Here is a 72,089-nt window from a genome sequence, read left to right as displayed (position 1 = left end):
CTTAGAATGCCCTGCCCAGCCACATGGAAAATCTATATTTACAGCCAGAGGAAAAGATGTAATGTACAAAAAATGGAGTGAGATTCAGAGACTTTGAACATTGTCTGTTCTCTTGGCTACTTGTGATTGACTGAGACTTGGATAATTTCTATAAATGATTGTCTCACTCTATGTAGGCATCAAGTTAACTTACAGTTTACCATGTATGGAAGAACTTTTAGGCCAAACTTAGAGATGAGTATCAGCTTTGTGCCCACCTGACAGCTCACTCCAGCAGTGAACAGCTGGGAACCTGACTCTTAGTATTCCTAGCAAATGGTTAGCTGGCAGGAGAGGTTCATGGAATATAGACAACTCGATTTATGCTGAGTATTTGCTTTGAACTTGAGCTGGTGGCAGGAAAGGGTGCCTGAATGACTAGACCCCAGTTAAACCCCTGAACTCTGTCTTTGAGTTTTCCCAGGAGACAACACTAAAAGGAAGACTATATGGGTCCTGCTGGGATCTAATTGGAAAGGGTCCTTGGTTTGTGGATCCAGGTTTTTGTGAGAATTTCTCTCAACAATGTTTTCCTTGCTGATATCTTATAATCTGCCACCATAACAAATGACAGTCATGAGCTGAAGTCTGTGCTCAGTCCCATGAGCTCTTCTAGTGCACTGACAAGCCAGGAATGGTCTGGGAATCCTACCAATATAGACCGTCACCTGGGGCTGGGGGTGGATAATGGGTTGAAAAGGAACACAAGGACATCCTTGGTGGAGATGGGGCTGTTCTCTAGCCAAGTATGACCATATATAAACAGAATTACCAAGTAGTATACCTGACATGAGCCATTTCATTCATTTCCTGGGTGGTTGCTACTTCTTAAAAAACTGCTGTGCAAAACCTCAAACACCCTCAGCTATTGCTCATTGCCACAGGCATCGTTTGGTGTCCTACCTTAGATGTAGCTTGTGACTATTTTTATCTCAAAGAGAGAACTCAAAGAAGCAAAAAACTAAGGTTCCTCTATCAAAGAGAATTGCACATGGACTGGTCAATGGTTTTCCTTTCCTGAAAATTGGTCCTGAAGTGTTGCATAAGGACAGTTTTCTGAGGCCAGTTCCTAGACCCAAAGGAGAGGTCTGTCTGCCCATGCAGGTTGCCAAGTTTCCCTCTTCTTGTCTTACTCGTAAGAAGGTGGCAGGTGCCTGAGCCCACTCCTCACTTCATCACGATGCATTGCTCTGTGGTGTGACAGTCTCCTGGCTACCAAACCCGGGTGCCATTTGAATTATCCATCCAGAGAATCCTCATGCAAGTAAAAAAGTCCCATAAACATGTCTAGGACTTGCGTTTTCCCTTTTTGAATTTCCCTAGGGGTCAGCTTTAGCTGGTCTGTGAAGGCAGTGTTCTATATGAACACAATTGTAGAGTGGAGGAGCTGGGTGCTGCCACATATTTGAAACTGGTATTACTGCCAAGGATTTGTTGTTCTTGAGGGAGATTTGTGAGACAGAAGAGCTAAACCTAGCCAGCAATGATTGCTAGAAGCAGCTATTTCTAGGCATAGCAGAGAAACTACTCAGCTTTTGGGGAGGTGGGGAATGACTGGTCGTCAGCACTGCGGTGTGAATGTGTTCCCTTCTCTTGATGTATTGAAAGCCTATTCTCAATGCAGCAGTGTTGGAATAGAGCTAAGGGGGTGGTGCTTGGGGCTCCATTCTCATGAATGGATTTGTATCAACTAAAGAAGAGCTCTTGGATGCAGTGTAGGTTCCTGCCCTGCCTACCCTGCTCACATATACTCCTCCGCTTAGGTAATGAAACTAGAAGACCCTTGCCAGGAGCTGCCCTCTTAGGGTCACACTTTTCAGCACGGACAATAAAAGACACATTTCTTTTCTATGGTAGTTAACTAGTCTCTGGTAGTGTGTTGGTTGTTACACCACAAAAAGTGCCAGGACACGGTGCTCACTACTGACAGGCTGTGACATTTAATGAACAGGTATCATATAACTAACTCCCCCCCCATTATTTAGTAATGGCACCTCTCCCAATTCGTGTGTGTGTGTGTGTGTGTGTGTGTGTGTGTGTGTGTGTGTGTGTGTGTGTATGTATGTGTATGTATGTATGTAGGGAATTTGTGTGCTTAAAAAAGTCTAATTCAGCCGGGCATTGGTGGCTCACGCCTTTAATCCCAGCACTCGGGAGGCAGAAGCACGTAGATCTCTGTGAGTTTGAGGCCAGCCTGGTCTCCAGAGCGAGTGCCAGGATAGGCTCAAAAGCTACACAGAGAAACCCTGTCTTGAAAAACAAAAACAAAAAAACAAAAAAACAAAAGAAAAAGAAAGAAAAGTCTAATTCAGCCGGGCATTGGTGGCACACGCCTTTGATTCTAGCACTCAGGAGGCAGAGGCAGATAGATCTCTGTGACTTCGAGACCAGCCTGGCCTACAAGAGCTAGTTCCAGGACAGCCCCCAAAGCCACAGAGAAACCCTGTCTTGAAACACCCACCCCCCCCAAAAAAAAGGAAAGTCTAATTCCTTATCACTGGGGCTTGTCCTTTGTTTTGAAGTCCTAACAACACAGCTGACAACAGTGAATGGAGCTGAGTCTTGCTAAAAATAACCAATCTATTTCCTAGGATCACCAAGATGCTCAGGATGCAGTGGACAAAACCCACGAATGGAAAGAGTTTACAAATCTTTTTTTTTTAATTTAAATTAGGAACAAGCTTGTTTTAAATGTCAATCCCTGCTCCCTTCTTACATCCCCTTTCTGCTCCCCAGGGAGGGATCTTCCATGGGGGATCTTCAAAGTCTGTCATATCATTTGAAGCAGGGCCTAGGCCCTCCCCCGTGTATCTAAGCTGAGAGAGTATCCCTCTATGTGGAGAGGGCTCCCAAAGTCCATTCGTATACTAGGGATAAATACTGATCCACTACTGGAGGTCCCATAGATTGCCCAGACCTCCTCACTGACACTCATGTTCAGAGGGTCTGGATCACTCCTATGCTGGTTCCCCAGCTATCAGCCGGGGCCCATGAGTTCCCCCTTGTTCACATCAGCTGCCTCTGTGGGTGAGTTTAAAAATCTTTAATGATCTGTATGCATGCATGTGAGAGCAGGTGTGTGCATAACACAGAGTTTGTGTGGAGGTAGGAGGAAAACCTCCAGTGTCGGTGTACGTTCTGTCTCATTCGAGACAAAGCCTCTTGCTCCACGCTCCATATACCAGGCTACCTGGCTTGTGAGCTTCTGCAGATTTTCCTGTTTGGACTCCCTCTCTCCTTGCCATAGGCAATCTAGGGACACAGACACTACCCTGTCCTGCTTTATGGGCTTCCTGAGAATCCAAAAAGGCCCTTGCACCTATATAGCAAGTGGCTAACCCACTGAGCCATGTCCCAACCTCCCACTTGCAGCTGGCACACAAACAAATTTTGTTATCTTCCATAGTATGTGCTATTGGATAAGCTTGATAATATGAAATCACATATTATGTTTTGTTCTCCTATTAAATAACTTCATTAAGTAAAAAAAATTGGAAGATAGGGCAATTGAAAGTTTACCTGCTTTCCTTCCTGCTATCAAATGGCCTAACTCATTTCAAATCTTTGGAGCCATTTAATTTGAACAGAAAAAATAAAGTCAAGTCTAAGCAAAATAAGAACATGAGAGAGACAGTTTTCACATCTCTTTTTGGTTGTTTTCTTTATTTTTGTTTTTTGTTTTTGTTTTGAGACAGGGTCTTTCTGTGTCGCTCTGACTGCCTTAGAACTCACTTTGTAGATAAAACTAGCCTCGAACCCACGGAGATCTTCTGGCCTCATACAGCATCTATGCCATTTGCTTTACAAGCTGCATAAATAGTGAGATAGATGCTGATGTTACCCACATTAAGCAGACAAGGAAATCAAGGCACAGAAAGCTTTGGTTTCCTCATCTGGAAACTTCCCGAATCACACAGTTAATGTGTGCTAAAACTAGGATTCCTTTTGTATCAATGTGTTTTTAACAGGGAAACAGAATGAAAAGGCTCTATTCTCCGCACCCAGTGGAGGTTCATCTGATTTCCTCTGTCTCAACATGCCTTCGGAATTCACGCTACTGTTTCTATACCCAGCTTGTGTCCAACCCAGAAGCAGATTGCATTTACTTGTGGGGATGCTAAGAACTTAGGACTGAGATGGAGAGGGAATTGAATTCAGTGACCTGCTTGACACGGGCTGCCATGGCCTCTGAGTCATTGTATAACAGCTTATTCAGAACTTGAGATGGAGGAGCTGAGCAAGGCTGGGTAATTGTTATTGCAGGTCCCTGCTAAAAAGCTGTAAACCAGAAAGCATCAAACCATCCCAAGAAATGATTTTTCCTGGCCTCCTGCATCAGACCTCATAATTCTAATTTCAGATGTTTGGCCTGGGCAAAAATGCCCTTGTGATTTGCTTTACAGCAACAAGGAAAACAAAGTGGGCCCTGGGCAGCACAGTGGAAGACGGGAGCTGTTTCCCCTCATTGCCTACCACAGTCTCCCAAATTACTTCACTGAAGACTCTGACACAGGCAGAGGCTGTGAAAGGAGGCAGCAAAAACACGGAAGGTGAAAAGTACCCTCAGCATCTGTTTTACAGGAGGAAACCACTTGTAAGATGTACCCCTTCTTAAAACACTCACACATACACCCCCAGAACTAGAGAAGCAAGCTCTGCTGTTACAGCTTGCTTGCTATTATCTTTCCTCTTGGCAAGCTGTCACCACCTTTAGGTTACTATGGGCAATTCCAATACACTCACTATTGTATAGGGCACCTCAGAGTAGTAGCACCTCCCACAGTCTGGCTCTTGGCTCTGAACACCAGCCTCCTATTAGACTGATAAAGATGCTCTCATTTGACCAAAGCCTTACTCTGCCTCTTTTTAGCTTATTGAGCCATGACCTTGGTCTTTCCTCATCATCTGTGTAGAATCCTGCTAGATCAGTTTATCAAACTCATGGCCCCTGGAGTCTGACCACCCTCATAGATTATTTCTCCACATCACTTACAACTGCACTCCCATTAAACTGGTCAAAGAGATACATTCCTTGACATTTCTGAAGTCCCTACCTGCTTCCTACTCTCTTTGGATGTAAATCACTGCTTTGCTATAGCTGGGGTCACATTCGGTCTCTTGTTTCCATGTGTGGACCCATCCCAGGGGATCTCCATTCCTATGTCTGTGGCTCCTCTTAAGCAACATCTGCCACATCCTCTGAAGTGCCTGGATAAATCATGATGGACTGTGAGTCTTGGTGGGAGAACATAGGAGGTAGCCAGGTTTCTTCTACCATGCACCAGACTTAAACCCTCTCTAAAGTCTCCAAGGCATGGTCTCATGCGCTCTACACCTCCTTGAGTATTAATAGTTAGTTAATGGGTATTAGGGGAGGGAAAGATATTTTCTTCAGTTGTGTAGCCAGTGACTGGTCTGGAGTCCATAGTCCTACAATAATCACTAACTCAGGACTCTGTAAGCAACTTTAATGAAACCTGGTAGGTTAAAAAAACAAACTAACAAACAAATGAAAGCAGATGAACTGGTGAGAAGAAGAATCTTAGTGGGAAAGGAATAGGATAGGGTGATAGGGCTGAATATGATGATGATGATTGACGATGATGATAGTGGTGGTGTGTGTGTGTGTGTGTGTGTGTGTGTGTGTGTGTGTGTGTGTGTGTGTGAAAATATCATCAGGAAACCCACTATTATGTATATTTAAAATATACTAATACAAAGCTTTTCCAAACTTTGCTTTTTCCCCCCCCATGAAGATCAAGTTGTTACCATCCAGCTGTCTCATTTGTTGGGGTAATCAAAGATAGAGCTGGGGTATAGCTCAGAGCTGAGAACACTTGCCTTAGAATGTGATAGCAGGCCCAGAGGTTAGTCCCCAGCCCTGCGAAGCAAATCAAACAAGACAGAACTGGAGAGCAAAACTTTGGTTTTAAAGAGTTAGGTTGGGTCCAGTAGTGTCACTGGGGAGACATATCTGCATGAGATGGGGACAGCTGCCACAAGAACCAGAAGACTCACTCTTTCCTCTCCTCTAACCTATACAAAGTAATAGAACTATAAAAGTTGTGCTATTGAGGGAAGTAGGGGAGAATATTCATCATTATTTAAAGACAGAAGTAGCAGCTTGAGCATGCAGCAGGACATATGAGAGTTACCAATTGTGGTCCTCTTTAATTTTGTTTTAAAAGATATAAATCAGATGGGCTATGGATATAGCTAAGTGGTAAAACTCTTTCCCAGCATGCACAAGACCCCAGGTTAAATCCTCAGCACAAAACAAACAACAAACAAGCCCCAAACCTCAAGTTACACATCAGAAATTGCAATTAAATTTTTTAAATTATGTTTTTCCTGCTTTTCTGGATATGAACTTATGCAGATGCCAGGCAAGATTCAAAGAACCTTGGTGATACAGAGTTTCTGGAAAGGCATGGGCAGATCTTTGCTAGCACTGAAACCGAAATTTTCATTTATCAGACAGTATTTTAGAGTTTTGGAGCAGAGGTGCTTGCTGGCCAAGGTAGGCTGTTGAGGAACTGAAGAAAATGGGGAAGAAGATATCATGTCACAGTACCTACAAGCAACAACAACAACAAACAACAACAACAACAAAAAACTTCCTTGGCCTGTGCTAACAGTAGCATCGAGTCAGTCAGGCCACACCTGTTTCCACATCACTCTGGTTTAAAAGAACAAGCCCTAGGAAACTCATTCATTCCTATCCCAAAGCATTCCACATTATAGACACTCAGTAGGTGTTTATGAGGAAGTACAAGTAGGCACATTTTTCTGGTGGTTGCTTCAGTGTAAGAGTCCCACAATGTTTTGAAATGAGTGTTCTACATTACAGATGCATGCATTAATCTGAGCCTACGTGTCAGTTAGTTCAAAGCTACCAAGAAGAATTTGGTTGGTTGGTTTTTTTTTTTTTAATTTGGCTTAAAAAGTAGTTTTGAAATGATTCTGGGTCCCAGTGGCACAGAGCTCTCTAGGCCTCTCTCCACACCAGCCTCTAATGTTGTTTCCATAAAGCCCATTTATTCATTTAGCATGCATCTGAGGCCTGGCTCCATGCAGTGTGGCCTAGTTGGCAATGGGCTGCTATCTCTGATTGCTGGCAAAGGCCCCTGCAGACTACATAGTACCTCCCTATGTATTCTTTCACTTGAGCTGCACACTGAGCCGAGGTGTGCTTTCAGGGGTGTTCTTGGGGAGAAGAAAGGGAGGATGTGGTGGGTATCTTTAAAGAAACAAGATGCTTGGTAGGATTAAGATATCACATCTAGTCACAGTTGCAGGCAGCATATGAGACAGGGCTTCGTGTAGCTCAGGCTAATCTTGAACTTGTTATGTAGGTGAGGGTGGGCTACAGGCATGCTTCACCAGGCCCAGTTTCTGTGGTGCTGAGGGCTGAACCCAGGGCTTTGTGCCTGCTAGGCAAGCATTCTATCTACTGAGCTGCAAACCCATTCATCCCAGTCCTTTGTGTCTTGAACACTGAATATAACCCATGTCCTTGGGACTATGTGTCTAGCACTGTCACCCAGCTGGCCAGGATCTTTTACCGACTCTTATTGCCTCTTTCTTGGCTGTATTTCCTGTCTCCAGGGTCTTTCTTGGAATTACTGGGCCTTCAAGGAACAATCCAGACACCACCATTGTGCTGACTCCTACTTACTTTGCCTCTCAAACCGAGTTGCCCACAGCCTTGGAAGGCAGATGTCCTGGTTTCTAATTCTGGCTCTTCTCCTTGTGAGATGTGTGACCTTGGACAAGTCACTTAGGTCCTCATTTGTCCCTGAAGCTACGGAATATTAATAGTCTCATTACACTGAAGTTGGGAAGAAAAAATGCAGTAATGTCTGAAAAGCCACAGTGAGTGTCCTCCTCTGGCACTGCAAGTGGCCAATGAACACTATTTCTTTGCTGTTTTAATCTCATTCTTCTTTAAAAATTCTTGTTTCCATGCAATCTCTCTCTCTCTCTCTCTCTCTCTCTCTCTCTCTCTCTCTCTCTCTGTGTGTGTGTGTGTGTGTGTGTGTGTGGCGAGGGAAGGTAGTGATAGGTCTTCACTCTGTAGTCCTTCAAGGATGATCTTGAATTCCAGGTACTCTTCCTGACTCAGCTTCTCCAAATGTGGGTATTACAGGCATGAGCCACTCCAGCTCTTACTTTATTTTTATAAAAGCTTCACAATATTTTATCCATACTAATCTAATAACACCACAGTGTTTTTAATATAAAAAACTTAAAATTTTCTGGCTATTAAATTACTGTATACTCGCCGGGCGTTGGTGCACACCTTTAATCCCAGCACTTGGGAGGCAAAGGCAGGCGGATCTCTGTGAGTTCGAAGCCAGCCTGGTCTCCAGAGTGAGTGCCAGGATAGGCTCCAAAGCAACACAGAGAAACCCTGTCTTGAAAAAAAAACCAAAAAAAAAAAATTACTGTATACTCATTGTAAACATTTCATAAAAACAGAATAAAGCAAAGGGGAGGAAAATAACACTTATAATTCTGCCAGCTGTGATAGTCACTGTTAACATTTGTGAACTTCTTTGCACTTTTTATATGCATAAACACACATGATTTTGAAGCACATGTAATGATATTAAACATAGTCACTGGTGTGTAGCACTTTCCATGCTAGAAGCTATCTATTAAAACTGACAATCCTAGTCCCCAGAAGAGGTTCACAGCAGGGGCTTGTTCTGATTCAGCCTGTAGTTTTTATACAAATTCAGACACTATTAAAAAAAAATCATTGCACTTTCCTAGTTTGGAAGATTCTCTGATTCCATGGCCACAATCGTCCTGTGTTCCAGGAAGCTAGCTGCTGCCAAGTACTGACTTGGGGTTCTACGTCTCGACACAAGGGCATGCTTGCTCTACCATACTCCAGGATGGACATGTAGCATTTTCTAGGTATTCTGGCTATTTGTTTCTTTGCTTTTTTCTTTTTTCTTGAGACAAGGTTTCTCTGTATAGCCTTGGCTGTCTTGGAACTTGCTCTGTAGACCAGGCTGGCCTTGAACTCAGAGATTTACCTGCCTCTGCCTCCGAAGTGTTGGGATTAAACGTGTGGGCCACCACTGTCTGGCTTAGTATAGTATCTTGTTAAAACTGCCTATGTCAATCAGCTTTCTGTTGCTGTGACCGAATACCTATAACAATCAACTTAAACACAGGAAAGGTTTATTTGGTTCATGGTTTCAGAGGTTTCAGCTCATGGTCAGGTGGCCTTACTGCTTTGGGTCTGTGATATCATGGAGAATACCACAAAGCTGCTCACTTAACGGCAGCATCTGGGAAGCAGTGGGAAAGAGGCACAGATCCCAACTCATCTCTCATGGGCATACCATCAGTGATCCACTAGGCCCCTCCTAAAGACTCTAGTCACCCTAAATTGTGCTAGTAACCAGGTGGAGACACTTTATACTCAAACCCCAACCCCAACGTTGCCTAAATGTTTTATGACTTTCCCTTCCTAAAATCTTCAGGTTTATGCTGCATAAATACTTGTATGAATGGATTCATGGGATAGTTCACTTGTGCCCAATACTCTGGCTGTTCTGGGTATCTACCAGAGCTGGAGGTACAGGAGGCTCCATTCATGCCAGTGACTGTGAAGAATTTGGCATCTGTCTTTCCAGAGAAGCCTTAAAAGCTTTCAAATAATCAATTCACTACAATCACCTCACTTCCCCCAAATGCAGCCAGCACTGAAGCAAAAGATGACATTCTCAAATAACCACAGAACCTCCCAGAACATCCAACACTGTGAGGGAGTGAAAGAAGAGAAAGACCAGCACCATTGCCAGCAGGCCTGCTTGCTTTTTACTCCCTGGTGGGTGTTGGCATTCGAATTAGAGGCCAAATCTCCCTGCTGCTCCACCCTGTGCACAGCACAGCACGTGAGGCCCAACCACAAGATGGCTGGTGAGTTCTTTCATCCTGGCCTCAGCCTTGGCTTCCAGAACCCAAGCCTCCAAAATTTGGGCTTATGTAACTTATTTGTTTATTTTTAAGGCCCGCCCTGTCCAAGTTGAGAACACTTAAGACTGCCTTTTAGAGGGAATTTGGAGCCCAACATTGTCATTAACTAAATCAGCAAGTAGTGTCCCTGTAAAAACCCCAAGTAGCAACATCCTAAAGACTTGTATCATCCTATCCCTGGTGCAGTGAGTATTATGATGCCTGAAGTTGGTCTCTAGATTTCTCCTTTGTCTCAAGTCCACCAGCCTGGTGGAGACTTGTAACAGCAGTACTTCTGTTTGACTGGGGTATGTAATGGGAAGGGACTTGTAGGAGTGTCTGTGGCTTTTCACCTATACACGGTTGTGGGATATTTGACCATGCTGTGAATCCTGAGTTTGCATTTGCATTCATTAAATAAAGTCAACCTTGGATCCGGAGGCTGAATTAGCATCTAGTTGACAGAAAGAAATGGTAGAGAGTCATAGGGTGTCTGGAAGATGATAGGGAGATGCACAGGAAGTAGTAGAGAGGGACTCAGTGTAGCATGGGTTTTTTGTTGTTGTTTTGGCTGAGCAGAAGAACACTCTCTTTTGGAGACTCCTGAAAAAAGAGAAAGTCAACTAGTTGATACTAAACCTCTCTGAGCTAGCAGGTTTTCACCCCAGCCTTTGATTCCCGAGTCTTATCAATAAATAGAATGATAGAGATTTAATGTAAAGCTGTATTTGGCAGCAGCAACATAGCTGGTGCCTGCAGGAGCAGCTGGTGAAGCAGGCCAGCAACTGTTGACTAAAACAGCAGCCGATTAAAGTGCAGCCTGTGTAACGACAGAAAAACAGCAATGCAACTTTCAGAAACTTCTGGAAAACATGGACAAGCTCAGATTAAATACATGAGAAGACATGTACCTTTGGGTCAGAACAGATACCATTTTAGGTTAGCTTCTAGACAGGAAGGAACAGGTGCCAAAAAGTCTGACAAAGACATAGGTGGAGTGCCTGCCAACTTTTATTTCTATCTGGGTACAATGTCAATGTCCAAGTAAGAGAATAGTTAAATAAGTGATGGTCATTTTCAATGTGTCTCCCTGAAGAGTCATCAACACCTGATGGAGTCTTTGTCATGTCTTTCCCAATGTGAGGGAAGTGTGCTGATTTGTTAGGTTGAAAGAGCAGAATACAAAGGCATACACGAAGCATAGGAGTAATTATGCTCATCACATATTCTTAATAATACACTGAAATACACTACAATCTCAGGATTGTATCTATCTTTGTGTGTGTGTGTGTGGAGGTGAATTATGGGTAGTTTTCAGCACTTTAGTTAGATTTTTCAGGATTCTCAAACCTTTCTACAAGGGGATTTATCACTCAGTCAGAAAAAAGGATAATTACAAGGCAACTAACTGACTTTCTCAGTTCACATGTTCTCACTACTCTGCCCTCCCCTGGCTGTCTGAGGGGCTGGAGGGAAAGGCTGCATTCTCAGGCCTGTGGTGGTGAGGGGGGACTAAGATGTTCCTTGATGCCCAGAGCTATGGCAAATTTCCCCCCAGGGCCTGGAAGCTCCTGGACATTGGTGAGTTCTCTGTACTCCAGCCAGCCAGCCTCCTGTGCGCAAACTCAGATTTTTCCCCAGGCTGAGAAGGAAAGCAAAATAAGGAGTGCTTTGTCTTGGGAGTGGGGGTGGGGGTAGGGGGTGCCGGTGAGGGTGGAGAGGGGATCATCCATGTTTCCCTGAGTGTTTCTCACAGGACATCCCTACCCTCCTCTGTTCTCCTGACACAACACTGATGGAGGCATAGACACTATCTCTAAGGTCTGGCAAGAGGGCCTGGTTCAAGCCAGGCGACAGGACTGCACAGACTAGCCAGCCAAGAGAAGCCTGGCTGGTTTCTCCAGCCAGCCAACCTCTTCAGTCTTTGTGGGTTTGTTTCCTTCATGCATTAGATGAATGTAACACGATTCGAAGCTCCTCATGGAGCTGTGTGTCGTGACCTCATCTGCCACCACCCTTCTGCCCCGGTGAAGCACACCCTCTGTGTGCCACAGTGTGGTGTGGAAGGTGCTTGAGTCTTACTCTGAGAGTCACTGGGGGAGCAGCCTGCCAGTTCCCAAGCACGGTGAGAATCATTCACTGGGTATCAACACTGTTTAAAACATGGTGTACAAGAACTTCCCAGACTTCTTAGAGAAGTGGTTCTCAACCCCTTTTGGGTATTGAATGGCCCTTTCCCAGGGGTCACCTAAGACCCAAGGTCACCTAAGATTGGAAAACACAGATATTTATATTATGACTCATAACAAGTAGCAAAATTACAGTTACGAAGTAGCAATGAAAATAATTTTATGGCTGGGAGTCACCACAACAGGAGGAACTGGGATGAAAACATTAAGAAGGTTGAGAACCACCCCCTTAGAGGATGCCTCCGTGTCCTCCATCACCCCTGCAGCTTAAGGCTGGGGTTCCCATGAGATTTTGTCCAACTTGAAATCAGTGCTTCTCAGGAGCATCGCATCTCTGTCTTGTCATCCAAAACCACAGTGGACCCATACACACGGAAGTCTCCCCATGGTTCTTTTCCCCATCATTAAAGCAGGATTCAGAAAGACACTGTTGTGGGATTATTCTTAAATATGGTTTTTAAATTTCTGAAATATAAAACACACATACCTAATAAAACTGGAATGCCCTAGAAATGATTTTTTAAAGTATATTCCATGTATTATTTAAGATATGGTTATACTATGTGTAAGTACAACCCAGGCAATATTTTGGTTATTAAGGAAGTCTTTGTAGTATTTCTGTTTAACTGGGATCCTGCATTTGATCAGACAAGTCTACTCTTGAAGCTGAAGTAAAAGAAGCGAGGTGGGGATGCCCTGCCATTTTTCTGCACCTCTGGCTCTGAAAGAGAGGCCTACAAGGTGATTGACACTTTCCCCTTCCAAGCCAGAGGGAGTGGCAGTCTCAGCCAGAATGGAGGAACTGTAAGGGGTCTGTTGGGGCGGAACACTTCCCTGGGAAATAGGAGAACAGGATTCGGAGCTGAACCTCTTTGAAGACCTTAGCAAAAGGTGTCTGGTGGTGCATTTAGCATACGGGGTTACCCTATATAAGCCTGTCAGTGGGGGTGAGGTGGGTTAAGGGAACCCAGATGGGGACACTGACCCCAGGGAACCCCCTTCAAGGCATGACTATTTGACCAGCTCCAAAGGTCAACAGTTTTATTAGACGTGGGGACTTTCCTGAAGGTTATTTTTGAAAAAAAGAAAAAGAAAAAGAGACAGAGGTGGGTGAGGTGGGAGTAAAGGTCACCCAGAGGGAAACAGGATCAGGGGTGGGAGGTGATGCAGAGCCCTCTTACTCTTTCTGCTTGAAGGCTCCTCTCAGTGTCTCCTGCTGTCTCCTGAACTCACATCCTCTCTCACTTATGCTTCCTGGCTCTCGGGCTGGAGGTGGACAGGTGGCAGGCCCGCCAACCAGCCTTTGTGTGAATGAAAGCTGCCCAGGCAGGCGCCCTCCAAGCCCCAGGGTATAATTTTCCCCTTCTCCACTTGTGAATTCCAGGCAAGGAGCTCAGCTGTCGTCGACCTCAGGGAATTTTTTCCACCAGGATTGAAATTGGGGTCAAGAAAACATGGGTCTGTAGAAGGCACTGTTCCCTGTGACTCAGATGAGTTTCCCTTTACTTTGTGCCTCAGAAGACGGTGTCTTTACCTCTTGGAGATGAAAACTTTGAATTTCATTATACTGAGAAAATGTTAGAAGAAAGTGACTGGCTTGCTAAACTTTCTGGTCTCTACCATGTTTTCTCCTTATCCATTTCCCAATGGACTAGCATGTGCTGAGAAGTTTTTTCTGAGTTCATTCTCCTAAGTTTATCACTCACTTTAGCAATAGTATAGCATTCCATGCCCCCTTATAGATGAAGTCATAACACAATGTGTTTGTGCAACTCAACTGTGAAGTGTGTCCCAGAAAACCACCAGTTAGAACACATCTCTGCTGCCTGGAGTTCCTAGAGGCCAGAGTTCCCCAGCTTATTGTCCAGGTAGTTATAGCTACATCTCAATGGAGAGTTCCCCCTCCCCCATGTCAGTGACAGACAATGGACTTTGCACACATGAACTCTCTGTCCTTCTAGGAGCGCTGAAAGGAATATATTCTCTTTGGACCTGATTTAGAAGTCAATGACGATCCTAGCATTAGTCACAGAAAACCAGATTCAAACCCAATTACAACCTCTGGTCATAATCCAGAGTCCAGGTAACCAGCTCTCACTAAACCTCTGAAGGGGGGGGGGCATCAACCACAGGTATGGATACTCTGCTTGCCAGGAAAAAAAAGGCAAACAACCTTCTGTTGAAAAGTGAGTTCATTTAGAATTGAATGGTAAGCAGGTTTTCCCCCAGGCTTCTACCACAACACAGTTCCCAACTTGTCAAGCGCTGGAGTCCCAAAGTTCATTTCCAAGAGGTTTTCCAGTCCTCACCCACCCCCAGCACTTTCCAGGCTGCCCTCTGAGCACCCCACACTCACCATGTTGTCTCTGGGTGACTTTCACATCTCTTCCTGACACCCTTCTTATTTTGCTATTCCCGCCCACCAAAACAGTATCCCCTCAAAGAAACCTGGAGAATATACATGTTGTGTTGAATTGCAAGTGTGTGCTTGCAGCTTATGTCTCTGATGAAATTCATTTCAGATGACAATGGAAATGTTATGCTTCCAGCAGACCCACAAATGTGTGTGCATGGAATGCATCCCTACCCTAGTAAGGCTGCTAATGAGTTATCAGGAGGCATGGGTTGCAAGAGGTAGGCAGAGAAACAGAAAATTTTCTCTGTCTCCAGGGTGTGTGGTTAGATTTAGATGACATTTTCCCTGGGACAGGGTTCATTGTTGGTTCCTTCCAAATATCCCTCCTCCTCACCCCTCCCATCTCCCACCTGTGAACAACACTGTCTCCAAGCTTCATGCTAAAATTCAGCTATAGATCAGCACTCTTAAGTTTTCCTGCTCTAACCTTACCCTGTTCTCCAGACTGAATTCCTACTTCCCCAGTACAGATGAACACAGTTGACTTTTAGTGGGAAGCCCTCTGTTGGGATAGATTCTTGCTACTTGGTTAATGGTTGCCCCCAATATCTTTTCATCTGCCCCCAGTCTCCTATGCCAAGGTGGATATGACTCTTCAGAATAGATGGTAAGGCTGTGAGATTTAAAGACAGACCTGGATTTGAGTCCTGGCTCTACCTCTAACTTAGGAGGCCTAGGTAGTCACGCGACTTCTCTGAACTTCAGTTTACTAATCTGTAAAATGGGAAACTTTATAAAAGAAATGGAGCTTTGAAGACTGGTAATACGTCCCGATTCAGTCAGAGTGTGGAGGACTTCATTTATTGATTCATTTTTGTCTTTGGTGTGAACCCATGAGGTAGATATTTCTAACTATCATAAAGAGGAGTAACGGTTCAAGAGATTTGACATTATGATCAATTCCTTCCCTTCCTTCTGCCTAAACTGTTGTGAGACCAGGATGTGACCTGTGTGAATGTCTGGCTGTGTGGATGGGAGAGGGATAACAACCTGCCCTGGAATAGGATTTTCCAAGCCAAGCCCAGTCACCCACAGCTGAGGATGAATCCCAAGAGTTCATTCCTTTCTTTAGTTCCCGTGTCCACAGCTTCCTTCCTTCCTCTGCCTTAACTTGTGGAATCTGCAAGTGGTCCAAGATTTTTTTCCTGTCCCTTTCTTTCCCTTTTTCATTTTCATTTTTTTTTTTCCACACAGCTAACGGCAGCTGCAGGGTAGTGGGGGCCGGCGGATGGCGGCAGCTGTTTGGATGTATGGGCTCTCTTGTCCTTTGCCTTTGTGAGTCAGGAGCTGTTTGTATATATCACAAGCCACCACCTGGCAAGATGTTTAGTTCCACCCATGTTTGCATGTTTCTTGCATGGGATCATGAATGCAGAAGGATAGGATGAACCTTGAGATATTGATTCCAGCCCCTCTCTGCCTTGCAGTCTTTTACTTAAAGGTTTTGTGGTTCGGCGGACAGCTTGGGACTTGCTCTCTGTTCCTTCCCACATACACACTGCAGAGATCCTATAGCCAAGCAGTACATACAAGCAGCATAGACTGGGAGATGCGCGCGCGCACCTGGCAGAAGGCAGGTGGCAGGCTTACCCTCTGTGCCTCACTGTGGGACTTCTTGGGGGATAAATAGCCTCTTTTCTCTAGCCTCAGTTTCCTCTTTTGTCAAGCTCAGAGGGAGCAGAGCACGTGATTCACTCACTCTTCCTCTGCCTTCGTGGGCCCTGGACTCTGACTCTCTGGTGAATTACATGGAACATCTGGCTATTCATACTCTTCTGTGTCACCCACAACAGGACAGTCCCCTTGGAACTGTTTGCTGAAAGCCTGTTCAAAGCGCCCTTCCTCCTTAGAGATGAGACTTCTCCCCGCATCCTCATTGCAGAATTCTTGTGTGGAAAATGTGTGGTTGTTTTTACGTCTTGTGAAGAGTAATAAGAATCCCACCGTGGTTCTAATCCCAACTCTATTGTGCACACTTGTTGTCTAGAGTGGAGAGTGAATTTTAACCAACATGGTTAATTTTCAAAGGCTTCCTAGTAACGGCAGATTTATACATGGTATTTATATTTAAGATACCCCTGCCTGCTGTTCCCTGTGTTTGGGCTCCAAAGGAGAGTATTGTCACCCTCATTTTTGGACTGGGAAAAACTGAGGTTAAAGGAAATGAAGCATTGAGGATTTGTCTGCAGGCTAATGGTGTTAGTTTCAAAACTTAAACTCAAATCTGTTTTTTCCTCTCTCTCTCTCTCTCTCTCTCTCTCTATCTATCTCTATCTCTATCTCTATCTCTCTCTCTCTCTCCCTCCTCACCTCTCAAAGATGGTTTTATTATGTAGCCCTGGCTGGAACAAGGTGGGCCTTGAACTCAGAGACTGCCTGTCTGTGCTCCAGAGTGGCCCGCAAGGGTTCTTCGGGGAGCCCTGTCTCTTTCTTAAACACACATCATGTAAAACAAAAGCCCCAAGGTTAATTTTCAGAAAATTTTAGGGTTCTATGCATTATTGTTTAGTGAAGATGTAGCCAACAAAGATCTGAATCACATTAACTAAACTCTACCTCACTCTGATGCCCTTAAATGTTCCTGAGGGCCATTGTTCTGTGTCTTAGACTTCCTTTTTTGATTTTATTTTCCACTGTTTAAAATATAGCTTCATTTTTTCCTGGCCTTTCATAAATGTCTCCACTTCAATGTTGAAAGATAGGCATTTGGCTCTATCAGAGTGATGGCCAGTAGAGGAGTCTGTCACCCGCTCCTTCTCATGTCCAGACCGCAGATCCCGGTATCATTTTGTGTGCAGTCATAATTCATGTTCCTAGCTCACCCTTGCCTGCTATGTCTGTATATAATTCATCCCTCATTCTCAAGTGTTCTTACTCTACTCCCTCACCCCGCCTCCAGGGCTAGGATTTGGGTAATGCTTGCTTTGTTTCCTAGATACCCAGTATACAGTAGGTGCTCAGTAATTGTATAGCACATGAATGAATGATTGAATGAATGAATGAATGAATGAATGAATGGACAAAATGCTATAATATCACAGCTAGTTTATGTTTGAAGGACAGCAGATACAAGGTCAGCTCTTCTGGGTCTCTCATTTAGCCCAGCAACTTCAAGTACTTCAAGAAGGTGGCTTGTTGTAGGCAAATAGCCACCTTCCTCAGCATTTTGAGATAAACTTATTGAAAATGAGACATCTAGAACTTCAAACACCCTGAGGGACCATAGACATCTTTGGTCCAGAAAACTCCTGGTGTTTGTCTGTGAGGCTGAGTGAGGAGGGCATGAGGTGACGTGAAGGGATCCGAAGCAGTAGCTGTGCTATTGGCTTCAGGAACCAGGGAGAAGCTTGCTCCCAGAACAGATAGCTCGACTATTACAGCCTGTGCCCCATCTTCAGCCGTGTCATGTAAGGTCATCAGAGAGAAGGTGAGGCCATTGAACATTCTATGCAGAGATTTCATGGCAAAGGGAATGACTATTTCACACATCCTGAGATAGGAACATCGAAAAGGAATTTACTTATTTATTGAGCCAAGAGCAGGAGCCCATGGCAGACCGCTTACTTTAACTATGTGTGGAGCCCGGGGCTCCCAGCCCAGTAGCACATATATAAGTTTTGAACTGAAGCATATTAAAGGTATCCATGATAGTCACTCACCTCAACAGTTGTGGGTAGAATAACCCAGTCATCTCGAAAAGAAACTCTCAAGCTAGGCTCCTCTGGAACCAGGTCTTGAGATGTTCTGGAAAGAGGCAGTGTCGTCCACCGCTGTGAGTATGAGACATTTGGTCCCAGCAAAGGAAGTGAAAGTGTCACTGTTAATGGGGGGAAAAACTGAACATTCCCTGTAATGGTAAAATGCAAACACAAGCCCTTTTCCCAGTGTGGGCTGGAGGGTTAGGAAGTAAGTTCCTTGGTGGTAGAGGGTGTTTATAATGACAAACTAGACAGTCTTCCTTGCTTCTTTTCCCTCAGCAGATCCTGTTTTTTGTTTTGCTTTAATATAAAAAAAATAGCCTAGAAATAAATTGCCAGGGGGGAAAGAGGCTAAAAGGAACTACAGTTCCTTCCTTCAGGCTGATTTGCTTTGCTTTTGTGTGTGGAGACTACCTTGGAAATTCTAACCAGTTATTTCTGTTGACTTGAAACTGCTGAGTGAATATTTGATCCTCCAAATCCCAGCTGGAGGCCTACTCATCATTGGTCTAGCTTTCTAGTCTTGTGGCTCTGATAACTGAGATACAGTGACATGAAATGATGAGCAGCAAGTTCTACTAACTTATAGCATGATATTCCCCATGGTCTCACAACCCCAAACTTAGCCTCTTAAACAAAAATGCCACTAAGGCATAGCACAGCTGTTCCTTTCTCAGTTCAGGCTTGATGCCAGCACAATCAGCAGTTCATCTGGGATGGTGGATGGGTGAGAGAAGTCTTCTGGCTTCAGATTTGGAGTTGAAATCGCAAGGCAGTCTCCATCCATAGGCCAGGCATCCTGTCATGACAATTGGATCACACATTATGGAGCATAACTGTGCACAATGGCATAGGTCTGTGACTTAAGAGTGATGTGACATTTTCAAGTTACTAAATCTCTTATGTGGCTCAGTTTGTGCTATAAGATGGGGATAATAGCGCTGCCTCTTTCCTTAGACTGTGGGAAAGATTAAGTAAATGAGTCCATGCAAAGCACCTAGTCCTGGGCTTGATAGACTATGGTGCCCATTGTCACCATTGTAAATGATGATTTCTTCTTCACATGGCCAGCTGAAGAACAATGAAGAACAATGGCCATGTCACAGGGTTGAAACAGGGATTTCAAACACATGGCCAGCTGAAGAACAGAGATGAATGAATTAGCAGTATTACCTCAGTCAGAACTCTCTGGCTCTCCATAGCTCCTTCCAAGGAACACAACATGGATCATGCACTCACTCGCCTTGGTACAGGTGACCACTTTGCTTTGGTTTTCCTGGGGCTTTGCCAGTGTTAGCATGGCAAGTACCACTCCCTGCGAAACCCAGTCTAAGCAAACTGGTTGGCTGGTTACCTGGGGCCTCTTGGGACATTGCTGTTTTCAGGGTACACTAATGATCAATCCTTCTAGCACCCAAGTTTCCTAACTTTATGTCATAATTAGGGAGTGAATGGAGCATGTCCAGAGGGTCATAGAGTATCACAAATGGTACAGATTGCTTTGCTAGGTCTCCCTCAAGCCTTCCTCATTAGTACTGTCTTAGTTTTCTCTTGTTAAATGTTTCAAGCCAGAGAAGGTGACCAAGCCCCAGCCCACCCAGCTTACCAAAGTGGAATGAATCATTTTGTTTTTCATTGCACAATTTTTTTTGTTAAGAAAACTATGGTGACTTATAGATTTTGATAGGCAAGACACTGCTGCCAAGTGCCTGGAAACTGTCACAATAATTAGCTGTAGTTTTTTTTTTCTCTTTTGGGGGCCCACCACCCAGCTCCCAAATAAATGCATAGAGACTTGCTGGTCTTACTGTGGCTTATTACTAGCCAGCTTTTCTAACTTAAATTATCCTGTTTCTCTTTAACTACATTTGCCTCTGAGCTTTTTAGCTTTCTTTATTCTATATATCTTTCTTTCCTTCTTACATTGTGGCTGGCCCCTGGAGTCCTCCTCTCCTTCTCCTTTTCTCACTCCTCACTCCCTCTACAGCCTAGATTTCTCCTCCTATTTAATCTCTCCATATGCCAGTCCCACCTCTTTCTCTCTCCTACCTAGCTATTGGCTATTCAGCTCTTTATTAGACCAATCAGGTGTTTTAGGCAGGCAAAGTAGCACAACTTTACAGAGTTAAACAAACAAAGGCAACATAAAAGAATGTAAGACATCTTTGCATCATTAAACAAATATTCCACAGCATAAACGAATGTAACACATCTTAAACTAAAATTCCATAATAATAAACCTAAAGTTAAACATGAAGTTCTGGTCTCTTCTCTCAGTCTGTTTGTAGCAATATGAGGGGACAGACCATATTCATGTTTGCATCTTGTAATAAAACTGAGTTAGCAGAGAAAGCCAGCTTGCACTGAGGTGCTGCCATTGGTATTAAAGTACTGAAATGGCACAATGAGGGTTGCTGACAAGATGTTGCCCATGTCTTGGGATTTCTGTGCTGAACCTCCTTATACTCTATGAACAGGTGAATGATGAGTACCAGAGAGGGGCTCCTGTGCCTGGGTCTATGGCTTTGTTGGCTCAGTGCCCCTGCCTTTGTGTCTTTTTCATAGAATGACTCACCAGCGTATGACCTGCTTCTGCGGATAGGTGGCAGCAATAACAGGTCAGTCTACTTTCCTGGGGCCATTATGCCCTGTGGCAGCAGCTAGAGCCTAGGTCAGGGTACAGCTGCAGTAATGTCCCCCATGGTAGGCACAGTAGTATAATTGACAAAACAGTTCCCATGGTGTGATTTGGGCAAAGGCATAGGGTGTCTGTGTCTCTCAAGGATACAACCTTTTAGTAAATCCCCTTTAAGCTTAAATAACTACACCAGCTTTTGCATGTATTATGACACCCTAAACATGAGCGTAAAGCAAACATTTACCTAGCTGTGAGTCATTAGCCTGGGCTTGGCTCACCTGGGTCCATTGCATGCTTTCAGTTAGGCTGAGGTTGGCTGAGATGATCTTGGTGGATCTTAGCTGGATGGCTCATGTCTAATCTGTGTTGTCGATCGTCCTCCAAGAAATAAACTCAAGCTTGATCATCAAACTTATTCTCAAAGAGAAGGGTAGTCAGCTTTTCTATCTCCCCGTGGATATGTATAAGAGCCCAACAGCTGATCTTTTGTTTTAGCGGGGGGGGGGGATTGTTGCTGCATGATTAACTCTCCTATCCTGGCTGATGATATACATAGTAAGACACAAGTCTTGAGAGATATTACATACATATATATATATATTTGTGTGGATAAACACATTTGAGTGGTACTGGTGGTACTTGGTGTTTGCATACCCTTTATGAATCTTAATAATATAACACAGGAGTCTTGATTCAAGGGTTCAGCCAGACACTTAGACATCTAACTGAAGATTGCCTTTCCCAGTCTCTCTAGTATCTGGTTGTATCTAGGAGCTGATCTGCTTTCTACGACTATAACAAATACCTAAGGTGATCCAATTATGAAGAAGAAAGGTTTATTTTGGCTCACAGCTTTAGGAGTTTCAGTCCATGATCAGACACATTGCTTTTAAGCCACTGGTGGACTTGTAAGAAGGCAATAACAAAGCAAACAAATATATGCACTTCATGGCTGGGGATAAAAAGGATACACTGGATCTTCAAAACCCTTCCAGGGAATGGTCTCAATGACCCAGCATCTACTACACTCCATTTCTTAAAGGTTCCTAATAGCACCACTCTGAGTGACAAACCTTTAACACAATGACCTTTCAGTAATACTGTAGGTTATAGTTCTGAACTATAGTAGTCCATACGGTCAAATTCAGGCCAGTGGAATGAAGCACAGAGTAGTGTAGGCACCAGATTGTTTAGTGTTGTCTAGCCCACCTTGCCCTGCTTGAGAAACCTAAGAGCTAGGCACCATCTTGGATGAAATGAACTGAGGTTGCTAGCCTTGGATCACTGCTCTGGTTTGGATGCACGAAAGAGAAATGAACTCCACCCTGCACTTTACTTATGTACTTTAGGGACACTTTGTTACAGTAGCCTAGGGCATCATCTGACTAATGGCATACTATATCCTTCCCTGAGACATTCATGGTATTCTGTAAACACACTAAAATTTCTGAGGTATCATTTGGGAAAGGAAACTTCAAATTTTCCCACTGATAGGAACCTCCCCACATCCGTGTGTGTGTGTGTGTGTGTGTGTGTGTGTGTGTGTGTGTGTGTGTGTGTGTGTGTGTGTGTGTGATTTTTTGATACACACTTTGGGAAGTATTCCTTACAGATATATCTCTAACATACACTTTCTCTTTGGGAGATCCTGGTAGCTAGGCACACTATCCACCCTCACCCCAACTCAGCTCTTACTGTTTTCTTCTTGGAAACACTGGAGAGTAGAAAAAGCAGGAGCTTGGCAACAAGACTGGTAGGCTTGAATCAAGATTCCTGTGACCTTTGTTCTCACCCTTAATCCCTCCAGTCCTGTTTTCCCATTTGTAAAGTGAGAACAAACAGGTTTCTTTTGTTTGCATCTCGCATGTGAAAGTGACTAAAAGAATAATGACAGACTAATAACTTACACCTGAAGAAGGACATCAAGAGAAACCAACAGATGAACCACTCAACTGTGCCCAGCCCAAATTGTTGGTTCATAGAGTCACAAGCCAGTGTAATGGTTGTTGTTTCAAACCAGTTTGGGGGTTGGAAAGATGGCTGTATCTGGACTATGGAACTACAACAGAGATAGTGGGTAGTTATGTACGATTCAATGGACCTAGTTTTGTGTAGTTAAGAGCATTTGGTTCATTGTCTTCTTCTTGCTCTGCTCTTCTTTCCTTGCAGTTTATGGCCCTAATGGAGCTTCTTCTGAGGTCTGCTCTGAGCTGGTTTTTTCCCAACAGAAGCATATCCAATCTGACAAATGTGTTTCCTTCTGTCACCTGTGTCTGAAAGTGATCAAACTTAAAAGGAAACAGAGAAATTAAGTCTTAAGAGTCACCAGGAAGAGCTTGGGAAAGGGTTCCATGTGAGGTACTTGTCACACACATGTGAAGATCTGAGCTTGAAGCCCAAGAATGCATGGAAACCCTAGCATGGTAGCACAGCTCTATAATCCCAGAATTCCTATGATGAGGTGTGAGATGGAGGCAGGAGAATCTCTGGAAGCTTGTGAACCTAGCAGATGAGCAGCAAACACCAAAAAGACAGTTCCTGGGGCCAGAGAGACGGCTCAGCGGGTAAAAGCACTCATTTCACAAGCCTGATGACCCAAATCCCATGCCTGGAGCTCATGTATGGGTGGAAGGAGAAAATCAACTCCACAGAGCTGTCCTCTGATCTCCACACATGTACCATGGCATAAGCACATCTGCGTCTAAATACACTCACAAATATATATCACACACACTTTTGAGAGTGCTCGCACATCCACACACACTGACACCCACCCCCACACATGCATATACTCTCATTAAATTTATATGTACACATACACAAGATATCACAAGAAAAACTACAACCATTCACCCTCCTTTGTGCTCTGGGATATTCGGGGAAAGTGACTTTCACTTCCTCATTCTTTCAAGCATCTGGATAGCTTTAGGCCAGCAGTGAAGAATGGGACCTGCTTACTGTTTTTTTTTTTTTCCTAGCAGATGACACATGGCATTAGAATTCAAGCTAACAAGGAATAATTCAAAGTCTACTGTGTTGGCAGAACTCTCTCTATTTGCTGAGTCTGTGGATCAAGGGGAAAATTGAGTGGTAAGTTGAGCTGGGAGGACTCCTACACGGGACATCCCATGACAGTGAAGCTTCCTCCTCCCTTCCTCCTCTGCAAGACCATCAGGGTGCGATCCACATGGGAAGGTCAGCCACTTACTGACTTCTTTTCTCATCATCTAGAGGGTTCAAAGCTCTTTGAAGGTGACTTTTGCTAACCAAGAGCTGGGGGTGGGGTTCAAGTGACAGATACCAACTCCAGCTAGCACAAGGGTGAACTGAATTTGCTTTAAGGATACCAGGGACGCTTGCTGGATCAGAGGGATAGGAGAAGAGCCAGGCCTTGACTTGAGCAAAGCTGGCCTAACCTTGGAGAGCACTGAAACTGGGGTCCACAGACCAACCACTTGGATCACTGACATGTGAGAGGAATGGGATTGATTAGTCCAGCCTTCCATTCACCCTTACTAACAACCCCAAGCAGGACTGTGAGGCACACCTGTGACTTAAGAGATGGTACCAAGAGAAGGAGGATTTATTGTGAAGCCTGAAGTCCTTATGAAATCACCTGATTTTATGTATCACTTATCTTTTGTGCAGAATAAACCACTTTAACACTTGTTTTAAACAATCACTATGCTTGCTCATAATTCTGGCTCAAAAATGTGGGCTGGGCTCAACTGGATGGTTTATTTGCTAGTTTCTCTTGGGTTCATTCTTCAGGCACTAGCTATCTGGTCTGTCTTATTCCACATTGTTTCTCATCTTCAGGTAAGCTTTCTTACGTCATGGTCTCAAGGAAGTCAGAAAAGGCAGATTTAGAGACACTTTTCTTACTTTACATTTGTTATTGTCCTGTTGGAAGTGAATTGCATCATCAAGCCCAGAGTCAGGGGCTGAGATCCAGACTCACTAGGAGGAGGGGCAAAAACCGTGCACAAATCCATTGCCATGTTTTTATAATAAATAGTCTACCTTATATTGGCTTCTATCCATACATTTTTCTATTTTAACGTCTTTTTATTGTTCTTCAATAGCTGAATAAATTACTAATAAGTTTTTACTAATAAATTATCTAAATAAATAACAATAAATACCACCCATGTGAAGAGCTAGGTTTAATCAGAAATACTAGTTCTATTTTTCTGAAGAAATATGAAGCACAGGAATGATGGAAGAAGCTGGACAGGTTCTTTACCTCATGACCAAGACTTGAATTAAATCTAATTTTTAAAAAATGTAGACTTATTTTATATGTATGAGGTTATAACACATGAGTACTTGGAGTTACAGATAATTGTGAACCACCATGCGAGTGCTGGCAATTGAACTTAAGTTCTCTGTGTAAGTAACAAGTATTCTTCCCCCCACTTTCCTCATCTGTTTTTTTCTCTTTTAAAATTATTTTTTTTCATTCCAATCCCAGTTGCCCATCCCTCCTCTCCTCCTGCTCCCCCAACTTCCCGCTCCTCCCATCTGTTCCACAGAAAGGGTAAGGCCTCCCCAAAGAAGTCTACTAAGTCCGTCTCATCATCTCGGTGAGGCAGGACCAAGGCACCTCTCCACCCCCACAATCCTGTGTCTAGGCTGGGCAAGGTATCTCTTCATATAATGGGCTCTACCAAGTCAGTTTGACCATTTGTGTTAGATCTTAGACCCACTACCAGTGGTCTCATATATTGTCCCAGTCAAACCATTGCCACCTATATTAAGGGAGTCTAGTTCAGTCTTATGCAGGTTCCCCATTTGTCAGACCTGAGTCAGTGATCTCTCACTAGCTTGGGTCAGCTGATTCTGTGGCTTTCCCCATTATGATCTTGACTCCTTTGTTCATATCATCACTCCTCCCTCACTTCGATTGTACTCCAGGAACTTGGCCCATTGGTTAGTTGTGGATTTCTGCATCTGCTTCCATCTGTAACAAATACTCTTAACTGCTGAGGCATCTCTTCAGTGCCTATATCCAGTTGTTTTAAACAACTTTTTTCTCTTTCTTTCTTTCTTTCTTTCTTTCTTTCTTTCTCCCTCCCTCCCTCCCTCCCTCCCTTCCTTCCTTCCTTCCTTCCTTCCTTTCTTAAACACAGTGTTTGAACTGATAATCCTCCTGCCTCAGCATCTCAGGTGAGGCTCTAGGTCACACACTATCATATGCCCTGCAAAATATGACTCTTGCCCAGCTGATATTCACAGTGTCAGATGTCAGAATAACAGTTTCAGTGTAAATCGGGTATCCATCATGTTAACAGATGCCTGAGGTAAGTGACATCCACAGAGAGGTTGATCAGGGCTCAGAGCTTTATATGTGTCTGTCCTGGAAGGTAGGGCCCACTACTTTAGTCTGTGATGAGGTTGTTTGACATGGTAGGAATATTGAGTAGAGCAAACTTCTCATCTTGTGGCTGAGAATTGAATCTGCAGCAGGAGGAGACAAGGTCCTACAGTCCCACTAAAGAACGAATTTCATCTATTCTCATGCAGTAAAAGTTCTTCACCTTCCAGTAGTAGCCCCATGTTAGACAGCACAGTTGGGGATTAGAGGGACACTTGGCATTCAAACTGTGGCAACTTCCATTAGCGGCAGCAATTGTCATTGGGTGACTACTTCCTCCATAGTAGAATGTTTTTGATCTGCATTTCCAATTCTTGCAATAGTGTCAAGCAGTCATAATCCTTCCCACTTTGTAGTTCAGGAACTGCAGCCCACAGGTTAAGCTTCCTGCCTCTATTGCTATAGAATGGACAATGGTCCCCCAAAGGTCCATGTGTTAAAAGGATTGGAGTGCTACAGATAGGATTTAGCTGATGAAGTGCTTGTCATGCGAGCATGAGAGCCTGCCTTCCATCCTTTTTCCTTTATTCATTCATTTATTTTTATGCATCTATGCAGGTTTTTTTTTTTTGTGTGTGTGTGTGTACATGTACTTGAGTATGCATGTGGAAACCAGAGGCCAATGTCTTATGTCTTTCTTAGCTGATCTCCACTTTGGCTTTTTGTAATAGGGTCTCTCAGTTTTTACTTAGAACTTGCTGATTAGTCTAGTCTAATGGCTAGAAAGCCCCACGGATCATCTGCTTGTCTCTACTTCCTGCCTGCTGTCTCCTCCTCCACCTCTGGAATCACAAGTGCATGCTGCCATTGTCAGGTTCCTCCCTCCCTGTCATGGGTTCTAGTAATCTGAGTTCACCATCTTGAAAGGTCTTCATTTGAAAGATTCTATTCCCTCTTGCCTCCAAGTTCCTGTGGGTACTACCCACATTGTATTTCCAGTTATGCACTGACATGAGAGGCTGTGGAGACTATGAGTCAACAGCTTTGCAGGAGCTCTGTGCTGAGGAAGGAGGTGAGCAGGGCTAAGAGAGCAATGGGAGAGCTCTGGTCCCTCCTACCTCTTTGGTTCACACACAAAGTGACATATGATTGGTCATCACTTGGGACAGAGGACATCTTTCTTGTGACTTTCTTTTCTTTTTTTAAAGATTTTATTTATTTATTACGTATACAACATTCTGCTTCCATGTATGTCTGCACACCAGAAGAGAGCACCAGGTATCATAACAGATGGTTGTGATCCACCACGTGGTTGCTGGGAATTGAATTCAGGACCTCTGGAAGAGCAGTCAGTGCTCTTAACCTCTCAGCCATCTCTCCAGCCCCTCTTGTAACTTTCAAAGCATGAGTGTACCATCTCCTGGGCCCATCCTGGTTAGCAAACTCACTTCATCCATTCACTTTCTCAACTCCATCAATTGAAGAAGGATACAGCATGAACTTAGTTATCAAGAGCTTAAGCAAGTGATAGCAAGCCATCTGGTCAGTTTCACTTGTATCTTCCTTATCAGCTGTGTGAGCTAAAATGTCCTTACAGTTTGATTGTACCCTCCAAAAGTTAATCTCCAAAATCATGTGTTAATGGAGTCTGGAGGTGAGGCATTTAGGAGGTAATTAGGATTAAGGGGGGACATGAAGGTGGGGCCCAATATAGCATTAGTGGATTATAGAGAGAGGAATATAAATGGGCAGGAAATGCTTGCTCTGCTTGGCCGTGTGACACCCTGTACTAGGTTAAGATGCAGTAAGAAGCCCTTACCAGGTACCAGGCACATGGCAGCACCATGCTCACAGGCTTTCCTGTCTCTGGAGCCATAAACCAAATAAGCTCTTTCAGATGAACTGATTTCAGGTATTTTTTTTTTCAAGCAACAGAAGACAGGTTGTGCCATACTTTCATTCAAAATTTGAGTAAGAACTTTATATAAATGACACAGACTTTCTGTGACAATGGAGAGGATACATGCATAGCACTTGCCTAGCTGTGACCTTGTGAAGCATGCATTAATGTTAGTGGGGAACCATTCTGGCTCTACCAAGTACCAGCTCTGGGATGTCCTTCAGGCTTCCCTGTGAAACAAGGCTTTGTCAGGTTGCTATAACAGCAATCTGAAAACAGCAGCTCACACATCACGCTTTCTCAGCTTGACTTCTTTAGATCTTTGGGATCCTGGGCAGCCTGTCTTAGAAATATTGCCAATCTGGGGTGGCAGATCACGAACTGGAAGGTATGTGTCAACTCTGTCAACATTGTATCAGCCAGCATGGTTGAATAGTCACCCTTGAGTTCAACAGTTCAGGGGTAGATAGTATTCCTACAGGGTGGGGCAGAGAAAGGCAGAAAATGGTCATGTTTAATCACATAGTGGGCTGGCTCTTTATCCTGACACCTGCCTTCTGTGGGGTTTCTGGCACATGGTGGGGACTCTTGAATAAGAACGTTTATCCTCTTGAGTGTTCTGGTGTTCCCTCCACTCCCAGTTTGGCTTTAAGAGTCATCTAGATCTAGGCGATCCTCTTGTGCCTTATTTAGCTCAACATCTGGAGAGACTCAACTCTGCTACATATTTGTTCCTAAGTCACAGAACTGCTCACTGAGTTGGCTGCCGAGCCACCTTTTCCAGGCAGGCAAAGAGGAAAAATTTATTTGCAAAGAAAAAAAGAGGGTTCCTTATAGCAGGGCTGAGGCCTCCTTTGAAGATGGGCCATACCCTGAAATGAGAGAGGGTTGAAAACCACGGCATCAGACAAGCAGGGCCTTGGGTGATAAAAGACCATTATTGGTTGGTGACATGATCTCAGATCATTCCTTCTCTCTGTGCCTCAGTTTCTTCAATGTAAGAGGGGGTTGGGGGACAGTGACTGTGTCCTACATCATGGAGTTGGGAGTTAAAATACATTAATGCATAGTTTGGTTTAATAGGACAGTCACAATTCTCATTGATAGTGTTATGGAATATATCTGATCATAACATTAGTATCAATTTGATCATAAATATGAAAGAGATTGTTGAGTGTACAAAATGTGAAGCACTCCTTGAGTCATTGGAGCTCCTCCGAGGCTCATGAAGAAGAGAAAGTTATGCTATTTTGCTGCTTAAATTGCTGGCAACAATTTGATACAATCATTTGCCATTAGTCATGGCTGACTAAATTTTTTTTCTCTACTAGATGGAGTGAGTGTACAAAGAAAGACGTGGTGCAGGTTCCAGGAATAGGAAAAACAAGATATTGAGTCTTTGGGCAGTTCTGGGAGATGAAAGCCAGGTGGGATGCTCAATTCGTTGGCTGGGTGCCTCTTGGTATCATTTCCGTATTCTGCTCTGTGTTGCTCAACTTTCACCATCTCCATCATCAAAAAATATTTTTAGTTGCTTTCATTACAGGAAATGGTTGGCATTGTTCTCAGGGTTGATCAGAAGGGGGAACACGAGTTGTCTACCATTGGGATGCCTGTAAGTAAAGGTTAGGAAACACGTCTCAGCATCTCAAGGTTGCAGTGTGTACTTTTAGCAGACTTGGTAGGGCCCGGAACAAAGGTGGGGTGAGCTTCTTTACACTGTCATCAAATGTCACAGCCATTCACCAAGAGAATGAATGGCCTCCCGAAACCCTCCAGTCTATAAGATGGGGCCATCATTGTCCCTGTCCTTGCCATTAACATTGCAAGCACTGACTTGTGTTTAGCTCACTGTGTGTCCCTGCTTTAGTGCTTCAGTGTCTCAAGGCATGTCACCTAATATCAATCCTTGGAGAGGTTTTCATTTTATTTTCCTTCAGTCTGGAAGACACGAGGAGATTGAATAGTTTCTCTAAGGTTGTCCTGTTTGGGCCTTTGTAAGAATAGGCTGTAAGAACTGTCATCAAGCTAGGTGAGTGTTTGCTGTGTAGAGACCCCTTTAGAGTAAATGTAAAATGTGTATGGTGATCCCTTTAGGACAAACTTAGTTCAATGAAGTGAAGTGGTCTCTGATCCAGGTCCTTTCTCAGCTCTCCATGATTCAAGTGATGTGAACCCTTTGACGTTGAGAAAGCCATCCATTTCCTTCTGAAGCTTGACTCTGTTCATTTTAGACCTTCCCCAGATTCTCTCATGGTGGGGTCAGTGGGGAGAGCATGTTGCCTACTCTTCCTGTGTCTATGAATGGTGGGTGACATGGAATTCCTAGGAGAGAAATACAAAGAAAAATCACATCCACTACATTCTTATCTTTTCTCCCAGAGGGAGAAGCAGCTTGCTCTTGCTGGGAGGGTCTTCTGTGAGCAACACAGGTTGGCATTGCTGTACTCTAGAACGGCCTCCTAACTGGAAGCAGGCAACCTCCCTTCCCTGTAGGCTCAGATTGTGACTCGGGACTCCAGCTCCTGTTGTGGGAGATGGGTTCTCTTAGGTCTTTAGCCAGGGGAAGGATTCAGAAGTGCAGTGGGCCTCACCATCTTCCACTGTCTCCAGTCCATCAGGAGCAACACTGTCTTCATGCCATTTCTGTGTCCTCTGCTTGTTTCTTGTTTGGATTAGTGTGAACCTTGACCTTTCCCTGGAGATGTGGTTCTTGCTTCCCTGACACCACAGACTATGAGCTGATAGCCATACTTGCTTTACCTACCCATGTTAGTCTTCTGGGCAGACTCCAGCACGTACCCCAACTTTAAAACTCATGTTTTTATTTGATATCCCCTCCTCCTCTACCGACCTTACTAGTTTTAAGTACTTCTGAATATTGATGCCTCCTTACCTATTTCCCCAGCACAGATCTCTCCTCCAAACATCAGAGTCATCCAGCTGTGTACTTGATTCCCACACTCCACCCTATGCCTAATGAACTATGCATTTCCATAAAAGAATTCTCAATTCTTCATTTCCCACAAATCAGCTCCTTTTAGTTTCTCCAGCTTGGTAGAAGGCACAAGTGTCTGATCAGTAACTCAAGGAAAGAGCTAGGTGTTCCCTTGATTTTACTGTCTTCTCCAATTCCATGTCAAATTCGTCAAGGTCTGTAGGGAATTTCCAAGCATCCTCACCTCTCCCTGCACTAGATGTTAGCATGCATCAAGACCATATAGGTAGTCTGTAAAGGTCAAACTACAGAGGCTGGGAGATGGCCCAGTCAGGAAAGTGTTTGTCACACAAGCACAAGGATCTAAGCACTCCTGTCAAATGCCAGATACAGTTGTACAGGCCTGAAATCCCAATGCTCAGGAGGCAGAGAGAAGAGACTCTGTGGTGCTTGCTAGCCAGCCAGTCTAGGCAAGTTGGTGACTCAAGTAGGTACAATGACAGGCCCTGTCTCTTAAAATAAGGTGGAGAATGTTAACAGTAGCCTGGGAAGTTTTCCTAGATTTTTAAGGGAACTTAACTTAGAGCAAACCAGGATTTGTGTCTTGATCACTGAAAAGCATTTTGGGCTTAGTTAGTTTATGAGGGTAAGATGGATGTTTTATTAAAGATATATAAAAAGGTTAATAAACATAGGCTTGAGCACAAGGGTTAAAAGAGAGGTGCTCAGAAGAAAGCAAGACAGCTTACGGGTGTGTTGGAGGTGGTATGTGCTTTTAAAGGAAGAATTGGGGAAAGTAAGATGTACTTAGTAGGGATACAACAGGCTCCTCAAGGCACAGCACAGTAAGCAATTAATTGTCTAACCATTAACCATATATACCATTTTGCTTGCTCTCGTTACACATCAAAAGGTTGTTTTGAAAGTGAAACAAGGTTGGTGGCTCTGGAGATGCCTCAAATAGAACTGGGACCTGCTAAGGTAAAGCCAGGGTCCTTGGTGGGTTGCACAAGAGGTTTAGTGAACCTATCTTTGCCACATAAAGGGTTTTTTTGTGTGTGAGATTCCTAGAAAATTGCTAGTTTATGGCTGGAAAGGGTGAAAGGCCTTAAGCAGTAGTTAGTTGTCCTGAATTTCCTGCTGCTTCTGTACTCAGAGGCCTCAGCCAGCTGCCTGCATGAGGGCTCCTTTTCCTTCTCATGCCCTCAGACCTTTCTATCCTTTCTCAGAGAGTGATGAAGACTCCCAGCATCTACCACTGGCCAACACATACAGACAGGCAGGTATACGCATGTGAGCGCGCTCGTGCACACACACACACACACACACACACACACACACACACACACACACAAACAAACACACACACAGCATAATGGCCGTGCCCCTCCTTCAAGATTCAGAGTCAAGTGAGTTCAGGCTGGGACCTGACATTTGCACTTTTAATAAAGTTCCCAGAAGGTATGGAAGCTGCTGGCCATGGGCCCATCAAGCTTCCCATCATTCCTCACTTGAGTTATTGCAATAGCCTAATAACTATTTATATATTTTTAAAATATTTTTTGAGATTATAACATATCATTTCCCCCTTCCCTTTTGTCTCTCTGAATGTGCTCGGGCAGTGGAATTTATAGTTGTACTCACTCCATTCTGTGGGTTTCCCCCCTCCTCTTCTGACTTTCTAATTCCATATTGTTAAAATATCTTCCTTAAGTTTGGGGAAAGTCCATCTTTGGTAGTTTTACTTCCAGAAGTTAAAAACCTAGAAAATTCAAGTTCCTAGTTTGCAACTTGGGTATAAGATGGTGGCCCAGGCTCTACCATTTGACTTACTTGGAAGACTCCACTGGGTGGTAAGAGAAACCTAAAGAAGGATACTTTGGACAAAATCCTCTTTGAGGTAATGGGGGGAGGTTGGACGAGATTCCACACATACAAGCTTACCTCAGGGGCATTCAGATGGTTCTGTGGCTTAAAGAATTGGCTTTACCCTTGACTCTGAGTTGTAGTCTTTTCTTCCTTCCTTCCTTCCTTCCTTCCTTCCTTCCTTCCTTCCTTCCTTCCTTCCTTCCTTCTCCCCTCCCTCTTCCTTCCTTCCTTCCTTCTCCCCTCCCTTTTCCTTCCTTCCTTCCTTCCTTCCTCCCTCCCTCCCTTCCTTCCTTCCTTCCTTTCTTTCTTCAGAATCTTCAAAACATCTATGAGCTGTACAATATTATTTGGGAAAAGTTATTACACTTATTTTATTCTGTGTGTACGCGTGTACGTGTGCACACATGCCTATGCCCGTGTGTGTGCACATGTACTCATGTCGCAGCATGCCTGTGGAGGCCAGAGGACGATTTGCAAGAGGAGTTAGTTCTCTCTGTGTGGGTCAAACTCAGTCCCTCAGAATTGACAGCAAGCTCCTTTACCCCTAGACTCACCTCACTGGTCCACAATATAATTTTAAGATGATTTTCTTTTCCTAGTAAAAGCAGTCAGTGCACTTCGTTATTTGCAACTAAGAACTCTGTGGTACATCCATTCACACAGCAGTAAGACCAGAGCCCTTGCATACTTTTGAGATACAATCCCTTGAATGCAGACTACTGCTCCCCTCACAACACCTCTAAGGACCAGACAGACCTCCTGTGCCTGCTCCTGCTCTCACCCAGCTTTGATACCCTTCTATACTCTGACAGAGCTATTGCTCATTTTCTTGAACACACAGCTTGTCCCCACCCTAGACCTTTGCCTCTGCTGTTGTTTCTTCATGGAGAATGACCCTTTTGGATCCTTTTGAACTGGCCTTTTCCTCATTTTACAGAACTCAAGTTGTTCAACTTAAAAATGACAACTGTATAGGAAACTCTCCCCAACTATGCAATCCAACATGGCTGACATCACACAGAAGTCTGATTTTTTTACTGATTGTTTACCACTAGGATTTCTTATATATTTGCTTCCTGTAGGTCCTTATTCTATGATGCCTAAAGCAAATATGTGTCATAGGTGTATGAATTTTGTTGATAAGTATTTTCTCTCAGATTATTCCTTGTCTTTCCATTTTTTTCTCAGTGTTGTTTTGAGAATCATGAACACTTTTAGTATGATAGAGAATGTGACAATTTCGAACCCTTTGAAATTTAGATTCCTTCATGATCCACCAGCTCTTCCCCGTCCAGCCCTTCTTCTATGCAGAAGTTTCTGGTGTGATACACCGTATCTTTAGGATCATTTTGAGAGTTTTGAGACAATCCCTCCCTGGCCTTCACCAGCAGTTCCCAAGACCATTGACAAGTCCATTGCTTCCCACCAGCCCAAACTCTGGCTATGGGGCTACAAAGTGAGCTTCCTATGAATAGACCCACCACTGGGGGTCTGTGTGTGCTGGCACATCGTTCCAGGCTTCCTTTGGCTCATCTTTCCCTTTCTTCCCGCTGGGAGTCTGAGTGCTCTGCAGCTGTTCCAAGAGCTGGCTGCTCTGACTGGCAGAAGAGCAAAACAAAAGATGTGAGGTGGTGACTCCCCACATCTGCACTGCTCCAGAGAACACAGAGCTGATGCCTTTAGCAATGGGGGGCTTTCAGGCTCAGGACAGAGGAAATGTACCCTGAAGGGGAAAGTTTCCCTTCTAGCTGACAGAGCCACTCATCAATGGGCAAGGAACATCATGAAACGGAACATTAAGCTTTGATGAACTGCAAAGCCTCAGAGGTTTAAGCTGTGAGTCAACAGAGACCTTCTAATCTATATAAACACTCTGCACGCAAATTCCCACCCAGCTTGGGGCCTTATTTGGTTGGAGTTTCTGACTGTCTCTCACAGGAGACAGGGCTCTGAGGTGAGGCAAGTTGCTGTGGTTTTCTGGGTAGCTGCCTACAAGGAACTCTCCTCAGACATCCCCCATCATTGTGGGGGCGGGTCACTTCCCAAGCTCAGCTCTTGTGACTATGGGTCCTCCTGGGCCTCCACTCCCAGTTTCTTCTTCCACTTCTGAGGCGTGGTCAGGGACTCTTCAAATAGCTCTGATCTGTCAGTCTCCTTTTTTGTCCTAAAGGCTTTCAGCCCAAGGGCCAGCACTGGTTACACGGGCTGAGCGGAAGAGATGCTAGCTGGAGCTCATTAGTGCCAACTGAAAGCTGGTGGTTTCTGCAGGCATCACATTTCCATTGGGTCTCAGCACACCCTGTGTGAGTGTGAGTGTGTGAGTGTGTGAGTGTGTGTGTGTGTGTGTGTGTGTGTGTGTGTGTGTGTGTGTGTGTGTGATTATTGCTCTCATTTTATAGACAAGGTGACTGAAGCCTGGGGCAGAAGGTCAACAGTACCTTGGGTCACTGGTGCTCATACCTGGAACAGAAAGAGGAGACAGGCTATTTAGATGTATTAAGAATAAAGAAAACAGAACTTTCTGTATGATAATCTTCCTTGAGCATTTTCAGATATTGCAAACTGGGGGAGGGGAGGGTGTTTAGCACCACAACTTCTGTTTAAGCATTCTCTTCACTTTGTGGTTCTCTTTTCTGATGTCAGGGGTGTTTGATGTGTTTGTCAGATGTGTTTGGCACATATCCAGCTAATCAGGTGACAACCATACAGCCCCATCAGGCCAATCAGTAGAAATGGGACTGAGTTGGGACCTGTGAGGATGCCAGAGTCAGAAGTGATAGCTCCAGCGCTTACTGGCAGCCATCTTTTGACACTGAGTGGAGTGAAAATCCCAGAATGGAATCAACCTATGAAAGAGAACCAAGTCCAGAGAGACAGCACCAGATCCTGAGCTCATCCTGTGACCATGAGAACTAGGTCACAGATGCTTAAGTCATATGTCCTTATAAAAGTCACATTTTTGCTGCTGTCTATTTGGGGAAAGCTTATTGCCCCATGGAACTGAAGGGACATAATGCCCCTTCAGTGACCCTGTGGTCTTTCTCAAACAGTAGATTAATATGTGAGAATTATAAAGCAGGGCCTGGCACAAATTAACATAGCTCAAAAACAAAGTAATACAGTTGGGCTGCGGTAAGGCTCAGTGGTGGAGGGCAAGACAGGTTCCTGAACCACAGGAAAAAGAGAATGGGTGGAGGGGGAATGAAAGAGAAAAGAATGGACAGGCTGTTTATCCCTCTTGAATGGAGATAGAGGAGGAGTAGATGGGGAAGAGGTAGAAGGAAGTAGGGGAAGAAACTGGAGGAGAGGAGGGAGAGAAACCATGGTTAATATTTAAAATAAATAAACAAATAAGCACATAAATAAGAATGGACAGGTTGTTGCTCATGATGAAAACAGTGACCACGATGACAATGATGACCAAAGGTCTGTCGTGACAATTTTCTAGTGAAATCATCTAAATTTTACAGGTCTGATCCCCATTGGGATGCTGGCAATCAGAGAGGTGCCTTGGGAAATCTAGCTTTGTCCTCTAAAGTTACCTCCTCAATTCATATTGGAATGTGTCCATAGTCACCATTTTTGGGTCACTCAAAGAGGATTCTTGCTCTGGTTTGTTCACATGGCCAGAGGCTTGGAGGCCAGGATAAGGGAGTTACAGGGAAGGGCTTAGCGGGTATACCTGGACTGCATGCCAAGCATGGAGGTGGAGGTAGGAGTGAGGTGGACCTAAGGCAGATGCAGGAAGCCACAATATAAGAGGAAAAGCATCCTTTGGCTTCCTGGCTTATGAAGTGGGGCCCAAGTCTGAGCTTCTTCTCAAGAAGGGTTGCAAAGAATGGCTCTGAATGGCCATGGCTTAACACACTTGGGCTTTCCATCTCAGGTCCTCTGCTGGGTAGAGCCATCCCTATGTCAGAGTTATAACAGCCTTCTTCTGGGAATCCTGAAGGTTTGCACGTAGGGACCCATCACTCAACAAACAATGGAGGTTTCCTTCTAACACCTGTATCTAGTTCCTGGTTCAAGGCTCTTGCCAAGGGCAGAAGGACGAGCATGGGCAGGCATGCAGAAGGCTCCTGGGAAGAGCTTCTGGTGAGGGAAAGCCCCTGGAGACCAGGCTTCAGCTGCCTCCTGGCAACATTTATGACGATGGGTAGACAATTGACTAACCGATCGGAGCTTCAACTTCCTCAGCTGTATAATATTTTCTTCTGTTTGGTGGGATGATTGTACTTAAATCTTATGTCTACCACTTCCTATGAGAATAAGCCACAAGCCATGAAGCCACAAGTCAGCTTCACCATCTCTAAATGGGGACAAGATGCCCCCTTCAAGGGTCATGGTGAAGGTTTAGTGAAATGATGACTGCAAACAGCTCTCAGAAGGTTGGAAGGATTTGCCAACTCCATTACGTGTGTATACCCAGCCTTGTGAGACGAAGCTCATTTCTCTTCAGTAATTGGGAGAGATTTGGATATGAATGTGACTCTACCCACAGGGTACACTGAAGGCACAAAAGGAAGAGAGATCCTCTGTACCCATAAACCCCTTTTAATGCTCTACTTTTGCCATCTTGGAAAGGGATCCCTGAAAATAATGCATCAGGTTCTTGTCCTCTAAATAAGTGAGACATACAGAAAGAATAGACACAGCTGGGACGTGGAATGAGTTTGCTACCTTGGGTCTGACCCCAAATCTCATGACTTTGAGATCTATAGGACTGGATTCTAAAAAGTTGGGTTTAAGAATTCAGCCATCAACCTTTCTAGGACCCAAGAAGTCTCAAAATAGTGGGGAGATAGTCTCAGGGACCCATATTCTATTCTGGGTGTATAGGTTTTTCATTTATGCTGCCAACCCGTAGCGGGAGGTCTGCTGTAGAAATAAACTCATTCAACTTTAGGAGAACATGATTCGGTGTAACTAAGGCTAACAGCCCTGTTGGAAAGACAGACAGAATCTCTGTCCTTTGTTTTAGTTTCACTGTACAAAAAGCACAAGGCAAAGAGGTGGAGTGGTAGTTAAGTGGATAGGACCTAGAGTCAAAGACAGAGTCCAAAGGCTAGCTCTGCTGTTTACTCTACCAGTAGTGTCACGAGTCCTTCAAACTCTTTAGTGTTTTTTCTTAAAACCTATAAAATAAGATTATGCAAACACAAACAATTCCCAAGATTGTGGTAGGATCAGATGAACGGATGTACATGACAGCGTTTAAAGAGCTCTAGAAACTTGGGTAATGTTTGTCACTATTATGGTTGGCAGGTGCAGGTGCAAAGATGTGGTCTTTCCAGAAAGGACACCTGGGTCATGCAGAGTCTTCAGCTCAGAGAAGCCACTTCAGGTAGACTCAAGGCAGAGTTGGCTCAGATGTGACCTAAGTTGAGAAATGTGTGGGAAGCTTTGGGAGGCAATCAGGGGCTTGTTGCTCAAGCTGTTTCTGCTGTGAGAGAGGCATAACTATCATCAATAACAATCAACCCACCTAGGATGGAGCAGGGCAGAAAGGGCCCAATGCTGACAAAGAATTTTAGTGAAGACAAAAATGTTTTAGGTACAAGCGCCACCTCCACTAATTGGGTAAGGATTTGGGTAACTTTATGTTAGAGTGGGATGGGCTGGCATTTGAGAAGTAAAGAACTGAAAACAAGTTCCAGAGAAAGGCATTGTTTGGATCTCGGAGTTCGTGTTCTTAAAACTTGGAGTTTTAAAAAACAGTGTTGCTTCTAAGACCCCAGGATTAGAATAACTCAGTGCTTTGAGTCTCTGGTCTACATTGGCCTGGACCTCACTGGAGAAGAAGTCTGTGAAGCTGAAAGGAGAGCGTGAGGTTAGGACAGGTGGCCAGGGTGGGTCCCAACCTGTACAGCAGAGGGTGGGATCTTCAGTAGTCAGAAACCTTGTGTGGGTGGCACCATGGTGGTGAATAGGTGCCAAGAACAACCGGAGGAGGGAGGGCAGGTGGGTATAGCCCATGAGAGGTGAGCCCACACAGTTGAGGCTTAAGGTATAAGAGACAGGTTCCTTGGCAGACCCTAGAAGGAAAAGCTTTTAGCTGAGTTTCTCAAACCAGGGCCCATAGGTTCTTCTGTGTCTATAAATGGATCTTGGGAGTCCATAGGTTCTCCATGAGAATATTCAACCTTAGGCTTGACATGGTGACAGTGACCTAAAAAGAGTTTGTCAAAGCATATTCTAGGTTATCTGAATCAGTGACCTTCTTTTGAGCAGTCACCCACAGAAGGAATCCATCTCACACCATGACCTCGTTTTCATATATTGCTGTGTACACACAAACAGCACTGGAGGCTGGCAGCCTAGGCCAGGGCAGCTGGACCAGGTGTGAAAATATAGAAATAGTCCAAGGTAATTGTTAAATGACTGAGTTAACTAGCTTTCATTGTATCACCTCCCTCCCGACAAAGTCTTGGTGCTTCCTCTCAGATTTCCCCCAACTACACAAAAAACAACCAGAAGTAAGTAAGGAGGGCAGGGATTTGTTTCCTGTGGTACTGTAACAAATTACTGCAAGCTTGGTGGTTTGAAGCAGCTGGAGTGTATTCTTTCAGTCCTAGAGGCAATAAGCCTGAAGTTGGCTTCACTGGGCCCAACCAAACTATCAACAGGTCACACTTCTGCCTGGGTCAGATTTCCTTCGCCTTTCTTTTATAAGAATGTCCATAGGACTGGGGAAATGATTCAGGAAGTAAAGATCTTGTCCCAGACAGGTAACTCTGGCTAGTTAGACTAGCTGAAATATTGAGCAAATGAATGTGTCTCAGTAGTATTCAGTGGGAAGCAACGAAGACACCTGATGCCAACTGCAGGCCTCCACACCAGTGCTTATATACACATGTATATATACACATACACACACATGTAAAAATAAAGAACACCTGAGATTGCACATCCACATCCCCTGTAATCCAGTATAACCTAATATTGTTTATTAGTCACATGTGCAAAGACCCTTTTTTTCTTTATAGAATAACATTGATGTGGCCTAATAACCAAAACCTGGTATCTTTAGAGACCATTATTCACCCCACCAAAGTGGTTGTCTCTGGTCTTGTCCCAAAGCTGATACCAGTTTCTATTTGGATCAGTCACACCTGCATATTTTGGTGTACTCACACACATTCACACAATATCAACTCCACTTGATTTAGACTCACCTAGGAGATTGGTGAGGCCCAATTCTAAATATTTCTATAAGGATGATTTTAGAGAGAATTAGCGGAAGAGGATGGCCTCCCTTGAATGTGGGTGTCACCATCCTAGGTAACAAGGCAGAGTAAAATGATGAAAAATGAAAGCCAGCAAAGTGCCACCATCCAGCCGGGACTTTAGTCCCAGCACTCGGGACACAGAGGCAGGCAGATCTCTGTGAGTTCAAGACCAGCCTGGTCTACAAGAGCTAGTTCTAGGACAGCCTCCAAAGCCACAGAGAAACCCTGCCTCTACACCCTCCCCCCCAAAAAAGTGCCAGCATCCTGTTTTGTATGCACCAAGAAGCAAAGCTTCGGTAACCATGATGCTCTGCCCCAGTGCATGGAGCCAAATGACCATGGACTCAACTCTCTGAAACCATGAGCCAAAGTAAACTTTTCCTTCCTTAAAGTTGCTTCTGTCAGGTATTGGTCAAAGAGATGTAAAGTAATTAACACAGTATAGTACATATCTGAATACTTACTCTGATACAATGTGATAATTGGCATTGTCCTCTGTACCATTCTTTTATAAGGTGCTTCTTACAGCCCATTAAATTGACTTCATAGTCCACCATTGGGATGTGACTTGGTTTGAAAAACTCTGGGATATCTCATCATCTGATGACCGGAGAGTGCCCTGAGTTCCCATTGTCTATTCTTCTTTCAGTCTTTATCATGTTGACACTAAATCTAAATTACTCTGAGTGAGTGAGAAACAAACAGGAGGTCTTCACAGGCAAGCGAATGCTTGGTAAGCCAATAGTAAATGAATGACATCTCCCCAGCTTCTATTTGGGTGGCATAAAGGGACAAGAGAATCGAGGATCTACACAAAGCACAAGGCAGTGGCATAAACACCAATGGGTTCTGCCCTGTGTGGCCTAACCACAGTCATATTCCATGCAGATGCAGTGTTTGCAATATAAGTAGCCCTGTCTGCCACATCAAATGAATAGGGTTTTGTTACATTGGTTACACTTCCATTGCAAGTTTGCTTGCTTTCATAAATTTTACCCTCAGGAGTTTTGAATAGTTCATTTTACAATGCTAATTTTCAGGCAATGAGATTGGAAGAAAGAAAGGAAGGAAGGAAGGAAGGAAGGAAGGAAGGAAGGAAGGAAGGAAGGAAGGAAGGAAGGAAGACTTTATTTTGACTGAACCAGAGTGATGATGGTGGAGAATACAGGTGTTTTGTTATTGTTCTTTTTCTTGTTCTTGGAATCAAAGAAAGAGTACAACACTTAGGCTTAAGAAACATTGTTGTCTTTGGAGGAGTGTAATGGGATGGACACATGTGACAATCCAGGGCACAACTGAGAAAAGTGCAAGGATGGTGGCAGGACTCACCATGATGCTGTTCCAGCAGAGGACTTGAGAAGGACTGAAGTTGGGTGCAGGGAGGCCAAAGGGCAGTGTTAGCCCTGCGTGTTCAGAGCTGCCTCAACCAGAGGATAGCAAACCCAAGAGTACACACTTGGAGTCCAAGGAGAAGGACACACATGTCCTCACTCCTCACTGAAGACCTAACCCTCCCCAGGATAAATGAAGACTGGAAGTCACACAACCCTGTGCCTCACAGGGAGGCACAAGAAAGTGCAGCAGAATATATTTAGGTCTATGCAAAACATAGACAGTCTTTGATTCCTTAAGCAAATTCCTGTTTTTTGCTGTGAAACAAAATGAAAATCCTTATGAAGAGTCCTGTCCTGGTTTCATTTCTGTGGCTGTGATGCAATACTCAGACCAAAAGCAACTTAGGTGAAGACAAGAGTCACCTAGGAAGAAGGGCCCTCAAATGAGGAAATGCAAATATCAGATTGGTCTGTGGGAATTGTCTTAATTGATGACTGAAATGCAAGGAGGGCCCAGTCCACTGTAGGCAGTGCCATCCCTAGGCAGGTAGACCTGAGCTGTAAAGGTGAGCAAATCATAGTCAGCAAGCCAGTAAGCAGTGTTAGTTACTCTGTGGTCTCTGCTTCAGATCTACCTCCAGGTTTCTGCTTCTAGCTTACCTCAGTGATGGGCTGACCTAGAAACATAAGATAAAATAAACCCTTTCTTCTCTAAGTTGCTTTTTGTCAACTTTATTTTTTTTAATCACAGTGACAGGCAAACTAGAGCAAGCTCCCTGGGAAGAACTTTAGTGTACTTTAGGATACATATATTCCAGCTCACTACAGGATAGATGACCAGAGTAGGCATCAGAACACCTACTTGAGTTGCCAAATTCAGCACTCACTTCTTTTAATTCCCTTACATTCTCTGAGCCTGTATTTGTGTCCTTGCTTGTAAAGGAGGAATGAATACCCACTTGAATTCACTCTTTCCTATGATATGAAATTGAATTGAGGCAACGCTGATGAAATAACTCTGTGTCAAAAACTTGGAGAATAGAAGTGTTTTAGATATTGCCACATGCAGAGCTAAAACGGACCGGAGTAGAGTTGACTGACTGAACTACTTTACTTCTTCAGTGATTTAGGGTCTTTGTAATGATGCCATGGTTTAATTTCTAAAAAGCCATTTCTTGGCACACCCTCAAGTGTTTAATAAATGCCAACAGCTGCCAGCTTGCAAGTTTGCTGCTAGTGAAGTTGGTTTTTTGTTTTGTTTTGTTTTGTTTTGTTTTTAAATTGTGGTAGATGTTTTCTTTATTGTATTCATGCAATGGTTTAGAAGTCAGCAGATTTCATCACCTCTGGGATGTCAACGGAAACTCCACATCCCTCTGGGAGTCCTTCCACGTGCTAAGAGAGGACAAGCAGAGCTGTGTTCCAGAGCCACACTGCAACACACACCTGCCACCTGCTTCCCAAGACTGGACTGACATCAGTGGGGGCCTCACCTGCATGAGAAGGGACCAATCTTTTGTACTGACCTGGAAGGCATTGGGGGCCCCTGGCGAGGTTCCTGGCAGAGCACACAAGCCAAACAGGATCAGGCGGGGCCTGGCTTGGCCCAGAGAAACCATAGGCACTGTGTCAAGAAAGGTGGCGATGGGGAGTGCCTCCAATGACTCAACAGTTGGCAGGTTTCCCTCTGAACAGCTGCCAAAGATGCCTCCCAGGTACCTGGGTAAGAGGCAAAGAGTCCACGGGGCAGCAGAAGGGCCAAGTGCTTTAGGGCTACTCCAGCTTCTCTCTCATCTCTGAGCCTTTGTACATGTGGTTCCCTCTGCTTGAAACAGCTGGCTCTGACTCACTGGTGGGCACAACCTTTCCCTGAGCTCATGCTCCAAGGCCTAATTTAAGTCCAAGAGGAACTATCCCAGCTACTTCCAGGTAGACGAAGTTGCTTACCATAGAACACATACTGAACTATATATAAATCTATATGTATAGCCTATCGAACATAGACATTTAGATTCCATCTTACATACCTCTGTATGTAAACAATTTCTCTCTGGAGCATAAGCCAGACATGCCACTTAGGATGTCCAGCAACAGGGTATAACCCAGTGACCCCTTGCGCATTGACCCTGTGAAGTGACAGGTTTAGGATACAGGTCCTTCCTGAATGATCTTACTTTCTAGACACAGCTGAGTGGATGGGGGGGGGGGTGGGGACCAATCTCTGCATTATTGCTGACCTGTGATTTTGAGAGTCTCTCATCATTCTAAAAAATAGATTTCTTTCCTTCAAGATGGCCAGAGTTGACTTCTGTGGTCAGCAACCAAACTCCTCTAATGCAGAACTGCTCATTAAGTGTTTTTGAGTGGGAAGCCAACAATCTTCCCTAGGCCATCTCAAATAATGTGATAAAGGCCAGATCCAAACCAGCCTCTTATCATAAATGTTTGGGTTGTATGACTCCTGCCCTAAGCAATAGGAACTAAAATGAAGGGTTAAAAGTTCTACAGAAAGACCTGGCAGTGTAGATGCTGCACTGTGCTGTTCAAGCCTGTCCCTTCTAGGAATGATGAACTTAATCTCCCACCAGCTAGGAGTTGGCTCTCAGCCCTCATCCTTGGGGTCTACCTTCATTGAGGAAACTTGGCCCAGTGAACATCATAGGTCTTTCCCAAGAAGCCAATAGATGACGACTGGTTGGCAGAGTAGGGCCAGCCCCTTTGGAAAGTGCTGAAGTTTCGGAGTGACTTGCACAATTTTAGCTGAAGCACACTCATCAAGACTAGAGGACCACTAGGGTACCACCATCCCTGTTATCTTCAGATACATTCTTTAAGAGAGACCTATAGTTCAAGCACAGTCTGTGAAGCCAACGAAGAATCCTGTCATCTGGATATCTACCTCTGTAGGCATCTCTCCTTTCCATGTAGCTCTCTGTGTTTTTACTATAAATCCTCTCTATGAGATAGCTTGAGAAAGTTTGTTGGCTTCATACTTAGAAGTATCAGTTCTGTATTCAAGGAGTTTGATTGTTGAAGCCGGTTCTGGCCATCTTAAGGGAAAGAAATTAACTCACTGGAATGGCATGAGAGTCTCCCCCAAATCAAAGCATGACTGTAGAGCAGTGTTGGAAAATGAGCTTGGCACCAGCTTTGACTTGCCACTAACATTCTTAAGGGCTAACAGCCTATAGCCATGGTAGAGTCTTTAATATCCCCATCAAGAGAACCCAGAGACTATCTGATCATCTGACCCAGTCATGTAACCACCCCAACACTGTAAGGAATGGAAGAGATAGGGAGAGATGTTTCTGATTTCTTTGAAAAAGAGAAGACTGCACACTTCAAACACATACCATGTAAGCTTTTTCCACAGAGGGCAGTGATATCTAGGAGGAAGTAAGGTTTATGGGTTAGATGTAGAAAATGATAGATAACCTGCCGCCATGTATCTCCTTCTAACCCTTTAAGGCAGAGATTATAAATATTCTTCTTAGTATTCCAAATTGCTTTGTGACTGACATTCCCAGAGGCACCACTGGTATGTCTGAAGAAGTGGTAGGTTAGATGATGTCTTCTCCTCAAAGGACCAAGCACATCTAGAAATGCTGATGCTGGGTGGTGGTGGCACAGGCCTTTAATCCCAGCACTCAGGAGGCAGAGGCAGGTGGATCTCTGTGAGTTCAGGGCCAGCCTGGTCTACAGAGTGAGTTCCAGGACAATCAGGGCTGTTACGTAGAGAAACCCTGTCTCATAAAACTAAAAAACTCAGAAATTCTGGTGCTTGCTCCAATACTTCTTATGGGCTTTAAAGTATAGAAATGGGACCAGGGCATGCACTCAGGAGGCTGTCTATGCAGATGCAGACCATTTGTGATAGACACATCCCGCAGTACAGGCTGTCCAGGACAGAGCATTTGGAGCTCCTGCTACCCTACCACTAGGAGATGGGTGGGTTCCTCAGTGCCCTCTGACCCAGCTGGAGGGCACCTGCTTCTAAGGAAGAGGCTGCTTTGTCCTGTTAAATATGTCACCTTGACTTTTGTCTCTGATATAGGCAGCACACATCCACCAAGGAAAGGTTAAGCAACTTTCCCTCAGAGCTTGCAACAATACCTAAAAACTTTTCTGAGTCAGGGTGGAGGAAAACCAACCATTGCACTCTGGTGCTGTTTCCATCCTCTAAGGAGTGTCAGGTGTTGGAATGCACTGCCTAGACTTCAGATGTGCAATGTGGGGCCCATCATCAACTTGCAGTGGCCACGTACTGCTGAGAATATAGTTTCTATGTCTGGCATCCTTTTGTAAATAATAATGGTGGTCATATTACTAAGGTTGAACCATAGGGTGTGAGTGGGAGTCCTGTGTATTATTTCTGACAGTCCTCTGTAAAAGAAAGGACTGTGTCTCTCCCTTGCTTCTCCTCCCCAACCCTTTCACCCTTCTGGTCATGAAGACATGACCCTATAGATGATAAAGTAATGAGGCAGAGTCTGGGACTCTGACATATTACAGAGACCAGAGCCGGTCTGAGCTATTTATGCACAAATGGTTTGTGACACAGAGATCTATTTATAGTTTATTGATATTTTAAAAATTATTATATTAATATAAGTGCTTTGAGATACTGTTCGATGATGTAGCTCAGGCTGGCCTTGAATTCACTATATAGTAGAGGATGGCCTTGAACTCCTGATCCTCCAAATTCACCTTCTAAGTGCCATGATTATGGACATTCACCACCATACCTGCTTTTTTTTATGATGCTAAGTATAGAACTCAGGCTTGGAACATTTGAGGCAAGCACTCTATCAGCTGAAATATCCCTAGTCATTCATCATTTTGAATTGCTTAATGGTCAGCAAACTATGGCCAATTCTGGCTTAGCCCTTGTTTTCATAAATAGAGCTTTAGTGAACACACCCACAATTTGAACTGTCCATGGCTGCTTTTAAATCTATAGACGTGTCTACAGATTAAAATTCAAAGACAATTCTGATTGGGCAAAGTTCATGCCTGGGCCAATTATTGAGTCTAGGAAAAGGGAATAATTTTATTATCCAGGTGAGGAGACTCAAAGTCAACAATGGAATGTGTAGTTTTCAAGAAAAAATGGTTTTATTAAATAAGAAGGAAAAGGGGCACAGGAGATTAAAAATATTAAAACAGTGCTGAGGAGATGGCTCATAGGTCAAAAATGCTGTAAGCCTGACCACCTGGGTTCAGATCCCAGAACCCACCTAAAAGCTGGAAGCAGTAGTACAGAGCCTGTAACCCCCAGCGTACCTGTAGCTGGAGATGAGAGAGGGAGACAGAATCTCCAGCCCATGGCCAGACAGCCTGGCTTACACAGGGCAGAGACACTGTCTCAAACAAGATGGAAAGATGAGGACCCACACCTACTCAATGGTCGTCCTCTGGCCTCCACACATATGAGAGACAGACAGACAGACAGACAGACAGACAGACAGACAGACACAGAAAGAACAATGACTAATTTTTCCAAGGCAAGCTGAGATCGTGCATGTAGTTTTAATGCTGCTAGGCATGAGAGGTAACACTTATTTGAATGCTAAATATGCACCACCTCTGTTTTCTGATTTGGGTGCTACACAATTATCATTTCAATTACAATACACAGCTCAGTACATCACGTGTCCAGGTGAACATTGAGTACTGATGGATTAAGGAGTTTAAAAGTCTGTTGAAAAACTAGAGTATAGTCAATAATCAGCTTTGTCCAAATGACAGATTGTAAAAGAGCTATGCAGCTGCAAAGTACAGCGGAGGAAGGTCAGTACTGGATTTGAGGGCTGTCATCCTTAGCTTGTGGGTGGTCTTGAACAAATACTTTGTGTTTTTGAGATTCCTTTACTCTTCTCTAAAAGAAGGAGGAGGCTGGATGTGGGGCTGCACCCCTGCAATACCAGTACATGGGGGAATCGCTGCAAGTTTGAGGTCAGCCTAGTCTACACCAGCAAATTTCAGAGCAGACAGTGCTATATATATAGTGAAACTGAGTCTCAAGTCAAATGAAATAATAAAAACTACAATACAATTGATAAGATTTGGATTCTCTTCAAGTTGCTTCCTCTCTCTCTCTCTCTCTCTCTCTCTCTCTCTCTCTCTCTCTCTCTTCCTGCAGATGATTTTCATCCCGGACTTGCAGTGAGTTGGGTGTAAACTAGTTTCTGTCTACTTGGCTCTCAAGTTACTGATAAGCAACAGAACAAGATTTGGAAGGAGAAACACTTTGATGAAATATATCTCAGAGGTGAAGAGGCAGGGTAGCCAGCTGGCTGAAGATCCATTATCCTATCAGATGAAGTTCGATGGGCTCAGGGAGCTTATTGCTTTTGGGAGACTTTGAAAGTTCATCTAGGAGGCAGCCGATCACCTTGTTAAGTTGCTGCATCAATTGCTATGTACTTAGAGTTTTTCCTTCTCTCCCTTTTCATCCACCCATGCATTCATCCCATCCATCCATGCATCCATCTGTCTCTTTCTCTACCTCTATCTATACTGTGTTTATTCTTCTCAGTCTAAATCCTATGGGGACTAAAAAGACTAGCTAGGGCACCCCAAGAATTCTAATGACAACCTTCTTTCTAAACCACAGTGCACCTTTCAGCTTTAACTGTCCATGTCCCCACTGAAAAATCGGAAGTATTTTTGTCTCATGGTGTCTGCTCACTGGTCTCTCTTGTGGCTGCTTAGCTTCTCACAAATGCTTCAGCCTCCACAGTGCTGAGGTGAGAGGCCAGCTACTGCACAAGACCAGCTACTCTCACTCAGTGTGTATCAAGCTACACCTACTAGAAGACAGTCTAAAGATGGTCTATGAAACAGATGACTTGCTCTCAGGAGCAAAGCCCTCGATTCCAAACAGGGCAAAGTTACTTGTAAGCTGTGAAGAAAGGCCTCTTAAGGCCTTAAGCTGTATTTATATTGGGTGTACTTTTTGTATCTTTAATCTTTAATCTGTGTATCACAAAACTGAAGCTGTTCAACTGAGAAGCAACAGTAGCATAAAGGTGATGTGTCCTGGGGAATGCAAGAAGGTTTGTGTGCATAGCATACATGCCTGGACACATGAGCGAAAGACAAAGAACAACCTGTAAGAGTTGGCTCTTTCCTTTCACTATGTGGGCCCCCAGGAATCAAACTCAGGTAATCAGGATTGGTGGCAAGCACCTTTACATAGTAAACCATCTTGCCAGCCCCAAATGTTAGGGTTAAGAGAGCAAGGTTGGAGACACTGAAGAGGGTAAATAAAATGGCTTGTGGCTGGGTGTGAGACAGCTAAGCTGAACAGGTAAGAGGAGATATAGGGCTGATTAATATTCGGCTATAATTCAACTTGCCTTAGGCCAGGGACAGTAGGGAGATGGGCTTGCTCCTGCTGGCAGCTACAGGGATGGGGCCAGGCTTCCTTACAGAGTTCCCTACTTTAAGCCTAAAGCATCCTAAATATTCATAAAATATTCATAATACTTCTTTAAAATCTACAGTGCAGAACCTACGAGACTGAGCCCCACAATTTTATCTGTATGCTGTAAAGAAAGGAGGCCTTGGGCAGCCCACACCAATCCCTCATTGGAGTGCTGGGCTTAGATTTAACTAAATTGCTACTTTATTAAGTAAACTTCTGCTTTAACTGTTTGTCTCCTGACTGAATTAATTCCTTCAAGAAGAGAAGAAATAAGGGACCCTCCCCGGACAAGAACCCATCTGGCACAGTACCAAGTGAGAGTAGGGGCTACAGTGCTTCATGGGGATTTGGGAAATGATGCAAACCAGTAATTGAGAAAAGCGTTGTGGGTGGGTAAGGTGAAAAGAAAATTGATATGAAAGGGTGGAGGGGTGGGTGGACTGAAAAGAAGTTGGGGGCTGCCATTCTAGGCAGGGAGAAGCCTGAACAAAAGGGCAGGCATGGAAGGATTTGGGGGGGGTGTCAATGATTCATCTGGTTTGGGAAGGTCAGAGACATTCATGAAAAGGGAGAAGAACCACCAAAGGCTGAGACATGAAAACACATCAGAGTCTGAACTTTCATCAGGTTGGCATTGGAGAGGCCAACAAAATGTTTTGATCTGGGCCATGAAGGACCACAAAGTGTTCTTGGAAGAGTATCCATGACAGTGGGCTACGTCATGAGTTGGGGAAGGAAACAGCACAAGACAAGGAGATTGGCATCCTAGGATGTATCATAGAAAACATGAGACAATGGAGCAAAACACCTGTCAGGTAGAAAAAAACAACTGGTGGTTCATGAATATTCACTCAGGACAGCCAGCCTCCTATAAGCATTCTGTTTAATCCCCACTCAGAGTATGAGGCAGATGCTAGCATCCGTTCATAGATTGTGAAACAGGTTCTGGTAGCTCTTGCTTGTTTACTGACCAACATAGTTGGAGGTAGCACTCAGGTCTAGGTAATGCCAAAGCCAGGCTCAGAACAGTGAACTTGTTCTGGTCTGCCTCTATGGCAACTGACTTGACTAATAAAAGGGCAAGAGAAAGATGTAGCATCAGAGAGTTTCCAATTTTTTAGAGTGTGTAATAGAGAGTCTTGTGAGTGGCAAAGACAGAGATGGGGGAAGTCAAATAAGGGAGTTCCTTTTTCCTGAAAGCTCAGGAGGAAATTTGGAAAGATGAATTAGCTTATGAGCTTGATTTGGCTTTCCCTCAAGGCAAGATGCATAAGCAAACCTAAGCATCAGTGGAAACTAGAGGTTGTTAAATGTCAGAAGGGGCCATGCTACAAGAATGGGCCAGTCAGCTGTTCCATCTAGTCCCTTGTGTTTAGACTGGCACAGGTGGCCACTCTGTTCCCTGGGCCTTAGCTTGCTGTCCCCTGACCCCTATAGATCTTTCACACCTGCCCACTCAAGTCAGACTATGTCAACACGTGGGCCCAGTCTATGCACTGTGCAAGAGGCCAGCCTGCCTGCATCAGAGGAGGCTACAACCATGTTTTCCATCAGGTGATGCCACCCACGGGGCCACAGCTGGCTGAGCAGTAACAAAGCACAGGCTGAGCAGGAGCCTATATCCACCTGACACATGAATAATACTGAACCCGGAACTAAGAGGTACCTTAGTCCACACAAATAAACATCTGGTAGACCTGTGCCTCTCATCGCACAGACAACCGTTGTTTAAGCATCCATGTTTTGAGGTCTGGGCTGAGTTTCTTCCCTCTTTGGATTATTTTTGTTCCCCTGAGAGTCTGACATTGTATCTCAGTTTGGCCCAGAACTCACTATGTAGCCCAGGCTAAACCCAAACTCAAGACAAATATCCTCTTTCTCCTTCAGAGTGTTGGGATTACATGTGTGAGTCACCACACCAATTTAGGTCTGATATCCTATGAGCCCTTCTTTCCACTCCGTCTTCCAAGTCCTACATGATATCTGGTACATTATAGACAGTCAGTAAATATGGATGAATAAGTATTTGAATCTCAGCAGCAAACATAGCTTTAAAGAGCTCAAACAAGGATATATTTGTAAGTGGTTTAATTTGGACTTTAATTACATTTTGTCTTCATTAGAATTTTATTGCTGCAACAAAACACCACGACCAAAAAGCAAGTTGGGGAGGAAAGGATTTATTCAGCCTACACTTCCACATCATAGTTCATCATCAAAGGAAGTCAGGGCAGGAACGCAACCAGGGCAGGAACCTGATGCAGAGGCCATGGAGGGGTGCTGCTTACTGGCTTGCTTCCCATGGATTGCTCAGCCTGCTTTCTCATAGAACTCAGGACCACCAGATCAGGGATGGCACCACCCACAAAGGCCTGGGCCCTCCCCAGGTGATTACTAATTAAGAAAATATCTTACAGCTGGATCTTATGGAGGCATTTTCTCAGTTGAGGCTCTTTTCTCTCTGATGACTTTAGCTTGTGTCAAGTTGACAAAAAAAAAAAAAAACCAGCCAGTACATATTTCTAATTTATTTTTATCATATCAGAGGCCAACATCTGTCTCCATTATTAATAATTATCACTAGAAGTACTAAAGTTGTTAAGCACATTTTTGCATACCTCTTTATAAGACCACGTCTCAAATCTGTTTTAAGGATAAGTCAGTATAAGTGAAGTTCATCCATCTGTCTGCAGTTTCTAAGTAGAGAATCCAGTCTTTACTCCCAACTCTCTGACCATGCTACCCTCTTCCATGAGACGGGAAGCCCCATTATTACTGTTGTGTATGTATATAATGTGAGGTGGGGAGCAGGGACGAATGTGGCACAGTACACATGAGGAGGTTAGAGGACAACTTGGTGGTATCTTGTGGTCTGTTTTTCTTTTCACCTCTATGTGGCTTGTGGGGATCAATAAGATTTTCAGGGTTGGTGTGGCAAGTTCTTTATTTGTGGAGCCATACCACAGGCTCAGGAAATATTTTTTTTTATGTGTGCATGTATTTTGGAGGAGCACACTTGTCAGAGGACAACTTTTGGGAGCCCGTTTTCTCCTTCCATCTGGGAATTGAACTGTGGTCATCAGGTTTTCAAAGCACGTGATTTTACATGCTGAGCCATCATGTTGGTCCTCTGTCTTATAATTCTAAGGCATGTTGTCTAGTAGGTTGTCAGTACATATGTGCAATGTTGAATTGTATTTTCTTATAAATTTGAATAACAAACTATATCATATATTATACAGTAAGTATTGTGGCAGGTCCTGGTTTTCCTGGAATGGTACAGTTCACACGAAATAGGGAAAGGATGCTAGAATTTGGCGTTCAAAAAAGTAAGGAGAGATACCTGGAGTCAAAGCTGGGATATAGGGATTTGTGTGTACCCTAGTTTGTGGTCAAAAAAGAGTGTTAAGGGATGTGTGTGGCAGCCACATGGGGCAGTAGTGATGACAAACAACGAAATGTCTTCTGCTGTCTGCATTTTGGAAGAATGCTGCATTCTATAGAGCAATGTGGGAAGTCCTTTATACAAAGAAATCAATGCACCATCTCAATTAACTGGTGGATCTCACAATGGTGGGCTGGTATTAAACAACAGGGGAGCATGTGACCCTCCCCACCTCAAGCCAGTGCTCTCCAAGATGCTTGACTCATAGACAGGAGTCTGGTAAGTTCTTCCACTGGTTTCTCTCAGCATCCTTGGCATCCATATGATGAGGACCAGTTGTGGGCAAAAGTATCTGAAAGCTCTTTCAGCATGGTCTCTGCCCAGTCATTGCTGTGACAATATGTCTGGCCAGTCCAGACTGCCAATGTTTCTACATAAGTCAATCTAGTGGAACCTGTCAATGTGAATTTGTATATCTTTTTAGTGTGGACAACACAGATGGGAAATCTTGAATCAATTCATTTTATTGAATAAGAATTTGATGAAATGTTTTATACTGAATGACATTCCAACTTTGCTATACTTTCTTTTTTAAAAAAAAATTACTAGAGTTTTATACCTCCTAGTTTCTTTTTGTTAAAACTGTTTATAGATCTATTTAATTCTCACATGTGTGAGTGTTTTGTCTGCATGTATATATGTACACAGCATATGTGCCTGGCACTCTCAGAGTTCAGAAGAGGGTATCACATTCCCCTATAACTGAAGTTACTGATGGTTGTAAGTCACCATATTCGTGCTGGGAACTGAACCCAGGTTTTCTGAAAGAGCAACAGGTGCTCTTAACTGCTGAGTTGTGTCTATAGCTCCTGGTATGGCTTTCTTTGAAAAAGTTTAGTTCATAATGCCAGTTTATTTTAGACAGGATGGTAAAAAGGGGTTGTCTCTGTCTTATAGCATTTTCCAGAAATACTCAAAGCTGAGACTAGCACAGTAGGTACTCTAGCAGACACATCTGAAGCAAAGCTCTAAGCCACCTTGCAGAAGAAGTCATGACATTACAAAGTTTGTTTGGTCAGCGTTAGTCCATCAGCTATTCTTGGATGCTGAGGGAAATAAAAGACATGAGGAGGCCAGTGGAGAGTGAAGTTCCTGGAGATGTGTCAGTCAGGTCCTATTGCTGTGGCTGATATCTAAGAAAATCAACTTAAAAGAAGGAATGTCTAATTTTGGCTCATGGTTTCAGAGTTTTCAGCTCATGTCACTTAGCCCTGTTGCCTTTGGGCATATAGTGAGATCACACATCATGGAAGTAGCACATGGCAGAGGAAAGCTGCTCATTACACAGTGGTCAAGCAGCCATGGGCCCAAGGTCCAAATATCTTTGAGAGAATGTTTCCAAAAACCTAGTTCCTTCCACTCAGCCCTACCTCCTAATATTCGTACCACCTACCAATAATACTATTGAGTGGGGACCAAGCCTTTGGCACAGGAGTCGTTGGGGAACATTAGATGAAGAACATAACAGTGCATCATGAGAGTGCTAAGAATTTCTGTGCCTGCAGCATGGAGGTGCAGAAGCTAAGTTAGAAGCTGCATGCACAGATAGTTCTCCTAGAGCTTGGGGATCAGGCCTGGTATGACTCTCACAATAACAGTTTGAAATCCTGAAGCTACGCCAATTGCCTTTTAATGAACAACAGTGAAGGCAGACAGTTGTATCTACTCAAGTTTTCTTGTTGATAATCATGTGGCCATGGAAGGAAGCTAACTGGAAGTCATTTTTAAAGAGAACTTACCAACAGCCTTTTGTAGGGGTGGGGATCCTGTCTTGGTAAGAGTTATTATTCAGTGACTTAGTTAGGATTTCTTTGCCATGAAGAGACACTATGATCATGCCAACTCTTATAAAGGAAAACATTTAATTGGGGTGACTTATAGTTCAGAGGTTTAGTCCATTATCATCATGGTGGAAAGCATGACAGCATGCAGGCAGATATGGTGCTGGAGAAGGCCCTTAGAATTCTACAACTGGGTCCCCAGGCAGCAGGAAGAGAGATACACTGGGCCTGGCTTGAGCATTTGAAGTCTCAAATCCAGTGACACATTTCCTCCAACATGACCACAACTATTCAACAAGACTACACCTCCTAATAGTGTCACTCCCTTTGAGCCTATTGTCAGTTACTTTAAATATGCAGGTATTTAGAAAAAGGCATTAGTAACTTACAGAATCTTTATAAGACTCTTCAGTTTGATGTCCTTATAAGGCTTAAGAAAGGAGCTGAAAATGATCTAGCACCGTTTCAAGATGAACCTGTGGTCACCCACATCAGCTTCATGGAAGCCAGGCCCACCTGCCCATTTCCTTGCATTACTCACTGACTTCAGCATGAAGGCTCCCATAGCACCTCCATCAGCACAATCTTTTCCACTGCCCAGGTCCTAGCTTGAAGGGAATGGGAATAGGTTCATCAGTGCATTGTAGAATTGTCCTTAGAATTCTAGGTAGGGAACTGCAACAAAGCCAGGAGGTAAACAAATGACAGTTTCTCCCTTACCCCCAAGGGAAAAGCTTTGGTTAATGGAAGTCAGGGCTTAAGGGGAAGATGAGTCAGTCACCCAGCTAAGGACAGGAATGGCCTAGACAGGAAGAGCTTGTCCTGGGGTGGTCTAGAAGATAGCTTTCCAAAGAGATGGGAGGCTGAGAGTCAACTGTGTGTGACCACTATGCCATGGGGTGCCAATGCCTATAACAACTCTTTCAAGCAAGTCTTTTATTCTGCCTGCTGCTGCCCCCTGTGCTAGACCTCCAAGACAGATAATCAGCAAATAGTAACTGGGAGAGGAGATGGAGGAAGAAGGATGTAGAAATCGTGTAGGCCTGTTTGCCTAGCACAAGCCTTAGAAGGGCAGGGAAGGGTTAAGCAGTGAGAGACTGCAGTTCTGAGGGTGGATCACTGCACTGGAAAGTTCTCTTCAGTGTCTGGGCAGGTCCTGTAGGCTTTCTATTATCTAAACATGATGGCGAAAGCTGTGTGACCACACCTGAGATTTGATCCTGGAGTGGGAAAGAACAGAACAGATGAGCACTCTGGTTGCATCCTCTGCCCTGAAGCAAGCCTGGTTTATTAAACCAGTAGGTTAGGAGCATTATTGTTGTGAGAGCATATATATAAGCATTAATTTTTTTCAGGATTCTTTTGTTTGCAAAATCAGTTGGGAAGTGTGGAAGGAAGTGTAGAAAAGGAAGAGGCAAGAGAAGCATTGAAGAGGAGGAAACTGAGGCTGAGACATGGCATCACATGGCTTCTCTGACCAACTGAATTGTGTCAAGTTAGGTGCTATGGGTAAGTCAGCTGGTTCCTTTAAACAGGCACTCCTGTCACCATAATGTGGTGGCTGTTATCAAGCACAGTCAGGCAAACTTGCCTACAAGGCCTGCAGCTGCTGAGCAGTAGAGGAAGGATCCTTTTTCAGGGAGCCCATCTCTGGCAAAGATTCTTTTTTTAAAAAAAATATAACTTTTATTTAAATTAAAAACAAATTTATTTTACATACCAATCCCAGTTCTCTCTCCCTTCCATCCTCCCATTCCCCCCACCAACCTCTGAATCTCCTTCATCCACTTCTCAGGGAGTGTGAGACCTCCCATGGGGGATCATCAAGGTCTGTCACATCATTTGGGTTAGGACCTAGGCCCTCCCCAATGTGTCTAGGCTGAGAGAGTATCCCTCTATGAGGAATGGGCTCCCAAAGTCCATTTGTATACTAGAGATAAATACTGATCAACTACCAGAGGCCCTATAGACTGCCCAGGCCCCCCAACTGACACCCACATTCAGGGGGTCTGGATCCCCAGCTGTCAGACTGGGGTCCATAAGCTCCCACTTGTTCAGGTCAGCTGTTCCTGAGGTTTCCCCAGCATGGTCTTGAGCACTTTGCTCATTGCTCCTCCCTCTCTACAACTGGATTCCAGGAGTTCAGCTGAGTGCTTAGCTGTGAATCTCTGCTTCTGCTTACATCAGCTTCTGGATGAAGGCTTTAGGATGGCATTAAGGTAGTCATCAATCTCATTATAGGAGAAGGGCATTTAAGGTAGCCTCTCCACTATTGGTTATATTCTTAGTTGGGGTCATCCTTGTGGATCCCCAGAGATATCCCTAGTTTTTTAAATTAATTTTTATTTAAATTGAAAACAATGGCAAAGACTCTTAACCCACCAGGGACACACTGAAATTGAGTGGAAAGGAAGAGAGAGCTGCCTGTTGACATTCAGTCTCTCAGAAATAAAAGTGCGAGCAGTCTTTCTTCATCTGCCCTTCTACCAATTCCCTCTGCTCCCCTCCAACCATATTAACGACAGGGATCCAAAGAGAACCACTGTTGTAATTTACATAATGAATATTTCCCAAAGCCAATGTTAAAAGACTTGGCTACCAGCCTAAGATGCTACCAGGAAGTGGCTGAAGTCTCAGGAGGTGGAACCTTTGGAGTGAAGTTAGCTAACTGAGGGTGTGCTCTCAAATGGAATGTTAGGACTCCAGGCTTACCCTCTCCATCTCTCTCTCCTTCTGGTTACCATAAGACCAGTTCCCTTTGTCCAACCATGATATTCAGTCACTCCAGAGGCCTGAAGTGAGTAAGCCTGGCAACAATGAACTGAAACTGGGAACCAAATTGAAAGACCCCCGAAGAGGTACTTTCGTAGAGGGAGACCCACACCCAGGAATCAGCGAGGCCACGAACTTGGATGCAAAAACAAGAGGCTTTATTGGAGACGCGGGTACCCGGGGCGACTTAGCTTCTGTGTGGCTAAGCGCCCCGAGCCAAGGGAAAGGGGTCCTTATATAGGGAAAAAGGCGCAAGCTAGGAGCAGGGATTCTATTGGATAATTCTAATGAGGCATTATACAGAGCTATTCCCATTGGTCAATGTATATGAGGCGCTATACAGGGTTATTCAAATGAGGCAAAGTACAGAGTTATTCAAATGAGGTGAAACACAGAGTCTTTCAAATGAGGCGAAATACAGAATTATTTCCATTGGATGGTTCAAATGAGACACAGAGCCATTCCAGATCAGCATATTCTCAAGGTCTGGTGTCTGGTACAGCAGACTCAATTCCCCCCCCCTTCCTGATGGCTGACCTTGGGGGCGGAGACCTTGGGACGGAGTGTTTCTCTTCGGGCGGGGCGGGGGCTCAGGGGCAGGGCTCCAGGCCGGCTCACTCGGTGTTTGTTCTCGTGCCGACCCACCTGGTGCTCGCCCTCGTGCTGGCCCACCCGGTGCTCGTTCTCGGGCTGGCCCACCTGGTGCTCGTTCTCGGGCCTGCCCACCTGGTGCTCGTTGCTCGGCCCCAGCCCCGAGGCGCGGTGCCAGGCGGGGCGGGCTGGGGGCGCGAGCCCTGCCGGGGTGAAGGCTTGGGAGGCTCCGGCAGCTTCAGGGCAGGGGGCTCAGGGGCATTTCGAGCGGGTCTTTCAAAATAAATCTTCCCCCCAGTAAGAGAATTAGCAGGGGTATTTTGTTACAATGATGAAAGCTGAGAAACAATCACCCTCCATCTGAGCTCTGGGTGTCATCCCTCACACTTCTATACAGATGAAAACCCATCTTCTACCCTGTTTGATGAGATAATGACCAAGAGTCACTTAGGGAACAAACTAACTTAATGGACCATTTCACTTAATGAAGGTGCCATCTGGGCAGATTATGCTGGGTAAAGAGGAAGAAAAAAAAATGTAGACTTCTCAAAACAACAACAAACAAACCAAAAGAATTCACTGAGGTGAGCCTGGCAGTGGAGACCAAGGAGGGTCTTGATTACACGATTGAATAAGGTGGGAATACTGATGATACGGATGGTACAGACACCTGTAGGGAGAATATAAAGTCCTAAGTCAATGACACAAGTATGGCCATTTAAGGACCAATGCCTCAGTGACAATGTCTTCCCTCCCCACAGGGTGAGGTTCAGAGGGATGGTAAAGCCTTCCTTGGGTCAGGGTGCAAATGTTGATGAAGTGTACAGAAAATGTCCTCCATTGTTTTCTCCCCTCAGATGTTTATGACCTGAAGACTTCTCCCCTGAAGAGACTGATCCTACCAAGATTAGCCAAATCTCCTTGTCTAGCTGTGTATAATTCTCCCTACATGTTTGTGTCTCTCTGTGTGTGTGTGTGTGTGTGTGTGTGTGTGTGTGTGTGTGTGTGTGTGAGATAACTTCTCCTTGTTCACCTGTATATAATACCCCTGGTTTTCTACTTAATTGTATATAATAAACATGCTGGGCTTTCAAGATGTTATGGCTTCTCCATCTAATAGCCTTATCCACCGATCCCAGCTTTTCTCTGTCTGTGTGTTGATGTGTTTGTCCATTCTTCGTTTCCTCGCCACTCTGGTTAGGTCAATCCCTGGAGCCAAGAAGACCACAGCAGAGACCAAAGAGAATTCCTTAGGGCCTATAACAGCCAAGATACTTTAAAAAAAAAAAGGGATTCCTATCAACTCTGTGCCTTTCTGTAACAAGCCATTATGCTGTTTCTGTCTCCTGTCAGCTGTATGGCATCTTGAACGGACCCTTTTGAGAAGAGAAAGGGGGAAAGGGCAAAATCTTGGAATGGTGGGACTGAGATGTGTATTGCAGTGAAACTTGGACCCAAGGGGGGCCCAAAGGGACATGGGCTACCTGGAGTTCCCAAGGGGGACTGACATATTGGAAGGAATGCTGCATTTACTGGACACACACATAGACGGCTGTTTAAGTTGTCTGAATCCATTTTGAACTAATTCTTGAGGAGCAGTTGACTACAACAACATGAAGAACTGTTGTCTAGAGCTGTCTACTCCCTCCTCCACACTCTGAATTTCCTTAGCTCTGGACCATTCAACCCAATGCCTTTCCTGTAGATCTCAGTCTGCCTTCTTCTAGGCTTCTCCATTTAATACCCAGTTGAACTTTTCCTTCACTTGAACCTTGGCTTCATTTCCTGGCTCTCGTTCTGTCTCCCCTCACAGCTCCTGAGTTCATTCAGAAATAAACTACTGGGTAAAACTTTCCCCTAGGTCACTTTCCTACTCCACCCTCACTCCTCATTCCCTCTACCCCACGCCCATCTGCCAAAATGGGAAGAAGTGGGCATTTCTGTGGAGAGGTATGTGGCTCAGGGTTAAGTGCAGAAATCAGAGTAAGCATGTGCCCTAGCCAGTTCAGAGCAGATGCAGGAAGTTCAAGGTCAGCCTAATCTATATAGCAAGCTCTAGGCCAACCATAGTTACATAATGAAACACTGTCCAAAAAATTTTAAAAAAAGCAGAAAGAAACATCTGGTGGCTTATAGAATTATTAAGAAGTGACAAATAATTATTAGTAAAGCTTAGTTTAATAGAGACAACTATTAATGCTATAGTGCAATACTGGGTCATTGGGCTGCAAGTAAATTTTGTGTAATTATGAAGCTACTTGACAAATTTTCAAGTTCCTCCCATAGCTGTTTTTTCTAAAAATACCTTACTAGTATATCTTTAATCCCAACACTCAGAGACAGAGGCAGGTGGATCTCTGTGAGTTCAAGGCCAGCCTGGTCTACATGGGGAGAACTTACCTCAAACAACAACAAAAAGATAGGGTAAGGACTGGAAAGTTGGCTCAATGGTTAAGAGCACTGGCTGAATTTCCAAAGGTCCTAGGTTTGAGTCCCAGCAATAACATGCCTCACAATCATCTGTAATTCTAGTTCCAGTGGATCCAAAATCCTTTTCTGGTTTCTAAGGGCACCAGGCATACACATGGTTCATAGACATACTAGTAGGTAGAACACACACATAAACATAAATGAATACAATAAAAAAGAGGGAGAACATAGGTAAACAGGGCATAAAAGATACTGATAGGGTCAGGGATGTGCCATCATCAGAAAGTCCACCATTTGCCAGCTCTTGTGCCTATAGCAATCCATACTTGCAAGACTTGAAGCCTGCCACAAACCTCCCAAGAAACTAGTGAGTAGAATCTGGGCTAATGCTAATAACAGAAAAGATAAACAGCATTCATCTCACCATCCACCTCAGATCTTTCAACAGTGATTCTACTGAGTAAAATCCAAATGATAGTCAGGACTCTAGCTGCAAGGTAGCCTAGAAAATAGTTTCACTCCTAGCCTTATGCCACACAACAACACACAAAAGAAGGAGGTTGGAAGAGTTGGGCTTTGATCAACTATGTTTATCTCAGAGTTAGGTTAACATTCTTTAGTGACTCTTCAAATCCTTTTCTCCAAATAGATTTATTGCCCACTTCTTTGAAATGGCTGAGGGTAACCCTCTGTAGCACAGAAGAAGATGATTCATAGTCAGACTGTTATTTACCATAGGTTGCTTCATGGTTTTCTCCAGCTTGTTGACACACAGCCATTTAGCAATGGCTGAGATAGATACATAGCATACTGTGGCCCTGAGCTGCTGCATAGGTTTGTTTGGGAGCCAACAACAGTGATGGCATGCGTGCGGGTCTGTTCTCTGAAGCCCTATCAAAAGCATGAAGAATAAACCTTTTTGGATTTGTTGCCAGGATATTAAAGGGAGGAACAAGTCCACTTGGTTTTTAGTCGCCAATACGATCATCAGTCTCTCTTGAAGCTCCAAACAGCTCTCACTCTTCCTGCTTGTTTGCTTGTTTTCCATTTTTACAGCATTCTCCAGTTAGATCCAGCTGGTCCCAGTCATGAATACACTCTTCCCGAGATAGTCCAGTCCTATGAAGACAGCAAATTCTGGCAACCTCACCAGCAGAGTCTGTTTCTGGCCTGGCTTTGCCAGAGTTTTGATAAACACCAAGCTTAGGATGTTATTCAGTTGTGCTTCAGAGTCTCAGGAGATTTTCTCTTTGCAATAAGTGAGCCAATAGTCTGCAAGGGGAAAAGAATCACACATTTTCTGACCCATCCTTGGAAAAATGTGTGCCTTTTCTCTGCCAGGTTTACTGATGTACTTGTGCTCCGAAGATGAGGCCAACTGGTTCAAGCTGGAAAGATTAATTTTTAAGAAGTATTTAGATAATTCCAACACAGAATTAATTTAAATTTCTTGTACTTTTATTTGTGCTTGAATAGGATATGTGGATTAGGCTTCAACAATAAGTTTTAAATTTGTCATGAAAGTGAAGGGTTGGATTGTAGAGTTGTGGAATTTATATTTAGAAGGAAACTTCCGGGTACCAACATTCCTAATAGGTTATCTTGGATAAGTGGGTGTTACTGTAAATATGGCTTAATTTCTCATCCACTGCTAGAAAAATTCTTGGCAAAAAGCAAGGATGCATTTGTTTAGAGGAAGGCAGGAGCATTCATTAAGGAAACATCATGACACTGAAATATCCTTTCATTGGGATTTGGTGTTGATTCAACTTGTGAAACTTGTTATGTGAACTTGTGCATGATGTGTATCCTCTCTGAGCTTATTTCCTCACTGGTGTGGAATTCAGTCTTAATCTCACCAACTGCTCCTTGAAAACAATTGAGTTTAATGGTGATAAAGCATATTCCATTCGTTCTTAGCTCATCTAGTCAATGGAATACATTCTTGAATATTTTAGGAGACCCGGGGTGCCTGGCATTAATTCTCACACAATCTCCTTAGTGGCCACATTGATTACTATGTGGTTTGTACTTTGGGTTTTTTGGGGGGGGGTTGGTTTCAGGATTGGGGTTTTTGTTTTTGTTGTTGTTATTTTAATGCTGGAGGGTGTTGCATTTAGGGCCTTGGGTATGCTAGGCAAGTGTTCTACCATTCAAGTATATACCCAACCCTTCATCCTTAGCTTTTGATCAAGACATATGCTAACTTCCATTGGGGAATACTGTCTTCTATTGGGTACCTTTGCTCATATCATGTCTATCCTAATGTGGTCATCTTTGAGGCATCAAACTATTACATGAATTTCAAACCCAAGTGGAAGATACTCTGCTTCATTCCATGTATTAGTTAGTATGATTGTGGCTGCTAGTGAATAGAAAATTCAATCAAATATGGCTCAAAAGAATGAGATGATTTATTATCTGTCAGGCAATAGAGTAAAAGATAAGAAAACATATGATTGAGACAGGATGCAAGAAACATACCCAAACTAACTGTCTCTCTTATGGCTTAAGTCTGAAACATCCCCTACAGACTCATACATTTGAACTGTCAGTCCCCAGCTCTTGGTGCTGTTCTGGAAGGTTGTGAAACATTTGGGATATGGGACTTAGATGGCAGAGGTAGTCCACCAGGAGCAAGCCTGTAGCAGATTGTAGCTACTTTTGATTTTAGACTGCTCTGTCTGTTTCCTGGTCCACATGCTACAACCAAGCCTACACTACACTATACACTCCTGCTGCCACATAGCTACTCTTGCAAGCTTTCCCCATGTGGATGGACTGGCTCCCCAGAAAGAGTGAGCAAAAGTAAATGTCACCTTCCTTAAGCTGTCCCTGCCAGGTGTTTTGTTATAGGAACGATGAAAGCAACAAATAAGTTGCTTAATTGTAACTTGTTTCTCTTCCACACATGCAAGGCTAGAGACAGAGTTTGGGGTATAACAGTACTCTGTAAAATATGAAGGCACTTTCATCTTCCAGACTTCTTCTAGTTCCTATTCTGCCCTTTCTTAAAGCATCAGGAAATGGTCCCTATGGGCTGAGATAGTGGCTAGAGACCCAGCCCTTGCCTTATGCATCCAGCATTAGAAAGAAGAAAGGGTACAGATGATGTTCTTGAACTGCCTTATAGAGAAGGCTCCTAGAGGTTGTCATACGATATTTTTGCTCGTATTTCATCAGCCAGAGCTTAGTTCCATGGACCACCAAACTTCAAAGCGATCTCTTCACTCTAGATGGCCAGGTGCCCAGCTATAAAAGGACTCAAATATATGGCAGATGGGGAGAATAGCTTGGGAGGAGGCATAGTGTTTGCCAAAGCACCTTCCAGGTGGATGAGTTCCAGGCTCCCCCTGCTTTCCCGATTCTCTTGGCTTTCCTTCACTCAGTGTTTCACTCTAATTTGGTAACTGTATGAGCAAATCCACAACAGGCCACAGTGATGGGATCCAGAGAGTGGAAGCTGCTTCTGGATAGACTGCTTCTGGGAGACAGTCACCTACCTCCAGTGTTACCTTGATCCTGCCAGTGGCAAAGGGTGAGGCCACTTTGTAGCCAGTAAGTCCATCTTCAGACTAGGATAGGACAAATGTCTAGGGCAAACTTCTTTATCTCACCGAAGAAGGGTTGCTGTTCAAGTTGGGGCTAGTTAGAAAAAGAGAAAGGGGTGGGCAGGTGCTGGGCAGAGGACCCTCACATCTGCAATGAAGGGAGGTGGGAATGAAATCTGCTGTTTGTGACCTATGTGCATATGCAAGTTCTCAGATGACTCCCGATGGTTTGTCTGTCTTTGCTGCTGTTGCTTTTACATACCTTACCACTTAAGATACAGACATGAATCCCTGTGAGTGAAGTCAAGGACGAGACAAGCAAACACTTTCTCTGCTGATCCTGTCAACAACAGATTTGTCGCTGAGCCCAGTCCTCTGATCCCTCAGTGTGAATTCCTTCTCCAGATTTCTTGTTTGTAAGGACATCTACTGAGCTTACACCACAGGGTTTGCAAGATAGACTGAGTCAAAGTTCAAACTGGAATCTGCCTGACTCATTTGCCATTAGGCGAGCTCCTCAGGTGCTGGTGGTAGAGCAAATCAGATGCGGTGTTAGAAGCTAAAGGCACACAGAGGCAGAGTCTGGTTTTTGTGTGGAGACATCAGACAGGGGGCTAGTAGTTATCTACCCCAGAAGTGTGTAATGAAAATTTCATATGTGCCTTGGAGTGCCTGTTTTCACTTTTCATATCATCCTGTCTCTAGTGGGTGACCTGGGTAATAAATAACATATTTGAAGTAGAGGAAGAGTATATAACCTATGATAACAAGCAATCCCCAAAAGTCAGATGTTCAGGACATTAGGTTTAGCAAGACAGCATATGTGGTAAGCATTTGAACTGGTGAGTTTTCAATTCAGGCAAGGTGTGAGGAAAGAAACCTTCATTTTTTAGTGTAGTTTAGTATAATGGGGTTGGGAAAACTCATGTTTTACTGTTGATCTTACAGGAATTGTAAGTAAGAAAAGAAATGGTGGGAATATGGGATGTTTTCTTTTTATTAGACACTTCATTTTGCTCTTTGCAGAGAAGGAATGGCCATTTCCTGATTTTTGTTTTTGTTTTGTTTTGTTCAAGACAGGGTTTCTCTGTGTAACAGGCTACACTGTCCTGGAACTCACTCTGTAGACCAGACTGACCTAGAACTCACTGAGAGCTGCCCGCCTCTGCCTCCCAAATGCTGGGATTAATGCTGGGACGTGTACCACCATAGCCTGGCTCATTTCCTGGGTTTTAAAAACATTATTTAATCGTGTGAAAATCACTTAGCATATTTTTGTCAGTGTTTTCATTTTGAGTAGGCATTTCCCCATAGCCCCTTTGGGAAGCCTCACATGCAGTGGGCAACCATGCTGCTTTCTCTGGGGTCGATACATAGGAATCCAAATACATTAAATAACTCCAGGAGCAAGGCAAAGGGCTGCCACTCACACTTGATTTTGTTTTCTTATTCCTGGGAAGCTGCCTTCAGCCCCAAGTGAAGTGAGGGCTGTCTCCTCTCTGGACTGGTTAGAAGCCTGGCTGGCCTCTCCTCCAGCCACATTCAGTGGTGTTTCCATCCCAGGCCCCAGGCACTATGTCTTACTCAATCACACCTTGGGAAGGTACATTTCTTCCCCTGTAAAATTCTCCAGAAATGACATAAAACCCACAGACTAGAATTTTCCTACAGCAAAACTGTCTGATGTCTTACCAGATGCTTCTCCACACAAAAACCAGACTCTGCCTCTGTGTGCCTTTAGCTTCTAACACCGCATCTGATTTGCTCTACCACCAGCACCTGAGGAGTTCGCCTAATGGCAAATGAGTCAGGGAGGCTCTGGCCTCAGCATAGCCACACAGACTGAGCTCTAGTAAGTCAGAAAAGAAATACCCATGGTAGCATCCAGAATGTAAGTAAGACAAAGCAGAGAGGCTGGTGACTAGGGGATAGACTCAGCTCCAGTGGAAGAGTCTGTGTCACTGCTCTTCCACACATGACTGTAGTAAATCATAAGGAATCGTATGTTCTAAAGTTGGAAGAGGATTTTGAATATTTCACCACCAAATAAGGATAAATGTTAGTGGCAATAGGCTAATTGTCCCCAATTTGATCATAGTCAGCATACACATGCAACAAAACATTACATTGAACCTGACTATTCCTACAGTTATGTGACAAATGAAAATAAAGTTGGTGTGTGTGTGTGTGTGTGTGTGTGTGTGTGTGTGTGTGTGTATGTGTGGTTTTTCTTTTTTTTCTTGTTTAAAATTAATTTATTGTGCATCTTGCAAATGTGCACATGTAGTTATGTATGTAGGTATTATTACTGGATTAGACATATTTGGCAGAATACTGACATTAGCTACTTGGTTTGTAGGGTAAACTTTACAGAAATGTAAAAGGATATACAAAAGTCCTGCAGTGACATCAAGTCAAGAATAAATATTATATATGAACATGTAATCATATGAATTTAATGTGTGTGTGGGTTTTCAAGACAGGATTTCTCTGTGTAGCCCTGGATATCCTGGAACTCACTCTGTAGACCAGGCTGGTCTCAAACTCAAGAGCTCTGCCTGCCTCTGCCTCTGAGTCTCTCTCTCTCTCTCTCTCTCTCTCTCTCTCTCTCTCTCTCTCTCTCTCTCTCTGTTTTTCAAGACAGGTTTTCTCTGTATAGCCTTGACTGTCCTGAAATTCACTTTGTAAACCAGGTTGGCTTTGAACTCAGTGATATCTCCTGCCTCTGCCTCCCAAGTGCTGGGATTAAAGGTGTGCGCCATCACTGTACTCTGTCTCTTGGCAGCATATCCTCCACTCTAGCCCTTTCCCTTGGATCCAGTCCCCTTTTCCTTTAATCATCCAAATACCAGGCTGGTGCTGCTCTTAGCATTCCTGCACTTGGCTATTCCGTCCTGGGAAGATGCAGCTCAACCTCAGCGTGTGGCAGCCTCCTCTAAGCAGCTTATCCTCAACTAAGTGTATTTTCTGGTGGTGAAAACATTGACATTGCTTAAGGAGACCATACTTGTTCCTTAATTGCTCCTGAGAACAAAGTGTCCCATAGTGAGTTCCTAGGATGGCTCAGTGGGTAAAGGTGCTTGCTGCAAAGCCTGGCAAGCTGAGTTTGATCCCTGGGTCCCACATGTTGGAGGAAGAGAGAAAATTGTCCTCTAACCTCAACCTGTGTGCCATGGCAAATGTGTGTCAATGCATATACACACATATGGAAATGAATGTAATAAAACTTTGAAGTGTCCCATAGAATAAAAAAGTGAAAGTGGAAATTAGGGATTTCAAAGAAGTTGAGGCAGATAATATCCTCCAATGGCAATGAGTAGAGAAAAATAAAGCTTGAAAATGCTGATCCTTGGGAAGAGGGATATTGAAGGTCTTGGCACGTACATCTTACCTTTGCAATACTTTAAGTGACAGATATCTGTCTCCTTAGCCCATGTAAGTGAAGGACCACTCATCTTTGTTTTTTTAATTTTTTTCCTTTTTATTAGAAAGAAAATTAATTATTTTACATGTCAATCCCAGGTCCCTCTCCCTCCCCTCCTCCCCTGCCCCCCCCCAACTAACACCCTACCTATCCCATACCCTTTCTGCTCCCCAGGGAGGGTGAGGCCTTCCATAGGGGCGTCTTCAAAGTCTGTCATATTCTTTGGGATAGGGCCTAGGCCAACCCCCTTGTGTATAGGCTCAGGGAGTATACCTCCATGTGGGATGGGTTCCCAAAGTCCATTCCTATGCTAGGGATAAGTACTGATCCACTACAAGAGGCCCCATAGACTTCCAATGTCTCCTCACTGACACCCACATTCAGGGGGTCTGGATCAGTCCCATACTGGTTTCCCAGCTATCAGTCTGGTGACCAAGAGCTCCCCCTTGTTCAGAGGACCACTCATCTTTTGAGGACATAATCTGTGATTACTAACCTGCACTTCCAACTCCCCTGTCTGTTTGCTAGGTCTGATTAATGTTGGGAATGTTACAGACTCTCTGTTCTGAATGGGCTCAAGTCTTATGGTATCTTGTTGGGCCATGTTCGGTGGATATCCCTGGGAGGCTTGCTCTTGTTCCTTCCTTCCTTCCTTCCTTTCTTCTTTCCTGTCCTTCCTTCCCCCTCCCTCCTTCCTTCCCTTCTTTTTTTTGAAGGGAAACAGAGGAGGCATTGATCTGGGGGAGAGGGGTGGTTGCGGAGGGACTGGGATGAGTGGAGGGAGGGGAAACTGTAATGCTTGCGAGAAGAATAAAAGTTTTTTTAAAAAAGATCTGCAATGACTGATGTTGGGTAGCTTTGGCCCCTTAGGGTCTCAGGAAGGACCTGGTGCTTTACTGAGTACTCTCTACTGAAGGTCTACACCATAGGTTCTGAGCTGGGAATGAGAATATTATGTGTAGTTTGGGTGGTAGCTATGAGCTTCAAGTGCTTTGTTTGATAAAATGGAATATTCAGCTCATATTCATACACTAGATTTTTATTTTAACTTTGATAGCAAAATACAACAATAATACGTAGAAAATTTGAACTTGAGTATTTATGATAGAAGGCTCTTCAACATCTTCTAGGGTGTCCTATTTAGACTGGAGGAGAAGCAAGATCCTGAAGTAACATACTGCTGTAGGTACTCGGTGACAAATGGCACACCCAAACACCCGAAACTATCCTTCCCACCCCACACAACACCACCATCTCATCCACATCCACCAGCTCCCACCAGAACCTCATGAACCAACCACAGCTGCAGCCACATGTCAGTCTGAAGACGGCCATTTACCAAAAGCCAAACCAAAAGGTGGAGTGGAAAGTATTAAAGCACTAATAAGAAACTCCCCTTGACCCCATGACCCCATTTATCAAATGTCTTATTACTCTCATTTCCTTTAGAGATACTTGGTGACAACAGCATCTGTACCCAATGTTTCCTCTCGTTGTCCTGTTTGCAGCAAGTCAACTTTCCTGCTAGAAACCTTTTTAACCCCTGTGATCAGTTTCTGCTGCCATTGCTTTGGTAACACTGCTTGGCAACCATCATCAATGATATCACTTTACCAAAGATGAAGGCTCACTACCACAACTTTCTTCATTTTTTCTGGAGCGCTCAGAAACTTTTGATGCTGTGAGTCTCTCATTGTTTTAAAGTAATCTTCGTCTGTTTTTGTGTGTGCTTGAACATTTTTGCCATTTCTGCTATCCCCATAGCTACCTACGATCCTCAGTCTCCCCAAAGTTTCTCTTATCTTAGTATTTCACGTGCTTTCTTGTAGACCTCTGCCCTTGTCCTGTGTTTTCATCTTTATCTGTTTTAGACCCCTGTTGCCACAACAAACCAACCAAAACTTTGTGGTTTCAAACTGCAACAAATTCTTGTCCCCGAGATCTTGTGGCTTAACTGGGTGCTCTTCTGTCTGTGGTATTGGTTAGGGAGTTGAGGGAATGGTTGTTCAGAAATAGCCTTACTAACATATAACTGGAAATTTGTTCTGGCCACGGGTTGGGAGCTCAAGTAGAACTGACAGTTGAAGGCCTGTTAAGTAAAGTGCTCTTACACAGTCTCCTCATTCTGCTTCCTGAGGATGTGTTCCAAAAGGTGAAGGTAAAGCCACCAGTCCTCATCAAACAGAGAGAGTCAAAACTCCTGGATGCCCCCTCTCCTGCTTCATATTGGTCAAGACAATTGCCCAGAGAAGAGGGCTACATCTTTATAAGGTGTGGCATTTCATGCAGAGAGAGGGAATTGTGGGTGGCAAACATATTTGATAATCTGCCACAATTAACCTTCTGCCTGAGACAATGGCTAGCACTCCAATGTACAAAACGAACTCACGTCTGCCTGAACTCTCATTCCATGATAGAATCTGCACCAAGCATGGGATATCATCATTATAACGTAGCACCCTCTGCTCTACTACTTGATACTGCTTTTCAGAGGTTGCTTTGGGAGGAGGCATTGAGTTCTCTGGACTGAAAACAGCAAGTCGTATTACAAACTAAGAAACAGTTGTGGGAAAGGATACAGAATAAAGCAATAAAGTCTAGAGTACACAGGGCGGGCAAGCACCACTGTTCTTAGCAATTCCGAAATTTGACTGGGCACATGTTACCATTTGTTCTGACTCCTAGGCCAGAGAATGTCCCTGGATTGGCTATGTGTTTCTGCTCCATGTGAGTAGTTTTCCATGGCTCTTGGCTCTTCCCCGTGGATTCCTGGCTTTCCCTTCTGAATTGCCCTTCCTTTCCTGTAAGTAGTACCATGTGAGCTGGGTGTGGCAGTGCAGCCTGTCATCTCAGAACTCAGAAGGCAGAGACAGGAGGATCACTGCAATGCAGAGGCCGGCCTGGTCTGCATAGTGAGTTCCAGCCAGAGCTACATGGTAAGACCCTGTCTCAAAACCAAAGCCCCAAACCAAACTAAGCAGACAAAACCAAATGTCCTGTTTGTTTAGTTGAGGAGATCTCTCAGCCTGTTTCCTGTTTGGAGGGAGTTTGAGGTCTTGGCATCTCCTTCCATTTTCCATTATCTGTCCCTTCAAGTTTAAGCTGATATAAGTCTTTTTAAAAAACATCATGAGGTCTCTGTGTTCTACATTAGTGCCATGCCCTGCAGCCATCACCATTTTTATCAGGAGCACTGCGATTAACCACAGGCAACACTCCACAACTCCATGCCTGTTTGTGCTGGGGTAGGTAGCGTAGTTGACTAGCATGCAGAAAGCCCTGGGTTTGATCCCCAACACTGAATAAGACTAGATGCTATGATGCACACCTGTTGCTCTAGAGGTGGAGGCAAGGGGATCAGAAGTTCACCCCTGTAAGAAACAACTCATTCCCATTCCTGCAAGAATAATAATAAACTCATTGGTTTGCCAGACTAGATTCAAACACAATCCTTTCTTCAGTCTGTCACCGGTGTCTTACCTGAGAGGAATAGACATTTGCTCATATTTACTCTGAACTTCATGATACACTAAGCCTCAAACAGATCTATTTGAGACAGACAGCCTAAGCTACATAATCCTGTCTTAAAAAAAAAAAACAACTGGGGTGGGGTGGGGGGTGGGGGGGCAGGGCTGAGCCATGGCTCACCAGTTAAGAGCATTGGGGTCTCTCGAAGAGGACCTGGGTTCAGTTCCCAGGACCCAGATCAAGTGGCTCACAGCTGTCTGTAATTCCAGTTCCAGGGGATTCAATACTCTCTTCTGGTCACCATGAGCACCTGTACAGATGCAATGCACATACATACATTCTGACATATACTCATAAAAAATACAAAACAAATACATCTTTAAAATTTTTTCAGAGTGCTTGTATTGTGTTGTATTGTATACCTTGAAGTCTGGAAAGTTTCCCAGACTTACATTTTTTTTTTCTAGCAGGGAGGTCAATGGATACCACTTAAACTTTCAGGATTTCAACAGTCTGACAATCACACATTTGATCTGTTCTTCACCTGGAGGCTGTGATTTCTTCGTAGCTTTTGTAATAGAACATTACCCTGTGGTCATTTCTTCTTACTTTGAAAATATTTTGTTACCTGGAGGATCAGCTGATATGAAATCACTTGAAAAATCTCTCATCAAACAGTCTCATGTTGAAACTATTACCTCTAAATTCTACCAGAAAATGGAACAGTTTCTTGCTCAGCTGATCTCAGCCTCCCAGTGTTCTGTCACCAGCCTGGAGATCTTCTTAGACAGGTCCATGAGTGTTCTTTCTCCTGTCCAAGCACTAACCATACCCCAAACAGCTTAGCTTCAGATCAGGCAAGGTGAGACGTGTTTTGGGTGATATGGCGATAGACTTAGGTATTCCATCTCTTGTGTTCATAACTAATCATGTCACTGGTAAATTACACTAAATTTGGCCTAAAGCTATGACCATACCTAGGATCACTATATGGTAAACTACAACATAACTTAGTATGTAAACAAATTGCACCCTAACACATGAGAATACTTCTGTAACAAATAACTAAGTCTCAGCCAATCACAGCAGCTGAGTTTCCATCAATCACAGGCTGCCTGTTGATGGGAATATGTCCATATAAGGCAAATGTCTTATCACTTCATGCCCAAATTAGATGATTGCTGACCAGTAGCTAGCCAAGTTATTTCTGACCATTACTCTCCTTTTCCATCTACTGTTCAGTGGCTCCTTATCTATGGTTCCTCATCCACAGACTCAACCACTCTTACTTTGTATGCTAGGACCAAGACAGTCATACCTACACTACACATGTATAGGCTTTATTATGTCATTGTTTCCTAGGCAACACAGTGACTTACATTACATTTATATTGTATTAGGTGTTATAGTAACCTAGAGATGATTTAAAGTATGTAAGTGTACGTGTGTAGGTTATATGCAGAAAGTCATAGGTTATCTAGCCTGGTATATGCATCAATAAGCAATAAGAGACCTTGTCTAAAACAAGGTAGAAGGTAAGGACAGAATCCAGGTTTCCCCTGTGACCGCCACACATGTGCCATAGCATCTGTATGAACACACACACACACACACACACACACACACACACACACACGCACGCACTCACACACTTTA

At 44.0% G+C, this 72,089-nt stretch overlaps 3 long non-coding RNA genes across 5 annotated transcripts; 1 reads left to right on the top strand and 2 right to left on the bottom strand.

Annotated features, from left to right (window-relative positions):
• Nucleotides 1-17,647: 17,647 nt before the first annotated feature.
• LOC113831607 lies at nt 17,648-21,527 on the bottom strand. The gene is made up of 2 exons (XR_003479467.2): nt 18,279-21,527; nt 17,648-18,109 (listed from the first exon to the last, which is right to left on the bottom strand). It is a non-coding gene; the product is annotated as an uncharacterized LOC113831607 (long non-coding RNA).
• Nucleotides 21,528-23,760: 2,233 nt separating this feature from the next.
• LOC103161475 lies at nt 23,761-58,711 on the top strand. 2 transcript variants are annotated; one of them, XR_004772279.1, is made up of 4 exons: nt 23,761-24,150; nt 38,245-38,323; nt 55,553-55,706; nt 58,418-58,711. It is a non-coding gene; the product is annotated as an uncharacterized LOC103161475 (long non-coding RNA). The 2 variants fall into 2 exon arrangements; XR_003479468.2 differs by having other exon boundaries at nt 23,867-24,045.
• Nucleotides 26,903-37,552, bottom strand: LOC113832265. Of its 2 annotated transcripts, none has more exons than XR_003479469.2 (2): nt 35,418-37,552; nt 26,903-30,497 (listed from the first exon to the last, which is right to left on the bottom strand). It is a non-coding gene; the product is annotated as an uncharacterized LOC113832265 (long non-coding RNA). The 2 variants fall into 2 exon arrangements; XR_003479470.2 differs by lacking the exon at nt 35,418-37,552 and adding an exon at nt 30,767-33,179.
• Nucleotides 58,712-72,089: the final 13,378 nt, after the last annotated feature.

Source organism: Cricetulus griseus, assembly GCF_003668045.3.
Source record: "Cricetulus griseus strain 17A/GY chromosome 1 unlocalized genomic scaffold, alternate assembly CriGri-PICRH-1.0 chr1_1, whole genome shotgun sequence".
NCBI lineage: Eukaryota > Metazoa > Chordata > Mammalia > Rodentia > Cricetidae > Cricetulus > Cricetulus griseus.
This window is presented reverse-complemented; position numbering and strand designations above follow the sequence as displayed.